The 72,089-nt window shown below is 31.8% G+C and overlaps 6 protein-coding genes and 1 pseudogene across 7 annotated transcripts; 3 read left to right on the top strand and 4 right to left on the bottom strand.

Moving 5' to 3' along the window:
- Positions 1 to 3,878: 3,878 nt before the first annotated feature.
- LOC130823994 (subtilisin-like protease SBT1.8) lies at positions 3,879 to 9,041 on the top strand. Its single transcript, XM_057688857.1, has 2 exons — positions 3,879 to 5,903; positions 8,327 to 9,041. The coding sequence occupies exons 1-2, from the start codon at positions 4,244 to 4,246 to the stop codon at positions 8,995 to 8,997; spliced, it is 2,331 nt and encodes a 776-aa protein (XP_057544840.1). The 5' UTR covers positions 3,879 to 4,243; the 3' UTR covers positions 8,998 to 9,041.
- Positions 9,042 to 10,103: 1,062 nt separating this feature from the next.
- Positions 10,104 to 15,261, bottom strand: LOC130824302 (guanine nucleotide-binding protein subunit gamma 3-like). Of its 2 annotated transcripts, none has more exons than XM_057689236.1 (5): positions 14,723 to 15,261; positions 12,047 to 12,099; positions 11,883 to 11,927; positions 11,676 to 11,720; positions 10,104 to 10,839 (listed from the first exon to the last, which is right to left on the bottom strand). In XM_057689236.1, exons 1-5 carry the CDS (start codon positions 14,903 to 14,905, stop codon positions 10,362 to 10,364), a joined length of 804 nt encoding a protein of 267 aa, XP_057545219.1. In that variant the 5' UTR covers positions 14,906 to 15,261; the 3' UTR covers positions 10,104 to 10,361. The 2 variants fall into 2 exon arrangements, with proteins under 2 accessions (XP_057545219.1, XP_057545220.1); XM_057689237.1 differs by having other exon boundaries at positions 10,105 to 10,839; positions 12,022 to 12,099.
- A 2,595-nt stretch (positions 15,262 to 17,856) lies between these two features.
- On the bottom strand, positions 17,857 to 25,827 carry LOC130824144 (uncharacterized). The gene is made up of 7 exons (XM_057689034.1): positions 24,967 to 25,827; positions 24,019 to 24,279; positions 21,192 to 21,708; positions 20,269 to 20,468; positions 19,695 to 19,807; positions 18,770 to 18,910; positions 17,857 to 18,077 (listed from the first exon to the last, which is right to left on the bottom strand). Exons 1-7 carry the CDS (start codon positions 25,543 to 25,545, stop codon positions 18,008 to 18,010), a joined length of 1,881 nt encoding a protein of 626 aa, XP_057545017.1. The 5' UTR covers positions 25,546 to 25,827; the 3' UTR covers positions 17,857 to 18,007.
- Positions 25,828 to 30,172: 4,345 nt separating this feature from the next.
- LOC130824004 (protein LURP-one-related 6) lies at positions 30,173 to 32,454 on the top strand. The gene is made up of 3 exons (XM_057688866.1): positions 30,173 to 30,548; positions 31,074 to 31,325; positions 32,141 to 32,454. The coding sequence occupies exons 1-3, from the start codon at positions 30,306 to 30,308 to the stop codon at positions 32,282 to 32,284; spliced, it is 639 nt and encodes a 212-aa protein (XP_057544849.1). The 5' UTR covers positions 30,173 to 30,305; the 3' UTR covers positions 32,285 to 32,454.
- A 3,907-nt stretch (positions 32,455 to 36,361) lies between these two features.
- Positions 36,362 to 38,305, bottom strand: LOC130823408 (uncharacterized; annotated as a pseudogene).
- Positions 38,306 to 39,315: 1,010 nt separating this feature from the next.
- Positions 39,316 to 43,252, top strand: LOC130823407 (uncharacterized). The gene is made up of 5 exons (XM_057688027.1): positions 39,316 to 39,611; positions 39,705 to 40,886; positions 40,972 to 41,247; positions 41,395 to 41,552; positions 43,194 to 43,252. The coding sequence occupies exons 1-5, from the start codon at positions 39,316 to 39,318 to the stop codon at positions 43,250 to 43,252; spliced, it is 1,971 nt and encodes a 656-aa protein (XP_057544010.1).
- Positions 43,170 to 45,818, bottom strand: LOC130824214 (cation/calcium exchanger 4-like). The gene has a single exon (XM_057689122.1). The coding sequence runs from the start codon at positions 45,439 to 45,441 to the stop codon at positions 43,561 to 43,563; it is 1,881 nt and encodes a 626-aa protein (XP_057545105.1). The 5' UTR covers positions 45,442 to 45,818; the 3' UTR covers positions 43,170 to 43,560.
- Positions 45,819 to 72,089: the final 26,271 nt, after the last annotated feature.

The following is a 72,089-nucleotide window of genomic DNA, read 5'->3' as shown; positions in this document are numbered from 1 at the left end:
TTTGAAACTGATTAGACTCCAAAAAAAATTGACTTTGACCCAAAAATATTTTTAATCGACTTCTATACTAACTCAAAATGGCAACTGTTGAAATATAGTGACTCGAACAAGTCATTATATGGGATGAAGATTTGGGAAATGGATAATGCAAGTCGCGGAGTTTTACGCGGGGCGCGGAAAAGGTTCTACCTTGGGCAGATTGTTGTGCGCGGAGTGCGGAGCACTGCGATTTTTGCGGGAAGTTAGTATTGGTACGTTTTTGGCCGGTTACTCTTAGTTTTTGACGGTTTCTTTTGTATTTTCTTAACCCTAATTTCTTTTTATTATGAGGTATAATATAAAGACCCCATGTAATTAGAATTAGAGCATATGATGCAATGCAAAACGCAAAATGAGGAAAACTAAGAAAGAAAAAGCTTGGAGAGCCATTGTTGTGGTTTCTCGTGTTCATCTTGTAATCTCCCGGTTCATAGTGAAAAGTTTATTCTCGGTACCGGCGGATGTAACTATCCTGTTGATAGTGAACCACGTTAATTTCTTGGTGTGATTTTCTTTATTGTTTGTTTAAATCTTTATTGTTTTCCATTATTGTTTTTAATCTTTGCTTCCGTTATCGTACAACAGTAACCAAAAGGAGTTCGACGTGAATTGTACTCAAATTATAGACTTTGAATCCAAATTATATCCCAACTTCACTATGATGATTTTTATATATCTAAATGCAAAAATAACGGGGTGATTATCTTTAAAAAAAATTTCCTTAATGATCAAACAAATGACTAATGAGTAGACCCCCATATATACACAAAAGCTATAAGTAGATAGTAGATACCTACATTTCTATTTGCTCTATATGACATTTTCACTTTTTGTTATTTTATCATTTTCTTTAATTTTATTTATATATTTTCTTTAATTTTTTTTTCCTTTTAATTAAATTCATATAGTTTTAATTTTCTCATTACTTATTTAATAATTTGCAATTTACTATTATGTCAATCTCATAGGAATTAAAGAAGTATATTGTAATATTTTATCACAAATAAATAGTTTTAAACAAGAGAACAAAGTGAAAAATGATGTCTGTTGGATACTAGAAATACTATGTAGTAAAATATCATTAATTGAGAAATTTGATTTGATTTTTATCAACTCTAAAAGGACAAAGCTAATGACCCATTTAGTTATTTGTATTAAATGGTGAAATTAAGAATGATTTTTAGTGTAAATTTTTATGAAATTTATCATGTCAATTCACATTGTTTCATTATTCTCTAATATCACATTTCATATAATAAGAATAATACATTAGAATACATTTTGTCCAAAAGTAAAATGATTGAAGTAAAACAATCATACCCATTAAGTTTGTAAAAAAAATTCTACTTTTTTTGTTCCTTTTTATTTGTCCATTTTAGTTTTTGCGAGTTTTTCAAAGCAAATTTCGAATCTTAATATCTTTAGATACCCATCATAAAAAATTATAAAGATTATATATTAAAAAACTTTGTATCAAGATAAATCTAACAAGATCCAACATGAATATATTTTACCTTCAATTAGGGATGCAAACGGGGCGGGGCGGGGCGGGTTTGGCTTTACCATCCCCATCCCCATCCCCATCTGGGTATCCATCCCCGTCTAATACCCATTTTACCCGCCCCACCACCCGTCAAATCCCCGCTTAATACCCATCTGTGTCACATATTTATTTTCAATTATTTGGGCCTTAAAACCCATAATACATATCCAAACTCCAAAGTCTCAAAGAAAAACACATATCCAAAGTCTCTATTCAAACAAACATATATCCGAAGTCCTAAACGAACACATAATCAAAGTTTCAAACAAATATACATGTCTAAAACAAAAGTATTTCAAGTTTCAACATCAACTCCAAAATCATCTAAAGTAAATCAATCCAGAATAATTTCATCACTATCAAATTTCATTTCGCATTCTTCTTCCAGCTCTCCAACAATTTTAGCAAAATCCTTGTCCTTGAATTCTCCACAATCTGCAAACACAAATGTTTTTATAACCGAAATTTATCAATGCATAAAAATAACACAATATTGATAGGATTAATGCTTACTTTTGAGGGCAGCCCAAATCCAATATTGAGAACACATTAAAGCTTCAACGGCTTGAGGTAGTAGTCGACTACGGTAAGGATCAAGAACTCTACCACTTGTGCTAAAAGCTGATTCGGATGGAACTGTAGAAATAGGAATACTCAAAATATCCCGTGCTACTTGTTGAAGAACGGGATATGTGCTTCCATTTGTTTTCCACCAATTTAAAATATCAAAATTATCTTCAAGTGGTATGTTAGCATTTTCCAAATACTTGTCCAAATCAGATTTTTCGTAAGTTTGATTTTTGTCTCGCTCTAGAAATTGTGCAAACTCTTCCATATCAACATCATCACAAGAACTCCCACCACTTGCTAAATTGGAAGGTAGTTGCCTCTTACTTTGATTATTCTCACTCCTAGACTCATATTCATCAACTAATCTCCTTAATTGATTGCTAATTCTACTAACCTCTCTATCATACTCATATTTGTCAAATAACTTTGCAAAATAAAATCGAATAAGAGCCATTTTATACCTAGGATCAAGTATAGTTGCAACTCCCATCAAACCATTCATACTAGTAGTAGTGGTACGACACGGTACTTTAAAACCAGGTTGTAAAGTCTTAGAGTACTTCCTGAAGCCATAGTGTTCAACCATGCTAATGGGGTACTCATGCAATATAATCATCTCGGCCAAGTTCTTTCTTCCCTCTTCTTGACGGAATTCATAAGGAGCCAAAGTCAAAGAATCACTATTATCATTCACATTATGTTGTGTACCGAATAATCTTGTTTGCCGAATATCTTGACATATTCGCTTTCGACAACTTTGAATGTGGTCCTTCAAATGAGAAGTTCCCGCCTTTGCACCGGCGGAAAGTAGCTTATTACAATGATTGCACTCAGCCTTCTCTACCCCACCAACTCTCTTTCTCTTGAAATCATTCCAAACCGCCGAAGTGTGCTTACTTGTTATAGGTAACACGTTAGGATCGGAAATAACAATGGCTGGACTTTCATACTCATCGACGCTAATAGGAGTACAACTTGCAGTAGTTGATGGGTTTGAAGCCATATTTATCTAACAAGTAAGAATGATTGATGAGTGACTGTTTTTGACCTTCACTTTCATTCCTTCATAAGCTATTAAACTTAGTCTCAATCATGTTTATATACCGTGAACAAAATGTAAGACAATCTCTAGCAATAACAGAATTAGCAATTGATCCCTCAGAACGAGACACACAACGAACAACCATATATAATTGATTAATGTTTTGTGAGAGAAATCAAGCAACTATCTTCTAAGTATATAATCTTACCTAACAAACTTTCATATTAAATCAATAACTTAAATCATTTAAAGATTAAAAAAACAAAACAAAATCAGTAATAAACAACAAAAACCAAAATCAAACAAAACAAAAATCAAACAAAAACCAAAGACAAAAACTAAACATAGAAAAAAAAATTGAACAAAGCAAAATTGCAAAAACTACATGTACAGCAGGTAGCATCAATGGAAGTCAAAAGCACCAACCATGAAAATCAAATTTCGAATTAAAATATCTTTAGATACCCATCATAAAAAATTATAAAGATTATATATTAAAAAACTTTGTATCAAGATAAATCTAACAAGATCCAACATGAATATATTTTACCTTCAAAACTTCAATATATGTTTCAAAACTCAAATTTAATTTCTCTCTCCCAAAGTGGAAAAGCTTAAAATGGACAAACAAAAAGAGTAACAAAAATTAACACAAACTTTTCATTATCATTTACATCATTTAATATTCATAATCAAACAGTTCCTTAAAAACTTCAAAGTTCCTTTTCGACCCGAAAGACTCTTAAACCACGCTTTTCTTTATGAGTATGACATGTCGTCTTTTTTTACTTCTCAAACCCTGAACACGGGTATGATCTTGATGATGAGGATGCAACGGTTCCTTAAAAAATCAAATAGTGGCAGTTAAGTAAAATTGTTGGAAATACAAGGCGCATTTCAAAAATTCAAACATTATAAGATCCGACAACATTTCCTGCAATTCCTTCCATCCTTCTCCCAACACACAGTCGTTCAGCGACTGTAAATTCTACTCTCGCTCTCCCAAAATAACAGTCAGTTATTCCAAATTAAATCTCTATACTTCAACAATGGAGTCCAAATTCAAGATCTACTTTCTCTTTTCACTCTCCCTTGTTCAATGTCTCAATTTCGTTGCTTCTTCTTCTCCTCTTCGCAAAACTTACATCATTCACATGAACCACCACCAAAAACCGTCCAATTTTGATACCCATCAAGATTGGTATGCTTCAAATCTTAATTCTTTGTCCTCGTTATCGATTTCTGATTCTGATGCTCTGTCTTCTTCTCCTTCACTTCTTTACACTTATGATTCTGCTTACTCTGGTTTTGCGGCTACACTTACACCCTCTGAAGCGGAAGTTCTACAAAAGGGGGATGCCGTTTTGGGTGTGTATGAGGATACGCTTTACACTCTTCATACTACAAGGACCCCGGAATTTCTGGGACTTGATGTAGCCGGAGAGGGTCTCTCTGCTGGGGATCATCTGGATACGAGTGACGTCATCATAGGAGTCCTGGATACTGGGATCTGGCCCGAGTCGAGTTCCTTCAATGACGCGGGCTTACCCCCGGTGCCAACTCGGTGGAAGGGTGAATGCGAGTCTGGCCCTGAGTTTCTTCCTTCTGTCTGCAATAAAAAACTCATTGGAGCTCGTGCTTTCTCGCACGGGTACAGAATGGCTTCAGGAGGAATTCTCAGCACCGATGACGTCGTTTCACCTCGTGACACCGACGGACACGGAACCCACACAGCAAGCACGGCTGCAGGTGGACATGTGAGTAACGCTAGCTTGCTGGGGTATGCTAGTGGGACGGCCAGGGGTATGGCACCCCGTGCACGGATTGCAGCCTACAAAGTCTGCTTCAAAACGGGTTGTTTCGGTTCGGATATTCTCGCCGGAATCGACAAAGCAATTTCTGACGGTGTTGATGTTCTTTCTCTTTCATTGGGAGGTGGATCAGCTCCGTATTTCCGTGATACGATCGCTGTCGGAGCTTTTTCAGCAATGGAGAAAGGTATATTTGTCTCTTGTTCAGCAGGAAACAGTGGCCCGACTAAAGCTTCATTAGCCAACACAGCTCCATGGATTATGACCGTTGGTGCTGGAACTTTAGATCGTGATTTCCCCGCTTTTGCTTCTTTAGGTAACGGTAAAAAAATCACTGGTGTTTCTTTATACAGTGGAAAAGGAATGGGTAGAAAACCAGTTGGTTTAGTATACGGTGGAAATAGTGGGAGAAGAAATGGGTCAAGTAACTTATGCATGTCCGGGTCATTAGACCCAAGTTTAGTTCGAGGAAAAGTGGTTATCTGTGATCGCGGTGTTAATCCAAGAGTTGAGAAAGGTGAGGTAGTGAAGGAGGCTGGTGGGGTAGGGATGATTTTGGCCAATACCGCCGCAAATGGGGAGGAATTGGTGGCTGATAGTCATCTGCTTCCAGCGGTGGCAGTTGGCTTGAAGGTTGGAGATGAGATAAGGGAGTATGTAAGGATGGCAGGCAAAACGGCCACAGCCGTGTTGAGTTTCGGAGGTACAGTGTTGAATGTTAGGCCGTCTCCGGTGGTGGCGGCGTTTAGCTCTCGTGGACCGAATATGGTTACGCCGGAGATCATGAAACCGGATGTGATTGGACCTGGGGTTAATATTTTGGCTGCTTGGTCTGAGATTGCTGGACCTACTGGATTGGACAAGGATACTAGGAGGACTCAATTCAATATTATGTCAGGTATAATTTGTTGTAAAGTTGTTGAATTTTTGATTGTTTGTTTGTTTGTTGATTATTTGTGGTGCTGGTTTTATGTGGTTGGATGTTTTTCTATTTTGGTTATTCGGTTTTTGTTGTTAGAGTATCTAACATATCCTGATCTATTAGCTTAAACTTTTGGTTGAGTTGTTTTCATGACATGATATCGAGCCAACGTGACAAGAGGTCACGGGTTTGAATTTCAACCGCCCATCAACTAAAGTGGAAAATTCAGTGTCAGGTATGAGGAGAGCATGTGTCACATCCACGCTTCTAAGCCCAAATGGCTCTCGTGTTAGGGCGTGTTAGAGTATATAATATATTATGGGCCTTAACCTTTTGGTTGAGTTGGTTTGTGAAACTCTTGCAATGTTGAATTTGTTGTGGAAGATTATATAGATTTAGAGTGCCGGAATGAATTTATGGTTTGAGATTTGATTAGAAGCTAATTGTTGCCAATAATGTAGCACTCCTTAATCATAGCTTGAGTGTGGCAAGCTATTGCTTAGCATCATGTTCTTATTGGTTATATTACTATATGAGCAAGTAATTAATTTAATTTCTGGTGTTTGATTGTCAATTTAATGTGCCTTACCCTGTTTGGGAATATAGCTGATAGCTCAGTGGGTCAATTAAGTTATGTGATTAGGATGTATGATTCAAGTTAGCAATGTAAATATGCAATACATCTTCCCGGTGAGAAAGGTCATTGGATAATGTGGTAGCGAACATTGTAACAAGTATCACATGATTCGCTAATCTATTCGCGAATCACGAATCGAACTAATCGAATTATGGTCGATTTTGGGCTATTTTTGGGAAAATTTGAACGAATCACGAATTCGAAAAGCGAATTAGCTGGCAAATCATGTAACACTGCTTCAAGTTAGTAGTAGCTGTGAATTATCGAGTTACTATACCTTGTTATGCTAGATATGGTAGCATCATAAACAGTCATTTTATGTTCAGATGTTTGAATTTTGTTAAGTTAGTGCATTGTTTAAATCACTATTACCTACAATTAGGGAAGTAGATATTTTATTAGCATAATTACTTTCATGAACTATGCATGACATCTTGTATCAATGTTATAAGGAGATCATGCTTTCTTCCTTGCCCATCTGAAGATGCCCCTTTTTAGTAGCCCACTCACTTTAAAAAAAGTTTATAGTAGAATGATGAGGCTTAATCATTCTTCCAACTTTGGAAAAAGATCAAGCAGGCAGCATAATATGTGTTTTTAAGAAAAATCAATATTTAAATATGTAGTAGCTGGCATAAGCAACTTTTTTCTTCTTTCATGGACTCCATCTTAGAATTTTCCCCATTATGTCTACCACTCTAATCATGTAGGAGTACTATTTTCCTGCAACTTTTAGAAATTTTTTTTGACTAGATTTAATATAAAGTAGAATGCGGATAAGATTAGTAGCGGGGTAAAGGTGCGAAGCCAAGATTTTAAATTAGGGGGCTAATAAGTGATACTACTAGAATACTACTAGAACCCATTTATTTGGGGGTAAAGTATTTGAAATTGTTGTGATCGATATTTTACAAAAAGATTGTAGCTAACATTAAAATTCAAACCTTAAACCTCAAATTTCATTTTTACTACTTTGACCAATAAACTTTACTTGATTTTGTGCTATAAATTAATAGATGGCCTGTATTTAAGATACAATGGCCGCAGGTAGGTCTTTGAGAGTGTGCGAGGTGATCTACCGCATAGGATCCCCTCTTTCTACTGTATATGATCAAAGTTAATAAAAAAAGGAAATATGTTAAGTTTATTAGTAAAATACATTATTTACTATAAATAAAGTGCAAAATAAAAATTTTGCACAGAGCCCTTAAATTTTTCAAGACGGCTCTTGCCGCGGGTTGGGACCAGGGGGCCTTTCTAGTCCCATGTAGCTTAGCTTGTAAAAGCATATTCTGGTTTCGAATGTAAAGGAGATTTGGACATAGCTGAAAGTTCTTTACTAGCATGCTAACATCTATAATATGTGGGGATTATATGGTGGCAAACAAATTTGGAGTCATTATTGTCTTTGCCATGATACTAAGAAGATTTCTCTTTGGTGCTTTGATCACAATGATGAAGCTTACTACTAATGCTTTGAAAAAGTTGCTGCATCTTCGTGAATCATGATCCGCTGTTTATAAGGGCTTCTTAGAATTGGAGTACTTTTATTTTCTTTCAACTTAATTGGTCCCCCATCTTTAAATGATGTTTTTCATTTTGAAAAGGTTTTCCTTGATGTTGTATGCTCTTGTTTGGGGATAATGTCGTTTTTGATTACCGTGATATGATGATGATCACTCTTTTTAAGAGGTACTTTCTTTTAATCCAATCATTCAAGAGATAGTAATGTCGTTGACTCAGTATATGCCATGATTTACAGGCACATCGATGTCATGCCCACATATTAGTGGGCTGGCTGCATTGTTGAAAGCGGCACATCCGGAGTGGAGTCCGAGTGCTATCAAATCTGCTCTCATGACCACCGCCTACAACCACGACAACTTGCAAAACCCACTTCGGGATGCTACTGATGGATCACTCTCTACCCCCTGGGCTCATGGAGCTGGTCATGTCGATCCCCACAAGGCCATGTCGCCAGGATTAGTGTACGACATCTCAGTTGATGACTACATTGCCTTCCTATGTTCCTTGGATTACACCCCGTTGCACCGCCAGATAGTTGCCAAGAGGCCAAACATTACTTGTTCGAGGAAATTGTCTGACCCTGGCCAGCTAAACTACCCGTCCTTCTCTGTCGTTTTTGATAAGTCCCGAGTCATGAGGTATACTCGCGAACTAACCAATGTAGGTGATGCACGTGCTCTGTATCAAGTTAAAGTTGATGCACCCCCATCCATCGGTGTGAAGGTTAGGCCTTCAACGCTTGTTTTCAGGAGCGTTGGTGAGAAGAAGAAATACACAGTTACATTTGTTGTGAGGAGGGGAAAAACACCACCCCCTACTAAAAGTGCTTTCGGTTCACTTTTATGGAGTAGTAAGACTAACCATGTTAGAAGTCCGGTTTCTTTTACATGGACTCGGACAATGTAAAAGTTGTCTTCTACCGAAAACCAGAGTCGTTGCATTTTCCGCAACATTACTCGCTTCAAGATGATTGCTAGCCGCGGTAAAATGTGGTATGAAAGGAGAAGCATATGCTCAAGAATCTCGATATGGGTATTGGTGGCATCAAAGTTGTGTGTTTTTTTACTTCTTACATTTTAAGGGATTGTATTAGATCTGCTAATAGAGTTACTAATCATAGGTAGAAAGAATATCTGGCCCGCTAAATTTGATGTTTTCGGGCCGGGAAAACCTTCAGCGCCTGTTTAATGGTAAATTATGTAGTAGAAGGGAATTTTAATGGTAAACAACATTTGCATCTCATCAATGGTAAACAAATTGTAGTGTTGGTGGGTGTCTTGACTTGACTAAATACGAGCATATCTAACTAAATTGACTTCATGTCATTAATGGATGGCCTTATAGAAAGTGTTGTATGAACTTGGTCTATACTATTTTAGTGTGTACCGATTTTAATAGGAGGTATTAAAATAGTAAATATTTTTATTTGACAAGTATAATTACTAAGAATACTTATTATTAGGTTGGTGAACTCTAAAATAGTATGGACTGAGTCTATATAAGATTTTTACCGTTAATTATGACTTGTATGAAAGCAATCATCCTTTTGTATGATTTCACAAACATTTGCAATGGTATGGAAGACCGTAGAGTTTCTATAGCCGAGAACACAAGCTTTATCATCAACTGCTGAGTTGAATGTTTGCACAAGTTCATTGAAGATGGGGCTGGATAAGAATTTACCCTAAAATCAGACCAAAAAAATATGGTCATGAACTTTTCTACACTTAATTAGACTATATTAGACACCAAACCAAATCAAATTGAAATGGTTTGGTCATGGTCTGGTTCAGTTTACAATTAATGAGTTTATTCACTATTAGGATGTTATTATTCCTCAAGTAAGATGAAGTTTTTATAAAAACTTATCTACAATCACAAAATACAAGATCTTGTGAGAGACAGTCTCTTTGAGATATCATCTCTAATTTGAACTGGTCCATTTTATATTTTTAAAAATATTGTAAATAGACATTAAGAATGATGTAAGTAGACATTTAAGATACTGAAAGTAGGCGTTAAGGATAGGGTAAGTAAGTATTAAGAATAATGTAATTAGGCATTAAAAATACGATAAGTAAACATTAATCTTTAATGGGTTGGGCTTAAGATACGCCTCTCAAAAAGACGGTCTCTTAAGAGACTAGCTGATAAAAAAAAATATGTATATTTTGCACTTTTATACATTGAAGAATAATGAAAATTGCTGCATTGGAATTTTGAAGAAAGGACAAAAGACACTTCACGATTGCACATCTTAAATGAAAAAGCTAACAGCATATAAAACAGTCATCACAACAGCAACAATTTGTTATACAGCCTACACACCCTAAACAGTAATTGCATATATCTGAACATCTTGGGCATTTCCAATTGCATAAACCCGAACATGATGAGCATTTCGGACAAGCGCATCGGCAGTTGCACTCGCAACTGCATATCTCCGAACATGTTGGGTTTTTTAGGCAAGCACATTTACATTTACAGCTACAACAGTCGAAGCACGGAGGGGGCTTCAAAGTGCAGCAACTTTCATAGCTTCCGCAGCATGGATTCTTGAAACAGCTGCACGAGAAAGGATTACTACACCAACAGCTGCACTTTGGTATGGAACAGCTGATGCACGAACAGCATTCACTCGAAGGACACGAATAACAGGCACAGCATTGCGGTTTTTTGAGGTTCAGAGTGCAGTTTGTGCACCCTATACTGCAGCAAATCCATGAAAGGCTCAAGCATGATGATCCACTGTATATTGATCACATTGTAGTCAGTGTTAAGTAGAGGTGTTCAATGAGGCGGGTCGACCCAACGGGTTAAGGGTTGGTCACATTTTAACGGGTTCTTTGTGGGTCGGGTCAATGAAGGGGCGAGTCATTAACGGGCCTTGGTGTAAAGGGTCGGGCCGAGTTGGATAATTATAAGAATTAATTGCGAAAAAAAATTTACCCCTTTTTTTTATATTTTTAAATGATATTATTATATACATAAGTGGGTCGATCCAATGGGCCGTAAAGTATAATAAAAAAAGCTATTTTATGAACTTTTAAAAATCGGGTCAAAGTGGGTCGGATTTAAACGGGCATTGACCCGCGCTGACCCGTTTAACATTTGACATGACCCGTCCGACATGACCAGTTTAATTTTTTACCCGATCGCCCCGACCCAGCCCATTGAACATCACTAGTCTTAAGGTAATGAGTAATTTTAAAAGGGTGTTTAGCAAAATAGTTTCTTGGATAATTTTAGCTTAATTAGGTACAAATAGATGATTAGATGGTAAACCCATCTAAAGCTTAGCTTGTGCTAAATAAGCTGGTTGAAAAAACTTGTTTGCATGTTTATGGAAGCTATTTTTGGGATGGTTTATCCTACTTTGATAAATTAAAAATGGTGTGTATACTTTATAAATTATTAGAGCCCTTCTTCCCATTGGCATATGATTTTGGGATGATATATATCTTTTTGGCTTATGAAGTGTGTGCACCTCGTGTTTCCACATTAATATCATGGCATTCACAATAAGTGTAGCCTAATTCTACGGCTAAAAAGAGCAGAGCACAGAAAAGAACTGAAAAGCATACCAGAGCCACTTCCATAAACGGCAAGACATCCTTAGTTTCCGATTTCTGCATAGAGAATAAGTATAAGATTACTACTGTGTGAAAGTTATCAAAGAATAAACTCAATCAAAAACTTAAGCCGATGGTTGAAGTCCATATTATGCTATATATACTCTAACAAAAGCCGGTTTAGTAGAGTGTAAAATGATGATCGAAATTGTATCGTACGTTGGAACCAATGGATCTGCATTCGCTGCGAAAAAATCCACAATTCTGCAAAATACCCAAGGGTAAGCACAATGTCAGTTTATAATAGATGAATGTTAGAAATGTTACATTATGCTGAAGGTAAAAACAGAAGCTATACAAGGCTATTGCATAACCAAGCATACTCTTTGCAGCATCTTGAAGAAGGCTGAAGGCGATGCGCAAATTTTAACTCCTCCTGTTTGTAATGAAAGTTTTAAGATTGATTAGATGGGAATAATTGGCAAATTATAATTAATCATGGAGCTCATTTAAAGTTCTGAATAACGAACAATGATTGTCATAGACTATCAATATATGTTGCGTGGATGATTTATCCCACATCAATGAATTAAAGATCGTGTGCAACTTTACAAGTCATTGGAGCCCTTAGAGTTTCTCTGATTGTAATATGGTTTTAGAACGTTATCTCCTTGGTTTATGAAGTGTGTGCACGTCATGTTTCCTTGACAATATATTGGCATTCACAATATTGCCATTGGGTTGATTCATATACATTTAGTCTATTAAAATAATCACTTGTAAATAATTTTAAAGCGATTAATTAGAGAAATGAATTAATTATAGGGAAATTTCACGTGGTAGCATCGAACTTTCATGAAACGCCAATGGTAGCACTTTTGTAAGATTTTTCCACATGGTAGCATCCAGTTTATGCCTTATCTAACTGCCGTAGCATTTTCTGTTAAAATCTTGTTAATTTCCGTTTAATTCACCATTTTAACGTTTCTACCTTTATCAAGTGTTGGTTGTTGTCTTTATAATTTGCCCTAAACATTTGAGAGCGTTGATGAATTAAACGGTGAATTAAACGTCAAAATGGTGAATTAAACATTTAATAGCATAAAAATGATTTTGGGCAAATTATAAAGACAACAACCAACACTTGATAAGGGTAGAAACGTTAAAATGGTGAATTAAACGAAAATTAACAAGATTTTAACGGAAAATGCTACGGCAGTTAAATAAGGCATAAACTGGATGCTACCATGTGGAAAAATCTTACAAAGTGCTACCATTGGCGTTTCATAAAAGTTCGATGCTACCATATGAAATTTCCCTTAATTATAGAAGCCCGTTACATGGTGAAACAGTCTCATGCAAGACAAGTTTACTCCCCTGTCGTTTTGAGTTTGCAACATATAAGAGTCAAAAACTTTTATATTTGAGTCATATATTGCAATTTCAACATGATTGAAAGAGTATGTTCCACTGAACAATTCTCATGATTCATGACCTTCATAAATACATGTTTGAAAGTGGGGAAGCCAAGCCAACATGTCTAATGCCCTTACAAAAGGTTTTTTTTTTTTTTTTTTTTTTTTTTTTTTTTTTGGGTAAAGATGACTAATTCTACCTTCAGCCTCAAGACTTTTAAGTTTCTGGGTCCTTTGATTGAACTTCCCAAAAAATATATAAAAACAATTCAACAGAAACATGCATTCATGCAATGCAACCGCCCTTAATTTTGGGTATAATATGGAGTATTTATTGCTTACTTCAGTATTGTGACACACAAAAAAAAGGCAATGCTTTTAGCTATAAAAGGAAAGTAATCAGTCCAATTTTTTTATTTTTTTTAACCATTATCTAGATTGCATCATTTTCTATTTTAGTTTTTTTCTTTAAATTTATAATTCTATTTTGGATAATAGTTTCATTTACTGATTTTAATTCTTATTCATAGGTCTTTTGCCATTTTTCCTTACTTTTAATTATATTATATTCATATAATTTAGTTGTCCCCACTATTCTCATTTAATTTATTTTTCTATTTTATATATATTTTTAATCCTCGACCTCTAGTTATACAATTTTACACTAACCCTTAAAAACACCGAATTTTTATGTGAAGTAAATATGTGTAGTGAAGAGTAGAAAATATAGATTATTGGAGTGGAACGTAAGAAATATGAGTTTAAATGGAGTACTACTATACAATAAAATTAGTGGGCATTAAGTTTTTAGACTTTATAATAACAAGTCAAGTACTTTTGGCTATCATTCATTTGATACATTAAAATATTTTAATTAAGGATGTAGCTAAATGTATTCTTGTATGTGTTTCCTTTTTGAGTGCAAAGATGATAGTTAAGCTACAACATATTATGTTTTACACTGATTTTTATTACTTACTACAAATAGTGACATCTTGTGAGGAAAAATATCACTATCTATAACAACTAATAAAAATCAGTAAAAGTATATTCTAAGACAATGAAACGAGAACTAAAACCCACAATCTAAATAAATAGTTACACACAAATTGAGTTGAATTGTCCAATTAATACAACTATTAGCATAAGGGCTCTTTGTCTTAAGATCATCTTACCAAGAGACGATTTCTCACAAGGGTCGCTAATAATTACATAATACGTGCTTCATTTTATGATGATATACTCCTTATCTAGCTTATTCATTTTGCATCATATTACATTACAATATAACAACTTTATAGCAAAAATGAGGTATTATCAATTAGACAGACGAATAATGACCGTGCGCGGAGCCAATGGGCTCTGGCGGCGCAAATGAGCACACTAATCAAAAATTAAAACAAAAACAAATTTGCAAAAGAAGAGTCCACTAAGAATCGTACCCTAGACCTTTAGTAAATATGAAGAGCGTAAAGACAACCTACTAAAAATTAAAACAAAAACAAATTCACTATTAAATATATATTTATGATTTTTTTGTTTTTTTTATAGAATTACATAAATAAAAACTTCTAAAAGCTCAAAGCATACTAAATGAGTTATGACAAATAACACAATTTTGAACAAACTATGTAAAAAACAAACCTCAAGAGAACTAATCTCCCTTTCAAGCGTTTGAAGTCTAATCATCTCCCTTCTTCTACCATGCAAATCAGGCGGAGACTTGGGTCGAGGCGGAGGAAGCGACTGAAACATCGAACTAGGGCCTGAGCCTGAGCCTGAGCCTGAGCCCGAGCCGGAGCCCGAGGCTTGAGCATCAGTAGCCATTCACCAAAACAAGATCAGAATAATAGACGGGGAAACCTTAGGGAAATATAGAAAAAAAAAGAAGTGGGCAGGTTGGGCAATAATTATTAATTGGAAAAATTAGAAAGGGACAAATAATGGGCAACAAAGAATTCTCTGCCATGGTTTACGTTTGGTGAGGTTTTCTGACAATACAATTACTCTAAACCACAGAGAAAAAGAAAATTGGCAAGCAAATGTACAGACGTACATGACATTATGTCCATCAAGTACTGTAGTTATACACCTTTTTTATTGGCTGGAACAAAAAAATTCATTTATATTGGATTAAAGGGGTTTAAAACAGATTTTACATATTCGACTTGTAATCAGAATTAACTTTGACTTGATTTTAATATTACTAGAAAGTAACTACGTGTAATTTTATATTGAAAATATGGATGGAGTAAACAATTTCGAGATTCTATTTATTTTTCGTAAATTTTTAAAATTGGAGCCTTTTATAATTGAAAGGAGAGTTTTTCTTAAACTAAAATAAAAATTCAACACAATTTTAATTTTAAATACTAGAATTAAATAAAAACTCAACATAATTTCTAATTTTATTAATATTGATTTTCTAAAAATAACTTAAATTAAATTGTCATTTCTAAGCTTAAAATGGAAGAGAAAAAATAGTAATAGATTAATGACTAATAATAAAAAGAATAAAAGTTTAAAGGGTGGTTGAAAAATTAAGAAATAAATTATTAATTATTTTGATTATATAAAGACCAATATGGACACAAGATTCGATTTTGAACCGACCTAAAATACTTAATCCAAAATCGATCTGATGACCCGAATAAATACGTGTTTTTGGAATTATGACTAAGAAGACTTGTTTTTCTATTCAAAATTTTTGCATACTTTCACATTAATTGTCATTGGCCGGGCAAATACAAAATATTATTATAAAATAAGCTAAATACAACTAGTTAGTAGTCACTAGTCACTTCTATATGTGTTAAACCACCAGCACAATCAAATATTAATATGTTATATAAAATACAATTCAACTTTAATATAATTTTTAATCAAATTTTCTATTGATGAATATGATGATCACCTAGACAAGTCCTAGTAGAGATTTCCATGCGCTTCCTAGTAAGAGCTACCTGTGCTGGTAAATAGATCCTTACAAACTACAAAAGTTAAATTATGGGCTACATAATCTTGTATGAGTATGTAAAAATAAGAAGAAAATTCCATATGGTAACCTTAAATTTTCGGCTTGTTTAAGTGGTAGACAAATTTTTTTTTAAATCCACGTGGTGACCTTAACCTTTTAATTTTTTCACGTGGTAGGCGAAAGATAAGTTTTTTGTTAACTTTACGCTAGTTATACCTGACGTAATGACATATTTTTTCAAAAAACAAACATCGTGATCATCCTAATTGACTACATATTTCAAAATTCAGTTGAAATAAGTATTTAATTTAACAAAAAACTTAACATTTTATCAACCATATGAAAAAGTTAAAATCTCAAAATTACACGCAAATATACAAAACATTTACAAAAAACTAAAAACTCAAAGTTATTACATGGAATTTCTCCAATAAGAATATGGGTAGGTAACATACAAATGGTAAAATTGTGCGACGTTTTTACCGAAAAGACGCATAAAGTGGGTATATAGTACTGAGGAATTTGTGGTGGTGATGTGGTGGGGTGGCAAGTCCTGAGTCTGTTGTCCTTATAAATTTGCAGTGTTTGCAGAGCAGGTGGTGGTGGGAATGAATGGCAGACGCATTAACCTCAAAACACACGTGAATCAATACAGTCACCCGGACCAGAGCTGCCGGATTAACAGTGAAATTCAAATCATTGTACAAAACTAGCATCAATGGCATCTTAAGAGGTAAGAAAAATCGTATTTTGGGTCGTATCAAAGAATATCTTATGATTTATAACTACATCACTCATATCACCGTATCACCGTTCTATTACGTACAGCGACTGTTATCCTATTTTTACAATATGGTTCAAACTATGAACTCATACAAGGAATAATACTAAAATAGAGATTAGCACTATATTTAGATAATAATTTTAGAGAGAAAAGAAAAGAAATGAAGGGGAAGGGAGGAAAGGGAAAGGAAGAGAAGAGAAATGAAAAAAAAGTAACACTTATTTGTAGAGGAAAAGGAACGAAACAAAAAGAAAAGGAGATAAAATTTTCCCTTTAAATGTTTTCAACTTTGGAAAGATTGATACCTTAAGACAAATTCTCTATCCAATTCCTTTAAATCCCTCCCCTCCAAATCTCTTTACTTCCATGTTGTTATCTAAACAAGAAATCCCTCATTCCTCTAAATCCCTCTATTTCCTTTCCCCCATTTATTTCCATCCAAACACACCCTAACGAACGATTGTGTTTGGTCTAGGATTAAGAAAGAATAGTAATACAACTGAGTTTATATCCTTTTGTACAACGGACCATGGTGCAAAATCGTGATTGCAGTTGAATTAACGGTCACTATCGTGGATTACGGTCATAGAAAAAATTTAGATATGGCGAAACGCATCGCAGTTGTTATTAATTAGTAGAAAATTCGGTAATACGGACCATATGTAAATAACATCAACATAGCATGAGCAAAGGTGAAGCAAAATAAAGCAGAACAATAGGGTGGGGCACTCGTTCGAGCACATCTTTACATGTTAAATGAAAAGGGTAAAATTACCTGGAATACTAATATATTTTTTTGCTTATTTTCCTATAATAATACCAACTTTTAATTAATCATGAATAATACCAACTTAGGGGATGTTTTCCTAAAATATCTCGAACATGTTAAAAATTAAACTATAGAAGATTATATAACAATAAAAAAACGGTAATTTAGTCAATAAACTAGGAAAATTAAAAAAAATGTATTATTCGCAATCATTTTTTCAATAAATAATTGTACTTGTTTGATAAAAATTGTAAAAAAATGTTTCCACGTTAAATACAGAGTTGTGTTTGATAATGTATTTTTACAAATTTCTTATGTACATAGGTAATAGAATAATTTTTTCTATACACCACTACACTATACAAATAGAAGTATAATTTTAATTCATCAGTCTTCTAGCTAGTGTTTTACATACTGCTCAATATCTGATAAATCCAGAAATTTGTGTAATCCACTGGCAATCACAAACCTGAATGAAGAAATTATATAAATCAATAAGGGGTAATGATGAAAAGTTATGCTACACTATATAATGAAGTAATTCATAATGTAATTTATAAATCATCATAAAAAAATAATAATAAAATAATAAAATTAAAAAAAATATATTAAAATCACAAAACTCTCATCCTATCACATAAGGGTAATTTGTTAACTTCACAAATTACCGTTATTTACTTAGACCTCATCCTACACTATATAACATATTTAATTATGGGCTTCAACCATCAACCTAAGGTTTTGGTTGAATTAATTAATTGACATAGTATCAGCTCGAATCTCATCCACCCTCATTAGCATCATGTATGGGAAAGACTGATAAATTTGTCAAGACCCGCATAAGAGTAGAGTTGGCTGCACACGAAACTGATTAGGTTCCATCCTAAAATCAATTGGAAATAAAAGGAATAGCCCATAAAACTTATATATTAGTCAACTTCTCTCTAATTTTTCGATGTGGGATCACATATAGAGTTATGTTTTTCCAACAAGGACATATCATCTACAGTTCTAGTCTAAAAGCTCTTGTGTAAAGGGGCATAAGAAAGCAATATAACATATTTTCATATTTCAAGTTCTCAACTATAAGCTTAAGCTTTTGGTGGAGTTACTTAATTAATAAGAATATGAAATTGTAAATTTGTTTGTAAAATAACATACTTATCCTTGAAAAGTTTAGTCATGGATAAGCAACCTCCAGCAATAGAAGATTGCATATTTATTGCTATGTTTGGATTATGAATGCTCTGTCTCAAATGCACCCATCCATATTCGTTTCCTTCTTTATCCAACACCTTCACCCTGCATTTTTCCAATATTCTCAATTGTTATAATCTTAATAAATTATATATAAAACATCATTGCATTAATAGTATGTTATTGTAATAAATATAAATATCTATCTATAATCTACAACTAAAACAAAACATTATTGACATCATCATTATAAGAAATTACATACTTATCACCTTCTTAATAAAAGTTTCCCCCTAAAATTAAATGATGATATATAGTTATTATGACTAATGTTTATATCTTTGATTAACTACTTTCTAACTATGATTTTTTACATTTTAGGTTAAATCATTTAATGAATATTATTTGCCAATAGTATTTTATTTTTTTCAATTATTTATAAATCTTTTCAATTTTATAATACAAAAGTTATTTCTTAAAATTTTAATTTCTTACATCAGAAAATTTAACATAGCCATACATCGCACGGACACTATCTAGTATTTACTAATTAGAAGCGAGTAAAAATATACAATAGTTTTAAGCCCTTTTATTTACATTTTTCCGTAATTTTAAGGCCTAAAACAAATAACTAAACTAATAATATTTGGCGACTCTTAGTTTAGAGGGTACTATTCGATCATACACTTTGCACATGTTCAGCATCAATTTTAATAAAAATACAAGGATATTCTTTATGACTAATAGTTGAACTGAATAAAATTTTGTAAATCGAACTAAATAAAAGTAATATGATTATATGAGTATAAATAAAAAATCGAGTTGAATTGAATTAAATTGAATAATAGAATTCATGAGAACGACCTAATATATGTATATATAAGAATACCTGTACATATGAGCATCAATAGCTGTAGGGGTTTCATTCAAGTCTACAAGGCAACCTTCACCAACCCAACAATCTCCACATGAGTCAAGCATCCAACCCTCTAGTTTTTCTTCCTGGTAACGTTTGAAAAATAATTTCCCATTTATTAAGAAGCCATAGAATGTAAGATTAGGGCTGTTTCATAAATAACTTTTGTGATAGTTTTTTAATAGATATTTACTTTTTGGCTTATTAGTTAATTAATATAAATAAAAATGTTTGGTGAATGATTTTTCAAGTAGATTGAGTTTTAAGTCAAAATTAATAAGTTGTTTTAGTTAACTTTTTTATTGACTTTTGGCTTGTTGATCTACGTTTAATCTTATAAACAACCAACAACTAATATCTAATTTTACAAAATATTTCTCTATACGACTAATTTATCCAATCAACTTAAAAATCAATAAAAACTGTCAACATATCTCCTAATCAAACAATTCATCTAAAAATTATGCACCAATAGAAAATTAAATGAAGGGAAAGCATATGAAAAGAGTAATTGTATTATTGTAGGGTGACAAAAGAATAATGGTACCTCTATATATGTTCGGAAAGTTTCAATGACTTGGACAGCTTTAGCCTTCGCAAATCTTGGTTCGGCGAGAACATTCATTCTCAACTCTATAGAATCTTCTGGATCCTCCAATTCCTCAATAAGGGTTCCAATTTCTTCACTTGATCCTGATAGCCTCATCCGAACCATCTCGATTATGATTTTTACAACCATATATGCACCTTCAAAATTGAAGTTCTTAAGTTATAAATCTCTGTTCCATTTGGACATCCTTATTTCTTAATTCGGAAAAGAGGTTGTCAGGATGGATTTAGGTCAATTCGAAGTGCCCAAACACTCAGGGCCTCCAAAAAACAGGGCCTCTTGTATAACAAATTCTTTATAGTTCGCTTAGATGGTGATGTGCCTGTGATATTGTTGGTCTGGGTTTAAACTTACATTAAATATTAAATTGAAAATTTTGGACCCTTACCCTAAGGATTTGAAAATTTTGGATCAGAATTCAAATTCGTCGTGTCAACTAGATCTAGGTTCTTAAATGGATCCTAATTTAATTATTCATATGTAAATTTTTTAACATTTTAATGACTTTAATTAGTACTAAAATGAATTTATGAGATCTATATAAGTCTAAATTAAGTCCAAAATAAATATAAAAATAGATTGATTTCGGGTTATATGATGGTTTAGGTCTAGAGCAGATCTAAAGGGTCTGAAATGGGTCTAGCAGGTCTGGATCTAAAAGGGTTGAGAAAAGGTTTCAATCGGGTTTGATTTGGAACACTCTAACCCAGGTCCAATTCTATTTATTTTTTTCGACACGGTGTAACACCCTAATCTGCAAGATCTCAAAAAATTAAATCCAAACACTTGAGGCGGATCTGAAGTGACTCCAACAGGGCCTTCAACCCATGATCGTCCCGAAAAAGGACATATGAACTTACCATCATCAAGAAAATAGTTCTCCTTGAGAGCACCATGGCCAGAAGTCTCCATCATAAGATGTGTATCAACACCATCTTTATTAAGTTGAACACCCTTATCAATAACATTCCTATAACCCACTCTATACAAACAATGCTTTCCTCCTCTATCACTTATAAACTTAGATACCCCAATACTAGTCCGAGCATCAGTAACAATGGTGGTTCCAGGATGTTCTCTAAGAATAATGGCTGACATTAAAGCTATTAACTTATCACCATTAATGGGGTTTCCTTTTTTATCTACAACTCCACTTCTATCAACATCAGTATCGAAAACAATTCCCAAATCAGCTGAGTTTTGTAAGACTGCTGATCTTGTTAAGGACATGGCTGTTTTGTCTTCTGGGTTTGGGATGTGATTTGGGAACATACCATCTGGGTTAAGGTGTAGTGACCCAAATGTGTCTGCTCCAAGTTTGTCTAATACGTCGTATGTGAAGAATCCTCCTGAACCATTTCCAGCATTTACAATGATCTGCAAGTTAAATAACTTGTGTTAACTTATAACTAGTGCAAAAATACGATTTCAGTAACTGTTGAGAAACGAATTGTTAGGCCGTGATAATTCGTCACGTAAACTCATGTGGACACGGGACACCCGTGGGCTCGAGCTCACAAACCCACAGGTCAAGATTGTTGACTTCATATACACTTGGTGAGGTTTATTGTTTCCCAAAAATCATATGGTATTAGGAGGATTAACTCACCCAATATATATGCAAGCCCATAACCCACTATTTTATCGATTGGAATTTTGTCTCACATATAAAGTATTTCCAACGTGAATATAGTTATTTGAAAGAGGGGATGTTTGGACCCAACAATGGTAAGAAACAATGTAAAAGATGATTGAAAAACAAAATATGAACAATAAAGATGACAAACAACAAACACCATAAGTTTATAAGGTCAGGTATCTTGGATACCTCTGCCTCAACAAATGTTTACTTTCGTTAACCAATTCAACAATACATGAATGAATAAACTATCATACTTGAGAACATGCTCACAAGCTATACATCTCATGATAGAGATCTCTCTCCATATTAATGCATGGAAGAAAAGCTCTTTTAGTGTTTACTCTAGCCCTTTACAATGAATTAGCAGACCTCTCTACAAGTGTTAGGGTGTTGATTCTATTTATGCATAAGTCTTTTATATAGAGGGTATACAACATCTTACTATCACACATTAACTCTACAATAACTCACTAATATTAAACACAGAAATAATGCCCCATTAAGTCACACACTTAACTCTACAATAATGGAGCAATAAAACAAAGACATAATCCCCTGATCCCTATTAAGTCACACATTAACTCACTAATAAAGTAGCGATTAATTACATATTTAATTGTCTTTTATTGCACCCTTAATGTTTCTATTAACATGATGTGCCTTTTTCTGAGTCATTGAGTACCACTATCACACATAGATAATTTGACAGCACTTGCACTGACATGACTAATACGTATAATTTTACAGTCAAAACAGTCTATATTTCGATCCTGGTGAACACTTACAAAAAGTTTTACAATACAGTCACGATACGGTAATGTAAGTTTTTAGGGTAATGTGATGCGGTCTATATTTCTATGCTTATAACTTATGACTAGGCTTATTTAATTTGCATATGGTATTAAAAAGAGTAATGGTACGGAAGTTTTAGTATATCTTTAATAGTAAAATTAATAATAAATGTTATAGATTTTTTTCTTCTCAATGTTCTTTTTCTTTATTATTTGAATAGATGATATTAGAAGATAACTAGATAGAATTTCGTATCAAGCACGGTTTATGAATTATTTGAACAAACAATTAATAATTTTATATATGTAATTAAGTTATTATATGACTGTTAAATCATATTAAAATTATAAATTAATTTATTTTAAAAACTGTAAAAGTATTACTATTAGATTGAGATATATATTACTAATATATGTAAAACATAATTATAAAATCATGCACTAAATAATATAGATTATAAATAATAATTCAAATGTTTATATCTTTGTAAAACCTTATAAATAATATTGTAAGTAGGCATTTTAAGTAGTTTTTTAAGTATATTGTAAGTAGGCACTAAGGATAATGTAAATAGGCATAAAGAATAAAGTAAGTGAACATTAGGATTTAATAAATTGGGCCTGAAAGACGATCTCTCAGTAGACCGGTTGCCACTCCATTTAACATATTTGGAATTGTTAATCCTTATAGCCTACAACTCAAAAGGATAGGAATCAAAATTGGCACATTCTACTATTTCTATATTTTATATATGGGTTATATTTGTGTGTTGTTCCCCTTGTTTTAATTTCTTATCGTTATCATAGTAGAATAGAGGACGTAAAACTTTTGTTATCTTAACTCATGCAAACATGCGAACCAAATAAAACAGGATATTCACTTGATCACTCAAGCACACTCCTACACAAAACAATATAAAGTAATTAACGATTAGTAAATTTGTGAGTACAAACATGCCCACATAAGATGAGAGCTGACTACACTCTAATAAGGTTGCTTTTCAAAACTATATGGCAGTAAGAGTAGTACATTAAACTTATATAAATTTAAAAAATAACATTTTAAGACTAGGTGTGAGAACAAAAACGCCGAATTAAACACAAGAAAAACGAGGTTTAATTTTCAACTCCAACGAAAGTAAAAGGCATACATTCATTCGGTCCTATTCAGTTTGCGACTTTGCTCTTACAAGATGACTTTAAAGTTGTAAATTCAATAGGACTAAGGGACTAAATTGATAGAAAAAGAGTTACCTGAAAGCCTTGGAGTGGGGTCTCGTAACTTGTGGGGTGATTAATTCTCTCCTTGATGATATCTCGAAGATGCTTGGCATAAGCACTCATTAGATCAACTTTTTTGGGAGGATTGGTTAATAATGAAACCTTTGCTTGCCTATTTGCATACTTTCGTGCTGCTCGGTCACATAGCTCTTCCACCTCCAAAGAAGTTAGCCCCCCACTTTTTGTGAAAAATTTGAGACCATTTCTTGTGTATGGTAGATGCGAAGCTGTCATCTACAAATATATAATAAATTATTATAAGGCAGATTGAAAAGAAAAAAATGTATATGAGAATCATTTGAGACAAAATCTAATTTAAATATTTATTAATTAAGAAGTGAAAGAGTTTTTAAACAGTTTAAAAGGGTTCAAAATATAAACAAAACAATCAGCTGTTCATGATTCTTAATTTTAGAAGTAATGTTGTAATTATTGTATATTATTTAATAGAATGATAATTTTTTTATATATGTGATGCCCTTGTTAAGAATTTAAATTAAATTCTATCATATTGATTTGTAGTACATTTCAAAAAGTTAATTATTTTTGCATATCTTTATTAAAATTCCAAATACTTATTGAAATTATGGAATAGTAAATTTGTACGTTATATATATAAAATAGGGATTCTTAACTCTATCCTCGAATAAAAAAAATATAAGTGACTATAAAATCTGATGAAAGGGTGTTATTAGAATTTAAAAACCGTATTCAGACAACCTAAACATAGAGGAGATGAAAAGGTAACTTATATACAAACTCAAAGAAGATCCACTACTAAAACCAATTAATAGTAGAATAAGTTAATAAACTTCTTAAGTTTATAAAGTTGCATTTCTTCTTCTTTTTTCAATATTGGTATGGGATGACTCACGTGTAGATAATAAAGGACACTTTAACTGAGTGTTAAAAGCTATTTACCATGATAGAAGCATGGTAAGAAAAACCATCCAAAATAGTGCTCATAAAACAAGCCGGTGTAGTAGCAAGACCCATATCAAAAACAAGACAACCAGCTCGAGCAAGACCCGAGAAAACAGCAGTACTTAACACTGGACCCGTTACCCGTGGATCTCTCCCTAAAGATATCCTAACTTGACTATTATCATCACCATTCAACTTATCCTTAACCCATTGCCCAAAACTCTCCGCAATGGCCTCCACAGCTCCCGGTGTTAGATCAACACTACGCCCCTTCTCCCCCTCCATTGCCACCCCTCGAATATCCGAACCATTTTGAAGCCTCTTTATTCTTTGCATCTCTTCATTGTCGTTGTTGTTGTTGTTTTTCGTCATTTCGGCTGTTATAGAAGGAGACATGCTAGATGCTCTTCTTGTTGTTATATGCTGGCGTTGATAATAAGTCCAGCCTGATTTAACGTTTGTTAAAACACCATTATTGAAAGGGGTGATTGTTTGTACAAATGGGTGTTTGAATTTGAGTTTATTTGTATTGGGGTTTAGTAATAGTAGTGTTGGAGAAGATGTATTAGTTGCCATGGATTATGGTGTTTTGGGAAAGATTGTTAATTTGTTTTGGAAATTAAAATAAAATAAATGAAGATAGTAAATTGGGAGACATTTGGGTGGTTGAATTACAACCTTAGAATTAGTATTGGGTGTTTATTATGCAAATATCTTGATGTAAACTGACAAAATTTGCAGATTTTTTGGTTATCTTCATTGCCATGGACTTGTGAACTCAAGATCAGTCAAGAGTATTTCTCTTCGTTTTTTCTTTTTGTTTGTTTTTGTGTAGTATGACAGGCACTTTTGACATGTTTACAAGTAGTATATGAAAGTAAGAAGAGGACCATTGTGAATGAAGAGTGTTGGTTTTGGTTCATTTGAATAGCTACTAGTGAAAAAAAAATCTATTTGGTTGTGTTAAAGTTAGTGGTGGATTTAAAATTTAAATTTATCGGTAGTATTAATATATTGAAGTAAATAAATAAAGGGCGAAGAAAAAGGAGAATTAATTGAATGAGAAGGAGGATGAAAGCAAAGTGTAAGAGAGACGGTGAAGGAAAAGAAAAATTTTACATTATCCAAAAATGAAAAAGTGTGCGTGAAGAACCGAAGTTTCCTCTCAAATTTGATTTTTTTTTAAAAAATCATGGGTAACACATGCTACCCAAGGTTATATACTGGATCCACCTATGGTTAAATTGTTGATTTGCTATTCATGTGTTAGTTGTCCCATATATCGGAAAAAGAGAAAAGTATACATTAGTTTATAAACTTGATGTATAACTCTTATGAGATTACTAAAACCAATGATTTTAGTAGTGAACCTCTTTTGCATATAAGTGGATTACCTCTTGTTATCTATGTTTGAGTTAAGAGTAAAAATACAAATTAAGAGTAAATGATAAATACTTTAATAAAATAAATGGGATACGTAAGTTGAAATGGAGGGAGTATAATTTAGATGTTAAAAGCTATGATATCATATTTGTTGAAGTAATTGTGACTTGAGTTCACAAACAAAGTATATGCATTGAAGTGTGCATAGAGATGTTAATCCTATGGGTGTTTTAGTGTGTCTTAATGGAGTGCATTAAAATGTAAATTATGATGAGTATTAAAGTGGTATTAAAGTAGTGTTTAAGAATGAGAATCAATGCATGAAGTTATGAAGGTATTGAAGTATGTCTTAAACATAAGGCTTAATAGTAATAGCTAAGTATATAATTAATGTACTTAATGAAGAAACATAAAAGTCCAAGAATTTGGCTCTACACGAGGTACTCGTAGAAGGTCGATGCTTTTTTCGACTGTACATGTTCTTGGAGCTAATTATGATGCTATTAACTCAAGGCTTTAATTGTGTATACTCATTAGTGCAATTACTAATATAAATAGGGAGATCATATGCTCATTTTTAATCATCAAACACATGAAACACAAACCCTTTAGCCTAAACACATAGTCTTTGATCTCTTACTCTCAACTGTAATCCTTTATTGTAAGAGTCGTTGAAACTCCATTGTTATAGTATAAACAAAAACACTACACACCTCCGATGACGTTGTCTAAATTAGGTGAACCTCATAAATACTTGTACTCTTTTTGCATTATTTTATTTTCTTCGAACATTATTATTTTCATTGAAATTATATTTTGTTTATCAAGGTACTTCATACCCTCAATCTTAGTGATATTAGAGTTTGATAATTATTTCGTAAACTCTAATCTAGCTCTCATTACAATATCAATTAATCTTGTTCTATTAATATTATTGCACTTAGTTGTGAAAGTCTTTCAGCAGAGGGATGTATATATTATGAGGGACTATCAAGGAACATTGAACGAAGGAGCAGAGTTGTTAGTTAACAAAATAAAGTCAACATCGATCCACCCTAAAAAAGATAATAGTATTTATACAGTGTGGTTTCAGGGCAGGTAAGAGTACTGCCGCACAGGCCCAATATAAATAGTGGGTCTAATTTCAGTGTAATTCATGAGTATTGTAGACATTTTTTAGAAAGATGTCATGTTTGAGAAAGGAGGAATAAAATAGATTTTAAAGAAAACAATTTATTTTTAAAAAATAACTATAAGTGTGAATTGACAAAAGTAGTCATTTAAATGGTTGCTGATTATGCTTAAAAATAAGGTTATAAATGAAATAAAAATTAACTATAAGTGTAAATCAACAAACTAGCAATTAATTTGAATGTGGCTTTGTAACGAATCAAATAAAATACTGATAAACTCTTTTGAAATAAACCTTTTTTATTTATTTTGTTGCGTATAATAAAAAAATATATATTATTTTGAGATCCTGTGATATATACTTTACCAAGTACAATATTTATTAAATAAAGAAATATGCAAGACGACATTCACAAAATGAATATAATTAAAGTAAGAATAAGAGAATGAGACGAGTACTTGTTCTAGGGTGACTATATGCCATAAGTGTGAACAAATTACATGATATTTTATTTATCATAATATCGTCAATTAAGTGACACATCCACACTTATAGTGATGATTATAATATAAAGGGATTTGTCTTTTATTTTTTTTCAAATACTTATTATTAAAGACTAAAATGGATCTTCTATAAAAAGAGATCATATTTATTATTTTGCTTAGGGCCTACTAAATATCAGGAACAAGACTGTATTTATGAAATTTTGGCTTATAATTTATTTAAATTCTATGTTTAAAACACCGCTTAAAAATGCTAATCAAATGCCGGGTCAACCAATTTGACTTTCTAATCCTAAAATTTTACCCTACCTCAACTAAATTTCATGGCTTCGCCTAGATTAGATGAAGAGTACTTAGAATTAACTTCCTACGGCCGGTTAACATGTTTAATGATTCATTTGAGTTTAGTACTTGTGACTTGTGCTTCAAGTTTAACAAAAAAATCCTTAAAGAATTGACAAAGAATAACATCACCTTCAACTTATAATACATTGCATCCTTGGATGAGCTCATGATCTATTATTGTTCCCAAAAAGAGAGCACATTTAACAAGCTACTCTTCGGTCTGTTTGAATTTGCTATTAAAATTAATATAATATGATGAAAAATATCACTCTCAGTTTGAAACGCATGAAGGGACATGGATTACTTGAGTTCTAAGCAATCTTGTCAACTTATTATCATCAATTATCATTTATCAACCTTATTAAGTTAGATATATAGCGGCCTCACTTATATACACTTGTATATAATAATCTTAGGTTTTAATTATTTTATTTAATCTTTTTTTTATTTTTTAATTTATTGATAGTAGAAGTGCTATTTAATCTTTTGTATTATAGGTATATTAATAGATATATGGCACAAATATTAAGGATTCTTTTAAATTTTGTGAATGATATTAAAAAAGAAGTAAAATATATGGATAAAAGTTAAAAAAAATAATGAAGACATTTTTATTGATAAAACTTATAACAAATTAAAAAAAATATATTAAAATAAATAGTATGGTAATTTTAAGGGATTAGAATGTCGCACAAGCCACCTAATCTAGCTACAAAGTTTGAACCCTTTGAAAGAAGAGAATAGAACAAGGGAGAATGTCTACGTTCATTATTTCACTAATAAGATTTCAACTTTTGATGTTATGAAGTCAAACTTTACTGACCATTGAAGTTATCTTATTCAATGTAAGGTATCTTGCTTCTAGTATTTGTGCGGGTAGTTAGATGTTAAAAGTAGTTGTATAATTTATAGTGTTATATATTTATATGTTTAATAATTATATAAATTATTATAGTGTTATAGTAATTGTTGGAATATAATTTATAAAGAAAAAATATACATAATATTTTTTATAAAGCGCTACAAGTTGTATGAAAATAACTATTCACATTCCAAACCACTAAATAATATTTAAACTGCTATTTTACCGAAAAATAAAATTTTCTATAAAATAGTGTTTTAATCTTATTAAACTACTATGTTAAACACAATATATATCAAACAAGTTTTTTTTTTTTTTTATATGATATCAAATTAAACTTAGTTAACTTGTAGTCTGGGTTTTATGTTATAAATATTCCTACCTAGGCTTTACAACTAGTATTTGTACAATTTTAGACCTTTGCCAAATTTCAAAAAGTCACGTATTTTTCTTTGAAACAACTAAAAGAAGAAAATACAACTAATAACGTAACTCTATCTCATGATTAAGCACGAAACGTCAATGCTTCCTATGACTAACATTAACTTATAAGATAATGCTCATCAACTTAAATTATTCGTGTTTGATAAATAACTATTAGTCTTTTTAGTTGGTTTATTTAATCAGTTAAAAGCGTATAATTTTTTTATGATTTTTTTATTCGCTGAAAAATTATTCATTAAATATACTTTTTAACTTTTTAGCTAATTAAAAAGCCAAAAGTTAACTAAAAAATCCACATAAGCCATTTACCAAATAGGCAATTGGCTTATTTATTGGCTTGTATGACTAGTTGAAAATATTGACTTTTTTATTGGCTTTTAAGCTAACTGAAATATCATTTATTAAACACATTTTTAATTTTTTTAACTAAAAAATAAGTCAAAAGTCAACAAAAAAACCGATCTAAAAGTCATTACCAAACTGCCTATAACAAAAGTCAAGGCTTGCCCAACTTTCATTTCCAACTTTTGAACTCATTAAAATACCCTATTATTGTTGAATTCCTATGTCAAATTCCCTTATAAGTAGCTCAAACACCTCTATAGGTAGAAGCTTGTTATGTTATCTCTTTAGAAAGTTGCATAAGAATATATGTAAGTGAAGCAAGATGGCAGTATCAAAGCCAAACTATTTGATGCCAATTATAAGCAAGATGTATTGCTCATCATCCCAAGTTGTTTTGGTGGTACGGCGGCGGCCGCAAGCCGTGGGTGGTGGTGGATTTGTGGTTACTAATTGTAGCCAAAGGGTTGTTTTTCAAGTTGATGGTTGTGGGATTCTTGGCAAAAAAGGAGAGTTGATTCTTCGTGATCATGATGCTGAACCCATTCTTCTCATCCGTCAATTAAAGGTGTGTTTCTTTTTTTAAGCTACTCTTGTGAGAGACTATCTTTTATTTCGATGAGACACGCTTAAAACAAGAAATATATATGTTGATAATTTGTATTGCTTGATCACAAATTATTAAACGAGACAGTTTCATTGTAAGATCATCTCTATTTGGCTGAACCAAGTACATAAAGTATGTTAAATAGCTTCTCATCACTAGTGGAAAAGAGCACATATGCTTCGGTTTTATGGCCATTATATATTGCGGTTTTGACCCCAGGCACTTAACAAGTGTTTCGGTTCACATATAATGTATTACATGATGCGGTTCAACACGAAGTGCAACATATACCCCTTTATTTTTTTTTGGAAAATTTTCAATCAGTATGGTACTGCTTCTTTAAAAAACCGGAGTATATAAGTTTTTTTCTACTAGTGCATGGTGAAATGATCTCATAAAATGAGTTGTTAATTAATCAGCATCACAGAAAAAATACGGCATTTTTAAGAAAATGTGGCTATTTGGTTTGTTTTATGTGAATTACAGGGTGGGTTTGTTCAAGCATTAAGCATATGCAAGAAATGGAAAGGCTACTATGATTATGAAGGGTATGAAAGGTCTATTTTTAGTATAAAAGAACCAAATCAAAATTCATGCTTCCCAACAAGCAATGCAGTTAGAGTTTCAATTGAACCCAAAGTTGTTGGGCGAAATAAGGACTGGAATTTTGAGGTTAAAGGCTACTTTCCTGACAAAAATTGCAGCATTGTTGACTCCTTTGGAAATGTTGTGGCCCAGGTGATTTTTAGCTACCTTGAGTATTATTTTTGTTCTTGTGTTTAGAGATGTACATTCGGGTGTGCAGTTAGGTTTTATGTAAGATGATTTGAAATAGATTTGCTTTGGATTTTGTATTTATGTATATGTCTTATGATCTGACTTTAAAACTGTATGCGGCTTATTTTCAATTGGGATTGAAGCCCATCATATCAATGTTGGACTCCTCTTCAAGTGTTTTCATGGATCAATCATATATAAAAGCAACTAGTTGGATAGTGGATTATCAGCGTCATCTTGAAAAATTTGGAGTCATTTATGCAAAATTTTTATTTTACGTCTTATTTATAGTAAATATATTTATTTTATTAATAAGCTTAACATATTTCTTATTTGATTAACCTTTTTATACAAGGGAGAAAAAAAAACCCTATACAAACGATCACCTTGTACACCCTAAAAAATCCTGATGAATTAAATATTTATATGTGCTTATATTCTCTTAAGGTCTATGACCTACATATAAAAACATAGTGGATAGTATTAGAGGTTAGCTTTATTCCATGATTCTATCACCACCATCTAATGTTTTGCAAATAAAAAGTACATAATAAAGTTGTTATTAATTGATATTTAGTGTATGTTCCATGATAATTTTAATTTTTTTTATGCCATGCAAATATGGTAGAATTTAATTGTACGAGACTGTATTATGAGACTATTTTAGGTGTCACAACGTAGGAGTATCGACATTTGAACAAATATAGCATGCAATTGTTATAGACTTTATATGATCTTTGTTACGTAATGATTTAATATTTTTCTTACGATGGCAGATTGGAATAAAAGAAGAAATAAAAAGGGCCATGAGTAACAAAGATTTGTACCATGTGATGATTCAACCTGGGATTGATCAAGCTTTTGTTTTTGGAGTCATTGCTGTTCTTGATTACATTTACCATGAGTCTACTTGGTGCTAGATTCGTTACATTCCCAGGAGAAAACAGTCTTATCTTTTTTATGACTTGTATTTTATTTTGTAGCTAATTAATATTCGTATTTCTAAGCTAACAATTTAGTTTTTTTTAATTAGTTTCTTGCACTGACCCGAAAATTTGAGTACAAGTTTCTATAAATTTTCGTATCTGAATGCTCGTATTATATATTTTTTTCAAATCTGAAAGACTTGTTTCACTATGATTATTGTAAATATTCATCTTTCAAGTTTATCTTATACATTGTGGCTAATGTGTAAGAATAAGTATAGTCAATTAGGATCTTATTTGAATCGTCTAATTGCATTTTTTCATAATACTGTATTAACTTTGTATTATTTTTAATCATGCATAGTTCAATATATAAATGATTAAAAAATTACATAAAAATCAAATATAATAAGTATAATGAGCAGAGGAAGTATATGTTGAATTGTTGATATTTGCTTGGAAATCTATCACATTTAAAAACGTAAAATAATTGGGTGAAATAAGCATAACAAAGTAGTATTATAAAAAAGATCTAGCTAGTGTTCTTCAACTTCACTTATAAGTATTCATTCAGGTTATTCGATTTATTTGGAGTCACGTGTTTCGAGTCGGTTTGAAATTAGGTTGTGTTTATATTGATTTTTACATAATTTAAATTCATTTTAAAGTCGGATCAAGTTGAATTCGGCTATAAAGTTGGATTAATATCAAGTCGTCAAGTCTATTTTTAATATCTCAGTCTTCATTCTATTCCTATTTTTCACTAAATGACAAAATCTGTAATTATATGCTCCCTCCGTCTCTTTCATTTTGTGGGAAAGTAAATTTTAACAAAAAGAGAAATTAAATTATATGGATAACAAAAATCTAACTATAAGAGGAATTAAATTATTTGGAAAAGAAATTGAATCAGAGAATGAATAAAATTATGGAAACTAGGGTTAAATATCTTCTGTTTCCTTTTCCTTTCTTCTCTATTTTCCATTTTTCATGTTCTTGCTCTCGAAAATGGAGTATATCGTAGCTGTTCTCGACCAGTTGCTCCCATGAGTTCTATGTCCACGTTTTCCGGCGAGAAATGCCTTCTGAATTTCAAGTACTTTAGGTTTTGTATCTCCATCTATAGATTTTACTCTTTTTAATCTTTTTCTCAATTTTCTTCGAGTTGTTGATAAAATTGAAGATGCGTTGGAAACAATTGCAATATTTTGTAAAGTTTAACTGAATTACTACTATTAGTTACTTTCTTATTCCTGTTGTCATATGTGTTTTTGGAAAACAGAAGGATTTAGATATTATAAATCTTTGCTTCATTTTTTTGGTAGAAATCAGGTGATAAGAGTTAAAATTTGCTGTAATTTGCACAGCTTTATGTTCTTTGCTGCCTTGACTATTTGTGCTTGAATATAGGGTTTATTTTTGTTTGAAAATAACCCATGGCGTGATGGAATTAGAGAGAGATCTGCTCACGTTTAAGTTTAACTGAATTATTAGTTACTTGCATATACCAATCGGCTGTACGATCGAATCTCATCATGTTCGTCTGCAGTCAATTCTCCTGTTGTGTGGGTGTTGTTGCGTACAAAATTATCAGTTTTACTGTAAACTTCTCAAATTTGTTGATGTTTGAAGCAATCGAAGTGGTGAATAGTGCTTTAAGCTTTATGGGTTTTTTTTTTTGGCATAGGCCAATGGTTTTTTAGTGGGATTAAAGAAGAGGCTAAGGGTTTGGGGTAACCATTTTTGATATGGAGTTCAACTTGGATAAGTTGAACTTGCACATTAAAGGAATAAAAGGGATTGATGATGGACCTTTTATTGTTGACCAAGAGCTTATGATAAGAATTGAGTCATGAGGGCAAGGCCTCTATTATGTAATCTGACAGAATATGGGATGTTTTTAGAATGCTGTTGATTTTGCTCGCCTAAGGCTGTGAGAGTACAACGGGTGTGCAGTAAGGACATTATTAATAAGGCTTTGAAGAGAAACAATGGTGATAAATCTGTCTTTATGGTTGATCTATGTCACAGGAACAAGTTTAGTAGCTAGTAGGCTGGGAATGTTAGTTTGGATTTCAAGGATGCATTTCACATCATAAGTCTAATTATATGTCGTTTAGGATATGGATCCTTAAGCCTCCTTGTGATTATGATATATGTTTTTCTTCTTGTTTAAGAACAAAGAGTATTAAATGTGGTGCTTTAGTAATGTTAGGACATGTAAGTATCAGAAACTAGATGGGACCTCATATAGCTGCTAGAGGTGGTGCAATTCCAACAAGAATTTGAATTGAGATAAGCACAGATATGATTTGTACATCGACTATGTATTTGGATGACATTTTAGGACGGAAAGGAAAGGGGAGGGAAAGGAAGATGAACGGAAACAAAATTGATGTGTTTTTATTCCAAACTTTCAAAATGTAAGGAATTCTCGTCTTCAGTTACCTTCTCTCCATTTCCCTTCTCTCTATTTCCCCCTCCATCCCCCCTACCCCTCTCCCCCCCTCCCCCCCTCCTTTTACTATGTAAGTTAGGCATATTATGTTTTAACATGTGGTTTAATCCATTTCATAACTGAATAGGCGTTTAATTAAAGATTTTTTTAACGTATTTAATATTGATACACAAACCCGATCCAACGACACATTTAACAACCCTGTTAAAATTTTAGTAATCCTTACTAATTTGATGACAAAGAGAACTCTTAATACATTTTATCACAGGCTTCGGCGTATGTAATTGCCAAATCCTTATAATACTATTTGAAAAGCTTTACTTGCCAATGTAAAAATGTAATCCTTGAAATCTATGGTAAAAACGTGATTTAGCCATATAGGACTTGGCACTTGGCAGTATTTCTAACTTGTAAATTTCTAGATTTGGTAATTGGTGTAAATCATACTTTCTTTGTCTCATTTAAATTGCACTGAATTTTTATTTATGGTCATCTCACGTAAGGGTGTTTGATTTGGTGAGTGGTAATGGAATGGATTGGAATTGGTTTAGATGGTGTAACACTAACAATTACCATTATTTTTATTTTTTGTTTGGTTTATCAATGATAATGGAAACACATACTTATTAGGAGGGAATTTTATAAAATTGAAGAGAAAAAAAATGAGGTATCCATGGAGATAGAGAAGAATGAAGGAGATGCGTCAACCATGCGGGGGAAAGAGGGAAAAGAGAAGCAAAGATATCGATTACTAAAGATTGTAATCAGTAACTATTACCATAGGTTGAGTAGCGGAAACAAAGCAATGGATTCAATTTACTTCATGTAACGGATTCAGTTATCAAAATAACAAAAGAAACACCCAAAAATAAAATGGATTACTTGAATTCTTTTCCAACTTGTATTGTTGCCAAAACAAACGTGTACTTATTAGCGGAGATTATTTTCTCTTTTAGTGTAGTCCCCATAATATTCTTTTTCAATCTTAATTACAAATTCAATCTTCCATTTAATCTCATATACTTATTTTTTTTCACCTAACTTATTATTTTTCTTAATCACCAATCAGAAATTAACACTTAAACCTCCATCAACATATGCAAATCAACAGAGTGCACTGGCAAAACTTTGGTGAAATATTAAGGGATAGAAATTTAGACTTAAAAATTAGGTTAAAAAAATAAGGGGGCAAATTTTAAACTCTTGACCTTTTAGTTATAAAATATCAACTTTACCATGATCAGTGTAACATGATTCGCTAATCTCCTCGTGAATCGCGAATTGTAAAAAGCAAATTATGGTCGATTTTAGATTATTTTTGGACAAATTTAAGCAAATCGTGAATTTAAAAGGCGAATTAGCTAGCGAATCATGTTACACTGATTATGATAACTATTATCATAAGGTGTAATATTATGCGAGAAAAACGTTTGAGGGCGACTCCACTATCCCTCCCTAACTAAATACTGCCATTGGGAGAGTGTACTTCTTTTGCAGCATTATGGTCTGTATATTTGTACTTGCCACACCAATGTGTATAAAAATTAAAGCTTTGAAAACTGTAAAACCTACTTAATCTAAACAAAGCCATGAACCATCAAAGAGCTTACATGCTATGGCCTATGATGCAACAAAGTATGAGCAATCTGATCTCTAACTTGACTTGCATAAGTAGATCTAATAGGATTTTCCAATAGTATCTCATCATCAAAGAGCTAAAATGAATCATGAATCTGAAGTTGATCATTCCTCATTTCACAAATATTATGAAAAACACAACAAGCTCCTAATACTGCAGGCAGCTCTTGTAACTTAACTTCATAATCCTCTTCTGCAAACATCCCCATCTTTTCTTCAATTTATTAAATGAATCTTTTGCTACCTTCTCAATATCCTCAATTTTCTCATTAAATGTGTGTTGAGTCCATTTTAGATTTTGATGTGCATAAGGTACCAAAAGCCAATCCGTTATTGGATAACCCGAATTACCTACCATCCAAATATTGTTTAACATTCCACGGTTAGCTCTTTCATACAAAGCCGATTTATCCATTACTTTGTCTTCGGGTAAGGATCCTGGCCACCCTATACAAACATTCCTAAATATACCTCTTGGATCAACCACACCTTGAATTGTAATGGTGTAACTCGTCTTTGGTTACGTTCGCCTGTAGCTAACCTCCGAATACAGACAGCTACACGTTCACGGACTGGGATGGTTGCTCGTAGCATTGTATTTTTTTTTTTTTTGGTAATGCTAGGCTCTAGTTCATGACAAATCATGTTGAATGTAGCCTTGCTCATGTGGAATAGTTTCTTGAATTCGTCATCTGGGAAATCTGGGTGGCTGCATTTATCCCACCAGTCTTTTGATAGATCCTTCGCCCACAATCTCCGCTGGTGCGATGCTGGAGCAGTCGATGTTTTATTGCGAGCACGCTTGTTTTGCTTCTTGGGGTTAAGTTTATCAAACTGCCAGATATGGTGATGTTCTCTGTGTTCTTTCTCAAACATGAAAAGAGAAGACATGATCTCTATTGTGGGGGATGTATTTGATTAATTATAAGTCTATAATCATTTAAACCGAAATCACCAAAAGAGATTTTCATAAAAATAAATAAAGATAAAGTGGATTGAATGTAATATTAAAAACTCATAATTGAATTTTATATTGTACGACCGAAAAAAATACCACGCAAGTAGTATGATAGTTTTAAGATTTTAAAAATGAAATTCTCAAAATAAATCATAATAATCAGACAAAAAAATAAAAGTTGGAGATTTATAATATTTTTTACCTGATAACTCCATAGACCATAAGAGCCATTTATAATTCTTTATGATAATGTCAAGTCCATTTCGGTAAGAAGTTGGTTATTTAAGTGCTCATCATGATATAGTCAATCCTTAATTAAAGGATCGAATCATCTTTCACAATAATTTGTCTTATACAGAATTTTGTGTGAGACCGTCTTACTTGTGAGACGCGTCTTATTAGGCCAGCCCAATTATATTTTTCTTAACCAATTTCAGAAATTAAAATGTCAATTTCAAGAGTTAAAATACCAATTTGAAGACGTAAAAGAACAATTTAAAGAATTTAGAACTGATATTTTTAGTCATGGAATTTGACAATTTAAAGACTTAAAAGACCAATCTAATACTTAAAAGACCAATTTGAAGACTTAAAAGATCAATTGCTAGACTTAAAATTTTCATTTATTTTAAAGTAAGATGACTCAAACATTGAAATTGGTATTAAAAACTTTAAAATGAACCTTTTTAAGTCTTAAAGCTGTTTTTTCAACTTAAAATTATTTTTTTAGTCTTGATTCTTGAAATTGTTCTTTTAAGTTTTGAAATTCATGTCAGAATTAAAAAAAAATTTATTAAATCTGGGTCAATCACACAACTTAGACCATCTCACAGGAGAATAACTATTTGTCTTACGGGATACCTCCATAGACCTTAAGATAAATTGGGCTTATTTGACTCATTGGACAAATAATCAAATCCTCCAAAGTTTTTAGCCTAATATTTTTGTTGAAGTCCCTCATTTTTTAATCAAATTTCTCTAAATGTGAGAAAATTTTAAAAAAATATATATAATTTTATTCATCTTTCTTATTCTTTCTAAAGGCTTTTTGAATTATTCTTTTCATTTATTTTCCCATCCCTCTGCCTTTTCCATTCCTTTGTTTTCCTCTAAATGGTAAAACAAGCTATGTAAATCATAATACTCCAAGAATCATTAATATCTTAAAATTTGCAATATAGTTCAACTGTCCTTAAGAAATTACAACTATAAAATATTACAGATATTTATAGAAATTGATTAAAAAAATAACTAAGTAGTACGAATAAGAACATATTAAAAAGATATGAATAGAAATTAAGAAAGGTGATATAACCATCTAGGATCACGGACACGCCCCTGGACCTGCGTGTCGCGTGTCGTACACGGACACGCGAAAATATGTGTCCGACACGCCAAATGAAGTGTCCAATATTTTAATATTTTTCCGAACACGTGGACACGGCAAGAACACGCGACGGACACGACAAGGACACGGAAGGGACACGTGCCCCACGTGTTTTTTTTTTTTAAAAAAATCGAAAACAGGGGCTTGGTTACTCAATTACTCCCTCCCGCAAACCCGCACTCTCTCTCACTCTAAACCTAAAAACTCTTCCTCTAGTCGTTGCCGCCCTCCCGCACGGCTGCACCACGCCACCGCCGGGCGCCGGCTGCTTCTCGCTTGCTCCATCACAGACGTTGTCGGTGCTGCTGCCTGCTGTGGGTTGCTCGAGCCTCGAAGCGACGAAGCCTCGATTCGAAGTTCGATTGTTCGAACACAGTCGAACCCTAATCCCTAAAAATCGAAATTTTTGATTTTGTTTAAGGTATTTTCACTCTTTATCCTAAATCCTAATATTAATCTTGTTCTAATCTTTAATCTTAGTGTTAATCTTAAATTCTTAATCTTGTTGACTTGTTGTTTTAACATTTATTTTGTTTAAGGGATTTTTAAATCTTTAATTGTGGTTGTTTGAATTTCAAGAGTTCATGTCTAGTAGTGGGGCTAGTGGCTCTGATTCATGCAATGTTAGTGGTGATGCTACAAATGAAGAGGGTGATTTCGGTTCTTATCCTTTGTGGAAATATGTTGTTAAAGGGGACAAAATGAGTGGGGGTGGGGGTAATTATACTTGGCAATGCAACTTTTGCAAACAAATAAAGAGTGGTTCATATACTAGAGTTAAAGCACATTTGATGGGTGTTGCAAAAGGTGGAATTAGTCAATGTCCTAATGTAACAAATGAGGATAGAATGCAAATGAGAAACTTAGAAAGACAAGTTGAGCAATATAAAGAATCTAGATAACCAAAAAGACCACCACTTCCTAGTCAATCTTTGTCTTCTGAAACTTCTCTTTCACCAACTTCATATGACAGGAAAAGAAAATCTGACAACCCAATCACCAAAGCTTTTGATATACAAGCTCGAAACAACTTGGATGCTGAGATAGCAAGGATGTTTTTTACTGGAGGATTTCTTTTCAACCTTTGCCGAAACTCTTACTATGTTAGTTCATACAACTATGCTGCCACAAATAATATTCCTGGTTACAAGCCTCCTAGTTACAATAAAATGAGAACCACTTTGTTAGATAGAGAGAAAGAAAATGTTGAAAAGCTTTTAGAACCAACAAAGGCTACTTGGAGGGAAAAAGGGGTAAGTATAGTGAGTGATGGGTGGAGTGATCCACAAAGGAGACCTTTAATTAACCTCATGGTGGCTTGTGAAGTTGGTCCTCTGTTCTTAAAGGCCATTGATTGCTCAGGAGAGGTAAAGGATAAAGACTTTATTGCTAGTTTGTTGAATGATGCCATTGAAGAAGTTGGAGATGACAAATTTGTTGTACAAATTCTCACTGATAATGCAAGCAATTGCAAGGCCGCTGGAGAACTTATAGAGGGTAGATATCTACATATATTTTGGACACCATGCATTGTTCACACTCTTAACCTTGCTCTTAAAAACTTTTGTAATGCTAAAAATGTTTCAAACAATGAGGAGGTTTATGATGAGTGTCATTGGATAACCGAAGTTCATGGAGATGCTTTACTTGTCAAAAACTACATAATGAACCATTCAATGAGGTTAGCTATATTTAATAAGTTCTCTCCATTAAAGCTTCTTTCTGTTGGTGATACTCGCTTCGCTTCAGTAGTTGTCATGCTAAAGAGGATGAAACTTCTTAAAACTACTCTTCAATCCATGGTTGTTAGTGAGGCTTGGTCCACATATCGTGATGATCATCGTGGACAAGCTACACTTGTGAGGGAAAAGATTCTAAATGACGATTGGTGGGACAACGTTGATTACATCCTTGATTTTACTCGTCCCATTTATGACATGATAAAAGCATGTGACACCGACAAAGCATCACTTCATCTAGTATATGAAAAATGGGATTCAATGATTTCAAAGGTGAAGGAGATCATATATAACCATGAGCCTAAGCAAAGGCATGAGTATTCTTCTTTCTTTAGTGTGGTCGAAACAATACGTCTTAGCCGTTGGAAGAAAAGCAACACTCCACTTCATTGTTTGGCACATTCTTTGAATCCAAGGTAATTTACATTTTTGTATGTTTAAATGTTTAAAGCATTAGATTATGCATTAACTAAATTTTCTTCTTTTTTATGTATTTAAAAGGTATTATAGTGACACGTGGCTTAAAGAGTTCCCCGGTAGAGTTGCTCCACATGTTGACAATGAAATTTCCACACAAAGATTCAATTGCTTTAGAAGATTGTTTCAAGACTTGGAAGATAGAAGAAAGGTTAATATGGAGTATGCTATTTTCTCGGCAAGAGATGGTGGTGTATTTACCGAACCGGAATTCTTGAATGATATGTACTTGATGGCTCCAAAGCATTGGTGGGCAACTTATGGCTCACAAGTTCCGATGCTTCAAGCATTAGCATTCAAGTTGTTAGGACAACCATCATCTTCCTCTTGTTGTGAGAGGAATTGGAGCACATATAAATTCATTCATTCATGTACTAGAAACAAACTTGCACCAAAACGTGCTTAAGATTTGGTGTACATTCATAACAATCTTCGTTTGCTTTCAAGGAGAGGTGAGGCTTATAACAAGGGAAGAACAAGGTTGTGGGATGTTGGAGGAGATGACTTTGGAAATCTAGAAGATTCTATTTGTCTTGGCATGGCGGATCTTTCTCTTGACAAGCCCGAGTTGGAAACTACTTTTGTAGCAGAGGATGATGATGGATGTCATATGGATGATGTGTGATGATCAAACTTAAATTTACCTATTTATTTGGTTTTCTTTGATTTGGTTTGTATGACTATTTTTAAATACTCATGTTGTTTATTAAGTATTTATTTGCATTTTATGAGAGTTTTATGTTTTTAAAGTGTTTATTTACATATATCAAATGAAAGATTGTAAAATTATCTTTAATTTGATATATTTATTATATTACCATTTTCGTGTCCCCGTGTCCGCCATTTTTAAGTTGGCGTTTTCCCGTATCCGTGTCGTGTCCGTTTTAGTGCAACTTAGATATCCATTACCTAAAATAAAAATAGACCGTATTAAAAAGATAGAATTTGTAGTTTGTGGTCTAAGCAACAAACAAAACAATAATGCTCACACTTCTTAATGTCACATCTGAACATATCTAGCCTTCAAGAAAAAAACAGTACATAAGCCTCTAACCAATTTGTTTAGTCCCCACTACAAATAGGAAGAACTCAAATTAGTATATAAAATGTATCTAGGTAGGGATTCTACGATATTATTTGTCACTAGTTATCAGTTTCTATTTAATATTTTATTTTAAAATTTAAATAATAAACATCCAAAATTTGCATGATAAAAAGCTATAATAAGTTGATAAAATATATATTAATACAAATGTATAAAATTTTATTTGACTTTGATTTTCTTTATGCATTTCAAAAAATTGTAAAATATTTTTGATTGATAAACACTCTAATTACCTTTGTTACATTAGTTTGACTTTTGTATCGCCTTAAATATGTATTCTCAATCCAAATAAATCATAATATTTACTATTTAAGTATAGCCCGTAAAAAACCAAAGTAATATACTCTCTTTATTCTCCTTATTCAGCATTATTTGTTATTTTTGTCTATCGCTGATTTTGTATTATTTTTGTTATTAATCAATAACCTAATACATTTCTTTCAATCTCATTTATGTATTTTAACTTTGTTATAATTTCTTGCACACAATTTACTCTCACTTTATTTATTACTATTATATATCTATCTTTTTGAAAAAATAATTTATTTTTTTTTGTTCAGATTAAATGCTACAGGACTAAGGGAGTATTGCATAAACTGCAAAAATTGTCTCAAATCTCAATCATCATGTTATAAAAATTCTGGTTAAAATTAGTTGTTACATTTAAATCATAACTAAAGTACTATTTATCGATATTATTATTTTACTTTATATTCCTTCAGTAGAGCTATTTATCTATCAATATTTTATTATAGAGTTATTAATTATTGAGAAAAAAGAAATCAAGCCAAGTAATTCATGATGGGGAAACAAGTTAATTAAGTATAGCTATATTAATTAGTTCCTTTTGCGTGTGAAATCATTTGGAAAAAGTTTCCTTCAACCCAAAAAAATACAATAGTCAATTTCATAAATTAGAATATCTTGTAATTTATAAAACAGGGCAGGTAAAAAAGACAGCATTAGGTAGAGATCTAACTTCAATTTGAGATTTAGGAAATCGAGTCTTAGTAGTCTTAGTTTTCAACTCAGTATTCCGCATAACGATAAACTCTCTCACTAATCCCCCCAGAGAGGAATGCATGCAATCAAACCAAATACAATTTCACAAATTAAATTTAACACATGAATTCGGTTATAGTATTCTTGTCAAAACTAGTAATATTCTACATGAAAACGATCACTTTCGAGAATTTGTAACGAAACTTAACACTGCGAAAATGATAACTTTCGAGCATCATTTTCATTGAATACCAACAAAGATAACAGTTTATGATGTTTTAGAGCCAAATATGGTATGAAGCAATTGCATAAGGCAACTGATTTCTGCTACGAAAATGACTTGATATCCGAGATGGAAACCAAGGTCCAAAAAATACCTATATGTAACTGTACAATCCATATCATACATTATAATCGATACTATATTCGTTATCTACTCCTAGCTACACCGACTGAACAACGATGCAAGAGCCTTAATCCCAAAGCACTAGAGTCGGCTAGCCTAGCTACACCGACTCTGAGCCAAAAACAAGGGCGATGCTGATCCGAAGAGATATGAAGATGGCGTAAAGGATTATGAGGCCGATACCCAAGATCTTGTTAGGGCGCATTTCGTTTTGTGGCAAAACAATAAGAGCCCATATAAGACCTATAGCAAGAAATCCCATAGTGATGAACAAACCACTATCTCTTGCAACTATGTAAGGTTCGGAACCTTTAGACCATGCTGCAAACAACAAAGAAACTCCCAATCCAATCAATGTATTAAACATAGGGCTTGCATAGCATCCTGACATAGCGATTTGCACACCGTTGTTATCATTCATTGCTAGAGCGGTATTCGACATAAGATCACCCATTGAATTCCCCCAAGCCAAGATGGTTAAAGCAAGCATAGCGGGGTTGACACCGAATAAGGCCCCCAACGAAACGAGTAGAGCAACGAGCTCGTTTGCTAGGATGTAAAACCAAATGATACTCATCAAGAATCCACCAAGAACCCATGGGAATAAGAAACTACGAGGGGGGTGATCGGGACTAGTGTATAAAAGGGCGAGTACACTCAACATAAAACCGACTAAGAAACCAATCGTATAAGCAATACTCCCACTCAACGGCCCTAGGTTTTCTTGTCTATTCCACAAGAATGCTACAAGAATTGGAGCAAAAAATGCACTTGCAATAGCATAAACCTTAGACCACCTCTCCTCTTCGACTACAGGGATCGTTAGACGTCTAGGAACACTCAACGGTACCTCAAACATCGAACATAGCCTTGAAAACGAACATAACGAATCTTCAATCATAACCTCATCATCATTCCAACCCCAATTCCTAGGACTAGATTCTACTCTAGGTTTTACATAATCTGAATAGATTGCAAGATTGGTATTCCATATCCAATGAGGCAGTTTAGGGGATATCTCATATGCGTTATTGTCATGATTATCAGGACTAAGCAAAGAAGCACACATTGACTCATCTTCCCCTTCACTTCTAGAAGCTCCAAAGAAGCTTCCAACCACAGGAAGAAGTGGGGTCAAACCCCCGAATCTCAAACCCCTACCTTTCTTGTTCATAATCTCATTAACACCAACAAATAAAGCATAAACAACATATATTGACACAAAAGCCATAGCACCCCAAATGTTCACTTTACCAATCAACAAAATCAATGCAAGACACCCAATTGTAAAGAGAAAGAAACATATATCTCTAACAAAACATTTCTTATCAATTGGAACATTTCTATCAGAAATACAGATAGAAACAACACCAACAACAACACAAGTGATAAAACAAGCACCACCCAAAACACCATTCAAGCCGACATCGTCAGAACCCTTACCCATAAATGCAGCAATACTAGCAAATACATCAGTAGCTCCATTACCAAATGGAAGCAAAGTAACACCAGCAACAGTAGGAGACATTTTCAGAAGTTCAGCTAGTTTTTCTAATGAATAACAGAAATAGTCTGCAGCTGTATTTCCCAATAAATAGAGAAGAATTGCAAGCCAAAAACCTAGAATTAAATACCCAAAAAAAGGGAAATTCTTGCAATTACAGTAGAAAATTTTCATGTAATTGAAAAACCCACCTGAAGTACAATCTGGGTTGTCAAGAACATAATCACAACTGGTTGAATAACCCTTGTGCTCAAAAACTTCTGCACAAATTTGATGGTGAAGTAGGGTTATGTTACTTATACCATTTGATGAACTTCCATGGATTTCTTCCATGTTTCTTCCATGAGAAATACCACCATGAAAAAACCCACTTCCTAAATTCCATTTATGATTAAAAGAGGAATTGTAAATGAAAGTAATCAACACAATGGTTGAAATTACATTAAAAATAACCCCAAAAATTGTTTTCTTTCTCATCCCAACAAAAAAAACTCAATATTTAATCAATTAACTCAATGATTCAAAAATCCCACTTACACTCAGAAAAATTAACAAAAAAAAAGTGAGTTTTTTTGTTCTTGAATGGTACAAAATTGGCTCCTTATCTTTCTCCCACCAAAAACAGAGGATAAGAGAGTGTAGAGAGAATATCAATTTGGTGGTTTGAATGGAGAATCAAGGAATTATATGGTAAGAATATACAGAATACGTGTAAGGGAGTTCTTGAATTTATATACAAGTAGAAAATTTAAAAATTCAGTAAACAAGTGGAAGTATTCAATTCATTGAATTACAAAAATGGGGAAATGTGATTTTGTGATAATAAATTATATAAAATTGTGTATGTGATTGTTACTTGTGAGTGATGTAAATGGGTTACGGCTTATATAAGTCTCTATCAACTGAAATCTTTAATGCCGGACACGAATCAGATGATGGTACGATAATAGCGGTTCTCTATTTTTCTTTTTTTTTGGTTTTTATTTTTTCTATGTTGCGCGGATTTGGCATCATATCATTTGCTTATGTGATTCCGGTATAGAACTTTGTTTAGATTAAGTAGTAAATATTTAAGAAAAAAAAAATCAAATTAATATGACAAAGGTAATTAAATATACAAATGAGCAAATAGAGATAGAATGAAAGTAAATTGAAAAAAATAAATAAAAAAAGAGGTTGATTTTCCTCATTTAGAGATAAAGAATTTCCCCATCCTACCCTAGCGTAAATTTGTATTCAAAATAAGGGAACTAATTGCTATAATTTCCATTTTTCATTACCTTCTAATTAATTCTTCCACGTCTCTAACAATCAAATTCTTTTAATCATTTATCTAATAACTTTGTTTTTCTTGTTTGACTTTTATTTATCTCTGTAAATATTTGCCCTCAATCCAAGCGATCCCTTAAAGGTATTCAAAATAGACTTGATGATTTGATATTTATTCGACTTTTTAATCGAACCTAATTTGATCCACTTAAAAATTGATTTGCAATTATGTAAAAATCAATATAGACACAAAATTCAACTTTGAACTGATCCATAATACCTGACTCAAAATCAACCCGATGACCTGAATAATGACCTAGTCTCTATCTCGGTCAATTAGAAAAAATGAGAAAAATTGTGATCTTTAAGAAAAAGTTGAATATAAGTAAGAAATAAAAATAGAGCATGAATTGTGTGGATGTAATTAAAATAGAGTTAAATTATATGGAGTAGAGGAGATAAAAAGAAAATGGTGGTTCATTGTTAAAAAATAAATGATGCAAAATGATTAGGACGGATTAAAATGACAATTGATGCAAAATAAGTGGGACGGAGGGAGTACTTCCTCCTTCTAAAATACATTATAATTATAATTATCGATACTATTAATATTTAAAGCTTATTTAATATATTGTGGTTAATGTGTAAAAAGAAATAAAGTCAAATCTTGTTTAAATCGTCTAATCGGCGTTGCTTCATAATACTTCTATGAACTTTCTATAATTTTTAATTATGCATAATTCTATATATAAAAGATCAAAATAGATTTCATTAAAGGTGAAATATAGAGGTATAATTGAATAGAAGAACTATAATTTCTTTGTCCATTTAAGTCTGTATCATAGGATACAAAAAACTTTTACATATTTGAATCTTGTGGTGTTAATTGAAATGGATAGTGGGAGTACTAGAGACTAGTCACTACTCACTAGAGTAGTAACTCTAGTGGATTTGACACTTAACAGTATAAGTCGACTCATGATCTTTAATTAGAATCTAATTTTAGCTAAGTTTAGGGATTTACAAAATTGGTTTTAGACCTTTCAAAAATGTTCTTATAATTAAATTTTATGGTGTAAACTTAAAATATTAGGGATTACCATTTAAGAATATAGGTTGACTCATGATCTTTATTAGGAATCTAATTTTAGGGGCTTACGAAATTGGTTTTAGACCTTTTGAAAAATGTTTTTATAATTAAATTTCAAGTGTGACAAGATTTAGACACTAAGTCCGACCCTTAAAACTCCTAAATTTTTAGAATTTAGACTCGGGCACGAACCAATGCGCGGAGTAAAGACTTTAGATGTCATATTTATTTTAACAATATCTTTTAAAATGGGACCCTTCATTAAAACAAAAGATAAAATTTTTTCCATTACAAGAAAAATAATTTAACACAAAATGTATTGTAACATTATATTATAAAAGTACTTCAAATAAAAAACAAAGTTTACAAACAAATCACCTAAAAAGTATTGCTCAAAATCGGGTTTGGATAGCACTATTTAATATTTAAAACCCCTAATTCTTTTGGGCCCTAAAGTTCGGTTACCTCGAATGCCCATACCGAATCCTTTAAGTTTTCTATTAGACTCGGGTCTGAACAAGGAACTTTAAGGTTCAAAAAATTAAGCCCATTAAAATTTATACATTAAACCAGAAGTTATGTACTTCACTATTGAAGTTTCTCCTGGATGCGTGCTCAAAAATTCACCATATTCCCTTCATACCAAGAAGTAAACGACTAACGAATAAATTGTCATATGTTTAAAGATTATGTTGTTTTCAATAAGAACCACCTATACTTAGGTTTTGTTCCATTCTATTAAAAACAAAATCTATCATAGGACTTAGGAATATAAAAATAACTTAAGCTCAATAACAATCACTAAAATAAAAAAGAGTTAAAGATTTTTGTAAAAATAATTTAAAATTAGAATAGACAAATAAAGTTCATTTTAGTAAATAAAAAAGTGAATATTATTGGTCTAAAACCATATTAATTTAAACTCGCTTTTGATTTGAACCTAATTTTAAGGTTTGAGTTCAATTTTTTTAAATCGATAGATTTAGATCTTGGCTCAAGCATTTAAATAAGTTCAAGATTTTCATAATCGAATCCATCCCAAACCCTCTTTAGATCTAGATCCCCAGACCCACCCCAACCCCACGCATGAGTCATAACCCAACATACGATCCATTTAGACTCATTTTACAATTATTCTCGACCTATAGACTCATTTTGACATAATTTGACATTTAAGTGTTAAATTAGTGGAGAGAAAACACTTAAAGTAACACTCATAAAAAATTCCTTCAATTTCATAGACTCATAATTAAATTTGTTTTCGATTTTTCAGACCTTATGAACATGAGTGGGGTTAGACTCTCTCATGATCATCGCTAAACACAAGTAGTACCCTTAGCTTTCCTAGAATTATAACATAAAATCTAGGTAAAGCAGGGAAGGGTAGTAGACTAAAAATGCATGAAACTTGCTCGTTAAGAAAATAATAAAAACAAAGTCAACTAATTGTATACTATATACTAGTACTTCAAATTCAATAACAATTTGATGAAAAAGGGCAATACTCTATCCCACAAATTTAGTTTATTTTTTTATTCTCTCTCATCAAATTTATTATATTTTTTATTTTTAATCATTATTTATATTTATTTTTTTAATTCATTTACACATTTAATTTATTTTTTATCTCATCTACACACTTTTTTATTTTCCGACCATAATATCAACCTATTTAATTTTCTTGATTTTTCGACCAAATGTCTAAAGACCAAATTAGGTGAAAAATACTCCCTCCGTCTCACTTAATTAGGAACAACGAGAAAAATTGAGATTTTAGATATTGGTAATTAATAAAGAAAGATAATAAATTGTGTAAATGAAATTAAAGATAGTTAAAATATATAGATAAAATTAAAAAAGTGATAAACTATTGTTTAAAAATAAAAATAATCTAAAATAAAATATATAGACCAAAATTTGGTTGTGGAGGTAGAATAGATCAATATGCAAGATGATGTAATAAAGAAGCATATGTAGACTACACGTCTACACGGTCTTAATTGAAGTAGAAGTATCTTGCACAATTCATCCGCGTTCACTGCCGACTTTGCCAACAACCAATATTGTGTGATCTCTAGATTCCATGTAACGCCTTATTGGAGAGTGATTTTCCATTATAATAACTAGATACTGTCCATGTGATGCACGGTTTTATTAAATTTTTCGACATAAATTACATTAATTTATATAAAGTATTACAAATTTTTAATAACACATTTCAAAATCAAATTTAACATAAAATTATGTAAAATTATTTTATAAAAGTTTAAATGAAAAAAATAGTTTTTGTCATGAAAAATATGATTGACTTTCATAAAAATAGTTATAACATGAATCATATTAGAATTAAGTATTGCATTTAAGTAACCAATTGTATAAATAACAAACAATCCTAATAAAAGTATATTATATTTTAACCATCTCAAAATATCCAATACACTAAATAATGTTCATTTAATAAATATAATTAAAAGCTCTGTTTAAAATAATTGAAAAAAAATAATAAATATAATTTTCTAATACATTAAATGATGTGAATAATGAAGTCAAAGATAAAATAAAGTAGTATAAAAATAATAACATCATCATTGAGTGTTGGAGGAAAAATTTTATTAAGATTATAACCTTTAAGTAATTTTAAGTAGTAATGATGTCAACATTGTTTTGTTTTGATAATAATTATAGATAATAATTAATATTTTCTTTTATCTTTGTTATAAAAGTTTGATTTTCACTGTCTTTATGAATAATTAGTTATTTGTCTCTTTACATGTAATAATTTTTTAGTCTATCCTTGAATACAAACAGTTCTAAGATAGGTCATCACTCATGATTCACGAACATGTCATTGGTGGATACACTATTTTTCTATATTTTTAATATCTTTAGATTGCAAAATTAGAATCTCATAATGACATACTTTTAAAGTATTAATTTTTGATAAATTTTTGTTAAGCATAACTTAAAATAAAAATAATTAAAATAACGCATTAAATTATATAAATATTAAAATTATTTATTTCACAACCAATATACTAGAAATACATTATGTTAAATATATTTGCAAATTTTCATTTTCATCCTTAACTTATTTCATAAACATAATTTCCTACTATATATATGCCTAATATCATAATTAATTTTGTTTAATTTTAGTAAGACTATTATGAAAAAGAAAAGTAAGATAATTAAACATATACGTGAGATGTATAGGTTAGAAAAATTGTTATTAGTAAAGTATACTCTCATTCTACAATAGTAATCCATACACATAGAAACTGCCAATTATCAAAACCTGAATTACCTAATTCTAATCCCACTTAACTTGTTTCAGTGGACTACTTTAATCGGAAGGGCGGCAGCAGCATGAAAGTTGTATAAATTGGATTACGTGGTGGTCTCATATTAGTTCAAAAATAAAATGTCACCCTTAATAATAAGTATAATAAAATAAAGGATCTATTAAAGAAAAGGTAAAAAAAACATACTTAACACAACATATGACAATTTATTCTAATTACTCCTATGTGTTATTATTTTTTTTTTTTCAAGAAATTGTTATGAGTTAAAATATGTAGATGAAATATAAGAAAGTAATAAAACATTTTCAAAAAAAGAAATTGTAGCAAAGTAAAAGAGACTAATCAAAAATGAAACTTATTGTAGGAGTATGTGTTAGAGACTTAGACTATATAATATATCATTGGAGCTCAACCATTAATTAATTTAAACTTTTGGTTGAGTTGGTTCCTTGATATGGTATCAGAAGCCAACGTGACAAGATGTTATGGGTTTGCATTTCAATCACCCATCATCAAAAGTGAAATATTTAGCATCAATTATAAGAAGGACAGGTGCTGCATCAATAATTCTAGCATATGAGGGGGCGTATTTGAGTATTAAAAAAATTAAAAAAGATGAATTAAAATGGAGAATATTACAACAAATTGAGGGTGACGAAGAAGTATTTTTTAAATTTTAATTCCGAATCAATTCAAAACTAAAACTTACGTTTACAGCGACGGGTAGAGGGTAATGATGCTTAGCTTAGTGCTTACACATTAATTTAGTAATTATTTAAAATTTTGGATAATTATTTAAAAATTTAGATATTCTCTTTTCACATTATATTTGGATAATAGAATTAAATATAATTACTTCCTCTTATATGAATTGGCATCCTAATTCATTTTCGTTTATTGGGTCCACTTATTGCATTTTTTCATGTTTGTTATTAATAATTTCACTCCCTCACTTTTAATCTTGTTATAAACTTATTTATTCTTAGTTTAACTATTTATTTTTAACATTTACTTATATTTTGTCTTATTTACTTCAGTATTTACTTCAGATACAGAGAGAGTATTTATCATTTTGGTTTTATAAAATTACCATACTAGATTAGTATATGTTTAGTATATTCTATATACACAAATTGTTATTGACTATTTTGGTAGTTTATGAGTATATTCTATGTACATTATCATTTTTATGACTATCATATGCATTTTTTTTTATTTATTTAAAGTTATAAAATAAAGTTATAAATAATGTTTGTTACTAAGAATCAACTGGAAATTACTTTTTAGTTTTTGCAAGGATCGTGTTGCATATATCTAAACTTTTGTGAACTTCACTTAGCAGGAAATTACATACGGGGTGTCTGGTTAGTGGTCTAAGGTGGTAGAAAAAGTAAATGAGTTTTAGTATTGATTTTCTTATAATGTACGTGTTATGTCATTTTCATAGTAATGAAGTTTTCATCCTCAATGATTAATTTTTTTCATGAGTTTTATTTATCAGTTAATTTAGCAAATTGTTAATGCATAAGAGTGAATTTTAACATGTAAAAAATAAAGAACTATAAGTAAGACGAGCATGGTCATCAACCTTCTTAAGTAGATTTTCTAAATAATTTATATTATGTTTTTGTCATTATATTCTAATTATTAATCTCACACTATAGATTTCATTATTTTCAAGTATACGATTAATTCGTATCGTCGAGATTAAAAAAGAATTGAAATTAATGTCTTCATGAAATTAGAGGAAAGTCATAGTTTGCATTTTCTGATAAAAAATAATGTAAAATGAGAAAAGTTTAAAATAACACAATCTTTAAACATCGCCACCCTTTTTATTTTATCGCCACCCTTATTTTAATGAATTGACGATATTACCCATGGACTATAATAATAATAATAATAGTAATAATAATAATAATAATAATAATAATAATAATAATAATAATAATAATTATTATTATTATTATTATTATTATAAAATTAATAAAAATGATAATAATGATAATAAAAATTATAATATTGATTATAAAGATTATTTTTATTATTATTATTATTATTATTATTATTATTATTATTATTATTATTATTGTTGTTGTTGTTGTTGTTGTTATTATTATCATTATAATAATAATAATAATAATAATAATAATAATAATAATAATAATAATAATAATAATAACAATTATTATTATTATTATTATTATTATTATTATTATTATTATTATTATTTATAATAATTATTATTATCATTATTATTATTATTATTGTTATAATAATAATAATACTAATAATAATAATAATAATAATAATAGTTTGACAAAAAAAATAATAATAATAAAAATAATAATAATGATAATAATAATAATAATAATATTTTAAAAAAATTAAAAAAATAAAAAATAAAAATTAAAGGGGTCAGTCGCGCGCGACTGAGCCGCGGCCGAGTCGCGGATTTTGTGCAACTGAGCCACGGTTGAGTCGCGCGCGACTCATCCCTTAAAATTTTTTTTTTAAATATTATTATTATTATTATTATTATTATTATTATTGTTGTTGCTGTTGTTGTTATTATTATTATTATTTATTTTTTAAATATTATTTTTATTTTTATCATCATTATTATTATTTTTATTATAATAATAATAATAATAATAATAATAATAATAATAATTATTATTATTATTATTATTATTATTATATTATTATTATTATTATTATTATTATTATTATTATTATTGTTATTACTATTATTATTATTATTATTGTTATTATTTTAAGTTAAAGAGTATTTTCAGCATTTCATTAATATAGAGGTGGCGATAAAATAAAAAGGGTGACGATGTTTAACAATATCCTAAAATAAAAAACAAGATAAATTAAAAGGGCGATCAAAGTTGAAGAAGCTTCGGAGCAACATCTACGAAATTTCCTATTATGACAAAAAACAAAAGCATATCTGGTTGAGTTATTAATAATGGAAGAAGACATGAGACAATGATTATTATTCGTACATGATGAAGCTTCACTTATCTCTTTACTTACATAAAGATTCACATACAAACAATTACTACATTATTATTATTATAATTATTATAATTATTATTATTATTATTATTATTGAAGTATGTCTTAGTCTTATAATGATGATCAAGTTAGATATGCACCCCATCAATTCACTTATGTTTTGTCATTTGATTATCCTAGAGATACTCTATCATATTACTCCCACTATTTTCATAATAATTTTCGTCTTTAATTCTTTCCCTAGCTCGTTTTATTTGGGGTTTTATTTATTGCGTGCTTTCCTCTTTAATTTCCTCTCTTATTGAAAGGTTTGCTTGCTATTTTTTCCCTCTGACTGTGAATTTGCGCGAAATTAGTGAATTTACTACAATAAATTTGACTTTCACGACATTGGATTTAATAAAAAATATCATTAATTTATATTTTTAATGTAATAATTATTGGTTTTATTTTAGCTTCCACTATAAAGTGATTTAGTGACACTTTATTTGACTTTTAGCGGCATATGTAATTGTTACTATAATCTATATAGACATTTATTGGAAATGTCATTAGATCCTATGTCGCGAAAAATCTTTAGTATAATTTTTTATTATGCTGCTATACAGTCTAATAAATGTCACTAAATCAATTATACATATTATTAGAAATTTGAAGTAGTGACATTTAAATTAAATATCGCTAAATATGCCTCACTAAAAGCAAATTATGTTGTAGTGATTGATCACCACGGCTGTAATAGATGTAATTAAATTGTACTGATAAGATTAAAAGTAAGATAGAAAAAAAAATATATGGCATAAAAATTAGAAAAAATAGTGATTTTGTTACTCAAATTTGAATTGTAACGAAGTTAAATTGACGAACCAAAATATGAAGGATTGTGATTTCTTAAGAAGGGAGGGAATTTAGTAGGATGTGATGAATTGACAATCGATTTTAAGCATAGTGTTTGTTATGAATGATGACAAGTTATTTTCAGCATAGTGTTTGTTATGATGACATAATTTATTTTAGGCAGTGTGTTTGTTTATTTTCAACGTGCGAATTGTCAATTTGCTAAATTTATAATTTTTATTTTATTCATTTCAGTGGCTTTATCGCCAATTTTAATTAGGATATCTACATGGCCGTCGATGGTAGGGCAAAGTGGCTCCCGAATTTTTTAAGGCTTAAAAAACTTATTTTTATGTGTATAATTAATACTCCCTCCTATTCAGCTGAACTGTTCCATTTGACTTTTCACACTTACCGAGGCAACATTTTAACTCTTAATATCTCAAATTATGCTTAATTAAAAATTATAAAAAGTTGATATTAATAATCCTTGTATTGAGACAAATCAAACAAGATCCCATATGACTATGTTTTAACTTATAGATTAAGAGTAAAATACAAATTAAGAATGATAAGTGAATAGTGCCAAAAAAAAAATGGGACAATTCAGCTGAATAGGAGGTAGTATTAATTTTAATTAAATTTAGATATAACTTATTCTTTTCTAAGTAATATGAGTTTTTAGTGTTTTTATAAAGAAGTTTAAATATCAACAATAAAAAACAAAAGGTGTATTATATTATTCATTACGCATTAAGTTTTAGGGGCCCTTTTTATCTTTTGCTATGGAGTCCAAAAATAAATGGGACAGCATTGATATCTATGAAGTTTGGTATAGTGGATTTTATTTTGACAAGTAGGTTAATAAGTTAGACATAGTAGATAAAAGTGGTTTCACATTTAAAAATAAGAGAAAATAGAAAGAGTAAAAGTAGTATAATCACATTTAAAAATAAAAATAATGCAAATACATTTGAATATACTTAGATAAAAAAAATAGAACAAATTTATTAATGCAGAAGAGTATTTTAGGCAATGTCCTGAATTTAATTTTAATAATATAAACATGTAACAAATATTAGGTGATATTCTTCTCACGGTAACAACATCAATCTCTACTACTAGAGAATATTTATGCGGTGAAACTCTAACGGTCCGTTTGGTAGGTGGTATTAAATGGTGGTAATGGGAATAAAAATTAGTGTATTTTTGGTTGGAAAATCTATTGCAACTTTGATGCCCGTGCTTGTCCAACTTCAATCATCTCATTTTTCTTCATAAATTTCATCCCAATGCATTAACATTGGGAGAGGTGGTATTATGTGGTAATGAAAATTTGTAAACAAAAAAAATTTTTGTGATCAAAGTTTCATTACCATAGGAATGACTTGGAACTTTTAATGAAATTTTATACTATAAATCATACTCATTACCGCTATTTACTACCACTAACTAAATGGGTCGTAAGCGTTTTTAGTGAGACAGAACTACCTAAATAAAGTGTTATTTTTTCCAAATACTTCATATATTTTATCTAAAAACTCTTTTTCTCTATTTCATCCGTACATTTTTTCATCTTCTTTATTTATTCATCCAAATAGGATATAATATAAATAAATATTTCAAAGATCAATACCATGTTTCCGGCGTCCAATAGGGATGGCAGGCGCATCCGCTTGAATAGGAACGGTCTTGAGAAAAATTTGATAGATACTGAGTGAATATGTATTGAAAATTTTTGTCCACCACAGATAGTACTACTATCATAGTATATTAATTAGTATATAGGTAGTGAGTATGGGATCTTCTTCCGTATTTCCTCCTACCTCACCCCTTACTCTCGTGCTCTACATCTAAAAGATATTATTTTTAATACCATTATATGTGTAAAAATTTTATAGACTTATTTTACATTAAAATAGCGTACTTATTTTCAGCTTTTGTTATATAATAGAGTGATTTAAGTAGAATAAGAGAATATTAAAATTAGTACACACTTTTAACTATATAGACTAAGTTCCCACGAGACTTACTTATTATGTATCGTTAATTAAATTGACAATAAAGTTTAATAAGTAAATTCTCTAAAATACACTAGCAAAAGGTATTTTATGTTTTTGAGTCATAGATAAAGAAAAATTAAAAATTATAAAAATTAAGTACAAGTTTTCTGATTAAAGGTATGATAAATTTTAATTTAATAAAAAATTATTAAAAAATAAAATTCAATATAAATATTAATTTTATCTTTTTATATTCTAACATTTTTTTAAATAAAATTAGAAATACAAATAAAGTTAAAAGAAATGTTAGCAATAATGCTAGAATCAAGTAAACATGAGGGGAGTAATAAGTGTGTAAAACCATGATCAATATTCATAGTTGACCATAATGGATGAGAACGATCGCATTCATCTCATCTCAATAGATGATGAATCAAAATTGTTGTTTTAACTCTTAAAAACGTTAAATACAACAAAAAGTTGTTTGAGTCCATTTAAATTCTCAAATGGAAATCATCGTTTCCAAATATAATACATGAATTTGAATCGAGGCTAACAAGTTTCGAATATTGAATTAAGTACTTCCTTTGAAATTTGTCTCATTTTTCTTTTAAGTCTATCTTATTAAATTTACTTTAATTTTATTTTAGCAAGATTTACATTCTTTTTTTAATTTTTATCTCTATATTTGACCTATATTTCTGTCTCATCTACATATATTTTTTTTAATAATATATTATTTTATTTTATTTTTTTAGTTTATTGAGAGATTTATTTTGGATGAGATCAACAAATTTGATGCTAGTGTCAAAAGCAAATGGAGATGGGTCCCCTCAGAAATTTCCAAGTTTTGGACTGACAATCACCTGGCCTCCTATATGCCAAACAATATGTATTATGGGCCATGCCAATCACTTTTTACCACACTTAGTAATTTTACGATAATTTCTAATCATTTGACTCGTAAATCACTATAAAAAGATTAAAAAATAATAATAATAAAAAATTATAAAAGATAAATTGTTAACTAACAAATCACTATTATTTACTAAGACCTTGTCGTAATTTTATGCCACTCAACACTCAACACTCCATCTATCAATGTCATTTAGCCTGCCTGTGCCTGTTACTACTCCAAAAGTGGAACACAATCCTTAAATATTGCCACCTTTTCATTTTATCGTCACTCCTATTTTAATGAATTTACGAATTTGCCTTGGACTTAAAATTTCTTATATATACTCCAACCTCACTAAATAACACCCTTATCATTCTTCAAACATTAAATTACAACATAAAATTCATGGATCAAAAGCTAAGAAATTCAAACCGCAAACAAATAATCGAGGTAATTTTCATTCGAATTTAACTAATTGTAAATAAAAAAAAATAATAATAATGAGTCGCGTGCGACTTAAACGTGCGACTAAGCCGCAGCCGAGTCGCGGGTATTGTGCGATTGACCCGCGGCCGAGTTGCATCCGACTCACTTTTTTTTTTAAATAATATATATAATATTATTATTTATTTTATTTATTTATTATTATTATTATTATTGTTGTTGTTGTTGTTATTATTATTATTGTTGTGGTTGTTGTTGTTGTTGATGTTATTATTTGTTTTATTATTATTGGTTTTATTTTATTTTTTTAAATGTTATTATTATTATTATTATTATTATTATTATTATTATTATTATTATTATTATTATTATTATTAGTATTAGTATTATTTTTTAATTTATTTTTTTAAAAATTATTATTATTATTATTATTATTATTATTATCATCATTATTATTATTATTATTATTATTATTATTATTATTATTATTATTATTATTATTATTATTAACTTTTTATTTTTCTTTTAAATATTATTTTTATTTTTGATATTGTTGTTATTATTGTTATTGTTAGAAAAATTTTTTTAATTTTATTTTTAAATATTGTTTTTGTGATTATTATTATTATTATTATTATTATTATTATTATTATTATTATTATTATTATTATTATTATTATTATTATTAACTTTTTATTTTTCTTTTAAATATTATTTTTATTATTTTTATTGTTGATATTGTTGTTATTATTGTTATTGTTAGTAAAATTTTTTTAATGTTAATTTTAAATATTGTTTTTTTTATTATTGTTATGATTATTATTATTATTATTATTATTATTATTATTATTATTATTATTATTATTATTATTATTATTATTATTATTGTTAATTTTGAAAATTAATTAGAATAATAATAATAATATAATTAATATTTTTGTTGTTAAATTATATTTGTTGATAATGATTATTTAAATATTGTTGTTGTTAAATTATATTTGTTGATAATGTGTAGTTTAATATGTTAATAAATTATTGTCTTTTGTTCGTGTGGTTAATTTAACGTAACGTTTGATTATTTTTATTTATTAATAATAGTTAATTAAATTATCAAAATTGTAGTAAATGGCTGGTAATCAAGGGAAAGTAAAGGGTTTTTTTAGACACTTGTTGAGCGGTAATAGTTCTAGGCATACCCTACTTAGAAGGGACCCTCATGAGAGGGGGGTTACGGGTTCTGCTAGGAGGGCTAGGCAGGAAGAAGCTTCCAGACACAGTTAGGCCCAATGGTCGAGTACGCTGCACCAAGTGCGCACTCGATTCGATGACCAGGCTAGCCTCCAAAGTAGTTGGGGGGATTCTAGTGATGATGATGATGATGTTGATGATGATGAGTACCAAGGCTCTGTTGGTCACCCAGTGGATTGGACTGTTGTTCGCGAGCACGACGGTAAATTCACGCGTGTCGGCCCTAGTTCTGCAGGCGCATCTGAGCATGCCGGAGATAGTCACGTTGATAATGAGCCGCCACGAAGGAGCAGGCGCTCACAGTCCGTTGGAACAGACTGGTTGATCACATCGCCCCAACTCGGGGGGCCCACTGATACGCGCTTGATACCCAACTATGGGGGGCACAAAGCTAAAGTTATTTTTGAGGGCTCTAAATGTACGCCTCCGGTTCTAGAGTTCCGTAGTAGAAAGAAGCCGTTAGAGGCGATCATCGGACTGCGGGATATGTCTGATGCGCTTTACAATGTTCTACCTGCCACTCCCCTCGGCCGGCTACCTTACATTATGCACAGCACATTGATCGTGCTTTGATATCGGCCTTCGTGGAGAGGTAGCAACCGGATACGAACACTTTCCACATGCCCTGGGGGGAGATGACGATTATGTTACACGACGTGCAACGCATATTGGGCATAGGTATTGAAGGTTCACTACCGGCTGAACCTGCCGAGGGGGAGTGGAAGCTCGCTATTGCTAGTCTGTTTGGGGAGCCCATGTCCGAGCTACGACGGAAAGCGATATTCACTAGCGGTTGCATCAACGTTGGTGAAGTTATGCACTTGTGCCATCGGTCCCAGGCTATGGAGACCTAGTCGACAGCCTATTACATGGCTATTGTCGACTCTACATTGCTGGCGGATAAGACTAGAACCGGGCATGTGACCTCACCCGATACTAAACGTCAATGTCGATCAAGATGAGATCGCTTGAGGTGCAGTGACGCTGACGTACATGTATCGGCAACTGGGAATGGCATTTAGGGTTGGTTGCAAGACCATTGCTGGTTGCCTCACATTGCTTCAGACATGGATTTACGAGTACTTTCCAGCCTTCCGCCCCTATCCTTGTCAAGCAGAAGTGCGTAATAAGACTAGGGTGGAGATGTGGTTCACGCCTAAGCCAGGTCGTGAGATCAACAGGCTGAGGGATTGCAGGAGTATATTGGACTCCCTGACGGAAACTCAGGTATTGTACATCACATCATACTTTGTTATGCATGTTATTTTAATTTTAGATTAGTTTTTTATGTTAATTTTGCTTGTATGCAGGTGGAATGGACTCCGTACATGACTTCTCCAAGGGCGTTATTAAATGAGCACCCACGCATTGCCTACATCGGGGTATCACTTGCTTTGATATCGTCGAGGTGTATTTGCCGGAGAGGATAGTGCGACAGCTGAGCTTTGTGCAGGCTATTCCTCCCCCTCCTATGAGACCCACTGACGCTCTACGACTGACTCACGGTACCTATTCCGTGACCTTTGCTTCTCCGCCTATTTACACGGAGGTATGGAGTAGGTTCCCCTTTTGTGGCCGCATTGGTGATCAGGCAGTTCGACGGGCATCTGTTCCATCAGAGGCTGATCCTAGTTACGTTGACTGGTTTAGAGTGTCTTCCCACCCATATGTCCTCCCCGGCGAAGGACCGAGAGCCAATTTTGATTCAGTTGAAAGCAGAGTGGAATACGTTAGTTTTTTTAATTTATTTGTTTTTTATTATGTTTTTGTGTTATTTAGATGTTGTTTAATATCTTGTTCACACCCTTTTTTGTGTTTTTTTGTATAGTTTCTAAATGAATGGCCGAGTCAAGTGGCTCCACTGCTGAGATTGTCTCATGTTGCGGAAATGAGCCCCCGGGAAAGACAGGTTGTTGATCTATACGTTGAGGATGTTAAAGATTTTTTTGCCGAATGGCAAGCTTTTAAGGGGCATGGCCCTTCATAGACAGTTTGATTTTGTAATTTAAAACTAGTTTACATCAATGCTTTTATTTATTTACATCAATGTTTTTTACATTATAGTTAAATTAATTTACATCAATGCTTTTATTAATTTACATCAATTCTATACATATTGAATTCTATCCATGTATTGAATCCCATCTACATATATAGTTAAACTAAACGGATATTTCATGATATACCACTGAGTTTCTTCGAAATTCACCATATACCACACAAAATATTTTAATTCACCATATACCATTGAGTTTTCGTCCGTTAGCATAGAATACCATTAATGGCAACTGCCGTTAGTGTGTCGTTTGTGGTAAATTATTAATTCACCATATACCATTAATTTTATTTTTTTTGCGTCAAATACCATTTTTTGCGTCAAATCTGACGATAGTTGCCATTAATGGTAAATGACGCAAAAAATGGTATTTGACGCAAAAAAATAAAATTAATGGTATATGGTGAATTAATAATTTACCACAAACGGCACACTAACGGCAGTTGCCATTAATGGTATTCTGTGCTAACGGACGAAAACTCAATGGTATATGGTGAATTAAAACATTTTGTGTGGTATATGGTGAATTTCGAAGAAACTCAGTGGTATATCATGAAATATCCGTAAACTAAATAATGATGTACACAATAGTAACACTATGGACTATCTAGAAATTGAATCCCATCTACATATATAGTTAAACTAAATATTGATGTACACAATAGTAACACTATGGACAATCTACAAATTGAATTCTATCTACATGTATAGTTAAACTAAATAATGATGTACACAATAGTTACACTATGGACTATCTAAATTTAAAGCATCTTCAACGGTGTTATTACGTTGTGGTGGTCGTGGCCCGTATAGTCTATTCCAAAGCAAAATCCTACTACTAAAATGTGTTTCTATATGTCTAGAAGAATTTTCAACTGCTTCTCTCCATGATTGTTGGACTGGCGGCAGTGAAGATGAATCATCTTTCATTAATAGTTGAACAAAATGATTTCTATTCACCCAACATATATGTATAACTTTATTTACACTATGCACACCCGCTGCTTTCCTTAACGGAAGAATTAAACAGTTATAGTATGGATTACCGTTAGCAGAACCATAATAAGCAATGCCAAGGTTAAGAAACGTTGTTGCAGAGTACAATGCCATCGGTGCATCCAACCAGTGTATAAACGGAGCAAGTCCATTGTTATGTGAACCAATACTGAATATAGCATATCTAACGCCTCTGCCGATAGATACACACGTAAGTATTGCTCTCTGTTCATTTGCATTTCCATACACATTGTACGTCTTAAAAGAGGTCATGCCTCCTTGCCTCCTAACTCTGTGACGGCAATAGTTCTAAATTCACAATTAACGTCACCCATAACATCAATCCAATCAAACAAGTAAGGAGGGAGAATATGCGGGATGTGATTCGACCATGGAAACGGTGAAAAATCACGACCTGCTGGACCATCTGCAACAATTAAAAATAAAGTTAGTAACATTAAGTTGTAATAAACGTATGTGAATAACGAAAAGGAAAGTCATCTACCGGATAAGTTGAAACTAAACTTAATTCCAACTGAGGATTGCGTTTCTCGACCACTAGATCTACCACTTGATCTCCCGCGGGATGAAGATCTAGACCCTTGACCACGAGAAGATGATCTGCTATATACAAATGCGCTTTTATTTCTTCTAAGGGTTTTACTTGTGGTTGGTCTTCCCTTTCTAGGTGGACTTGTGTAAGGCTTAGGTATATCGGCTCCATCAGGGTGTAATTCATCTTCAAGTACCTGAGACAAGCGTCGTACAACTGCGGGATCAGCTTTTAAGACTTCATCGACCAACGATTGAAAGTACTCTTTGTCGTTGGCGTTTGCGTGCCGTACTCCTTCGTTGGTGTCAGCCCCTACCTCTGTGTACGTCAAAGTTCTCCAGAATGCATGAATGTCATCCAAATACAAAGAACCATGTGACCTGAGCGACAGATAGAAATAACATGCACATGGCAATCCATGGGTGTGTTGAAGTGTACAACCGCATTTGTCAAATAGATAATCACCCAAATCTAACATACGGTTATGCTCAAGCCGCAACTGCTCCAAGGCAAGCAAAAATAGATACATATGTCGCAACGACCTTGAAATAGAATTCATGGATTCTTATAGCGCTTGTCGGATCCTGGCTTGCTGATTTGTAATCTGTGCGTGTGCCCTTTTAAAAAGGGTATCAAATGAGCTATTACCGCTACCGAGATAATACTTGAAAGAAGAGTGTTGGATTTCAACTCTACTGGTAGACTGGTTACCCATGTGTAAACAGTCATTCGTCCATGCACGCACGAATTTCTCTTTAAGTGGAATCCATGTTCCAGCCAAATATCGAGCCACCTTTCTGTTCCTAACATACCTGTAACCACAACCGCCGCCTAGTCAGCTTCTCTTGCACTGACCGCAGATACCCTTCCACTAGCCGTTTGCACATTAATTCCTCCCACGTGATTGCCCCCATGATGCATTTCTGACCCTTCAGCCCGGTTTCCATCTACGCGGCCTTGTCCCCCATTAAAAGGTCGCTGGAACCTCTGACCAGCAATACCACAATTTCCATTCCCGTACTGCTGGCTGACTTGACTGCCGGCGTTGTTTAAATTCTGTTGCCGGTGTGGTTCACCCGGCTGTTGATTTCTACCCCCTTTCTTTATGTAGCATTCAAACTCCTTATGTCCTCTTTTGTGGCAAAAGTTACACTCGATCAAATTCCCATCACAATCTTTTCCCGGGTGATTTCTCTTGCATCTTCTACAGAAATACTTCCTTTCATTGCCATCTCGGTCCAGCAATGGCTTAGCAGGCTTCGCGTCTCCTCTAAACCCAGAATTTGTATTAGACCCGCCTCCCTGAAAATTTCCGAAATTTCTTGCTTTCTTATGATAAAAGCCCGACAAGTTCTCCGATGTCTGGCCAGAAACCTCTTTCCTCTTCTCACGGACATTACCCTTTTCTTTTTCCTTCTCCTTCCTCAAAATATTCCCTATTTGAGACGCTCGCTTGAACATCTGTTCCAGGTTGTTATAACGATCACTTTCGATATGTTTTTGAATGTCATACGACAATCCCAGCTCAAATCGCTGCATTTTCTTCTCTTCAGTGGGAACATCATCAGGACAGTACTTGAGGTACTCCATAAATTTATGGTAATACTCATCAACAGTCATACCACCCATCTCTAACCGCGCAAACTCGTTCGACTTATCTTTCCTTATGCGCAGCGGATAGAACTTCTCTCGCATGGCCCTTTTAAACAAATCCCAACTAAAATCCCCCGCAGCCTGCTCCAACAACCCCGATCTACTGTTTGCCCACCAGTAGTCGGCTTCTCCAATCAAATAAAATGCAGCCTGGTTGACTTTCAATTCTTCTGGACATTCTACTACATCAAAAAGTTTGTCAAATTCTCTTAACCAGAGTTCAAGCTCCGACGGTTCCCCTTTACCATCGAAAGTCGAGGGTTTGCTCTGACTAATCCGTTTGCTCATTTCAGATACTAATTCCGACGTAGACCTCTCTCGTGGTGCGCTTACACTTGATAATGCTTTCACCAGATTTCTTAACGTACGGTTAGCATCATTTCTAGACAGTCTCTTTCTTGACAAAGGAGGCATCTTCTACAAGCAAAAAGAAGGTACTAATTACAAGAAGGACCTAAGGGTTCGAAAGTTCTGGAGAAAGAACAGAATTTGACTTAACATACAACTACTTACTTACTAGTGCATAGGTTTATTTATTTCTAAATGTATATAATATTAAACTTAATAAAAACATTGTAAAACCGACTCAATATATAATACACATCACACCTCATTGGAAGAAACCATAAACATATTATGATATAGGGATGGCAACGGGTCGGATCTGGACCGGGTCCAGGTGGACCCGGATCCAGATCCGTTTTCAAGAGCAGGATCCAGATCCAGACCCGGATCCGCGGGTCCAGTTTTCCAAGACCCAGATCCGGATCCGCGGATACTGCAGATCCAGTACCGGATCCGAGTCCAAAACGGGTCCTATTAAATTTTTTTTTATTTTTTTTATTTTTTTAAATGTGTTTATAGTTGCTTTGTTTGGCAGCTTCACTCTTTTCTATTCTTTTGTCCCCACATTGAAATCTCAACTTCCATTATAAGACAATATAATACCCCACGCATTCCCCTTGTCCTCCACCTCAGTCAAGCTCATCAACTACTGCCTTTTTGTACTTGTATCTTTTCATTCTCATAAAGATCAACTACTTCATAGTCTATTTTCATGAAATTTTGTTATATATAATTATATACCCAACAAAGAAAATCAAAGATAGTATTCATCCCTATAAATTTATGCTGAAAACCAGGTTCAAGTAAGGTTAATTTCATAGTTCTATCCCTTAATACAAGGCAAATTAAATTCAAGTATCAAACTAAGTTTGAAAAATCACATAATTTTTTATTTATTAGCAATTAAATCGTTGATTATGATTTTTTATAACCTTAGTAATTATAAACAATAGTTTAATAATCCACTGTAGAAGAACACTAAATTGATAGACAATTATGCTATAAACCCTAGATTGTAAATTTATATTCGATAATTACAAAAAGAAACATCTCACCTCAAAAGCTGCTTTAATAGAGGATAGAAATATCAGACGTCGCCTCAGTGGAAAACGTGGAATGCGCTTCAATGGGGACTGAGAGTGAGAAAGAGGAGGACAAGTCGATGTTGGCCAAAGAACAAGTGGGGTAAATCCGTGAATGTGTGCTCGGTGCGGCAGACGGGAGACTGGGTCACAGTACACAGAGAGAGCGAGAATGCGAGTGGGAGGGAGATTGGATGGAATTTGAGAACGAGGGGAGGAGGCAGACGGCTACAGCAGCTTCAAACTCAAAATTCAAAACAGAGGGTTTTACTTTCTTAGGCAAGTTAGACAGGCTGATATTAAAAAAAAAAAATTTAAAAAAAAAAAAAAAAAACGGGTCCTTTAGATCCGCGGGTCCGTATCTGGGTATTTTTTTCAGATCCGGATCCGGACCCGTGAATATCAACAGGATCCGGATCCGACCCGAATCCGACGGGTCTATATTTTTAGGACCCAGATCCGTGAAAACGGATACGAATCCACGGATCCGGGTCGGGTCCAGTACCCATTGCCATCCCTATTATGATATTTTATTGATATAAACTGATGCGTCTTCACTGATTCCCGCAAAGCATTTACATTTTTCATAAAGATAATAACTAAAGAAAAAAAATAACTAAAGGAAAACATTGAAGAAAAGAAGGGAAAAATTTAATGCCAAGCGTCCCAAGTGTCAGCACTCTCATCATAGCTGGCTAAGTCAAAGTCCTCATCAACTGCATCTTCCCCAGAATCAGAGCTGGAGTTCGAGTGCGCTTCTTCTGATTCACTATCACTATTCCTAGGGTGGTCTATTGGAACTTTCTCCACGTCTTCTTTGGGATCCTCTTCATCTGAGCAACCCCTATCAAACCCAGTCCCATAGCCATACAGATCATAGTGTGACCCCCAATCGCCACTCTCATCTTCGCTGGAAATCTCTACATAGATAAGTGGTTCCCGCTTAGGCTCCCACATTTCAACATCACTCTCTGACTGAACCTCGGTTTCCACTAGTGGAGGGTCGGGTAGGTTCCGCTCCTTCAACGGTTCCATGACTACATCAGCGTCGTCCGATATGTGGGGTTCGCCCTCCTCCTCGGGTTCTACATTTTTCCTAGATTCGGACAAACGATGTAACTCATTTAGGTCCAAATCTAAATCATAACATAGCCTATCAGCCTTTACCTTAACCATACGCATCCTCTCCCTATAATCTCTAATACTTTCACCATCCCTTATTTTCCAAATATCAGCATTGGAGACTTCTCTCCAGGCAGTCTCTGGGTCAAACATTGGTACCTTACTAGACTCCCCGAGGGTGTGTGAGTCCAAGGGTGTTTTTCCCTTATCCATAAATCCTGATTCTACACGAAAGTACAAAACAAAATATTATTATCACAAAACAACTTACAACACAAACACATTTCAACAAAAAAAATACGTCCTAAGGACTGTTCCCCAACTCTCTACTAGGTCGTTTATTCCTTTATCATCAAAGGAACGTTGGCTCCGATACCAATTGTAACGGTCCGGTTTAAGTGACCCGGAAATCCATATAAAAAAAATACAAATTTCGGCTCACTCTTAGGACTCCAGAGAAGACTTTTCTCTAGGACCGTCAACAAAACTTTGTTAATCCTTATAACAAATTCTTATAACAAATTTAAACTTTGTTAAAGAATATAAATCAAGAACATAACTTAATCCTTTTAACAAAATTAAGGTTTAAAAAAGGATTGTTAAAGAAATTACATAAAAATATACTCAATCCTCCTCAAAGTCATAGGATATCATCATACATAAAATGTAATTCATCTTAGAAAACCTTGTATATAAAATCTATAATTAGCAATTCAATTAAACTTACCCCTTTGATCAAAAGATTGAATGGAAGAACAAGAGAACAAATTTTTTTTTTTGAATGCCGAATCAACAAGCACAAAGGAGAGAATTTTTTCTGATTTTTTTGTTCACTTGGGAGCTTAGAAGGGTGAAGAACTCAAATGGTGTTCACAAGGATTAATAGGCAATTAAGGGATGAGCTTAATGTGCCATAATACACACTTATGAGAGGAGTTACAAGACTCCTCCCATTCCTTCACACAACCGGCCACCCTTCCCCTCCCCTAGTCTTTTATTTTTTTAAATTAATTATATAATTGTCTTTTTTTTTTTGTTAAAAACAGCAAAGAAATATTACGCGATAACAACGTATGCGATAAAATTCGTTACCGTTAAAATTAAACTTACTTCGTTTCTTATAATCAACCATGTAAAATAATATAATTCAATATTACTTATTTATTTTATTTTGGTATACTTTATTTTATTATATTTTACGAGTTTTTAAACCCGATAAATTACGGGGTGTTACAACTTCACACAGTGGCCACTTTTGTTTGTTTGTTTTGTACGTTGTATCTATCAACACAACATATGGCCACGTACGTATCATCTGGATGGAGGTAGGATTTGCAACTAATAATATGCTCAATTCCCCTTCGCTATCCAAGTATGTCCAAACCACGTAATTATACTCTGTGGCCATATAAAGACAGTGTTGAAGGGGAATCCTACCCTCCATCTTCTCTCCTTATTGATTGCCTAACATTATATATCTATTCATACTAGCAAAAAAATCAGGAAAATTTTCTCTAATTGAAGTCATGATAAAGGCAAGTTGCATGCCGGTTGCACTAAGCTCTCTTATGTGCTGCCGAATATCTACATTCAACATATTTGGCCTTGCATGACCATCTCTGTACACTAAGAATCGGTGGTAATGTCTACCTTTTTTCCCAGGACATACCCTCACCGTCCAAGGTCTTTCTCCTGATTTGCGACTACTTGCTACAATCATAAATTTACACCGACATGTTCTACTTTTAGAGCCAGGTCGGACAGCATTATCTAGGTTATGCAAATCACCCCTAATATTACCATAGCGGTGACATCTTAAATATAAACTGACTCTAGAACGTCCTTCTTTTTGTTTATATAAAGCATGTATAAATTGAAAACCAATTCCTATTGCTATCTCATCGGCCCAACTATGTAATTCATCTACGAAATCAAATTCCCTATCCGTAACAAATCTACCAGAGTAATCTACATTGTCCCCTAAATTTTCAAAGTCCTGCAAATTTAAAATATGAAATAAACGATACATTAGGTTAATAAAACATTATACAAACAAACATTAATAATAAAAATATTCAATATTAAATAAAAATTAATTTACTTTAATAATTAAAATTTCAAATATATATATATATATATATATATATATATATATATATATATATATATATATATATATATATATATATATATATATATATAATAAAATAATTCTAATAATAATAAAATACATAATAATATTAAATAATAACAAAGTAATAATAATAATAATAATAATAATAATAATAATAATAATAATAATAATAATAATAATAATAATAATAATAATAACAAATAATAATAATAATAATAATAATAATAATAATAATAATGATAATAATAATAATAATAATAAAAATTATAATAACAATAATAATAAAATTAATAATAATAATATAAATTACTAAATAAATAAATAAATAAAATAAAAAAAATTGGGTCGCGTGCGACTTAACCATGGATGAGTCGCACAAAACGTGCGACTTTAATTTTTTTTTTTAACAAAAAAACCCATTCGAATATTTTAAAGTATGTACCCAATCGGATTTGTAGTCGATTTCGTTATCCATTGTATATCTTTTTCAACTTTTAGCTTGTTTAAAGTCAAAGAACGTTTTTAGAGAGATTTTAGAGAGATATACCGTGTTTGAGTTTGTATATTATGCAGGGACGCTACTGGAAATTCAATATATATAGGGGTTACTTTTGATTTAATGTTTTTAAAGTGATAATAGTGTTGTTAAGTGAGATTTAAGTGTGTTAAACAAATTTAAAGTCCAGGGGCATTTTCGTCATTTCATTAAGGCAGGGGTGACGATAAAATGAAAAGGGGTGGTGATGAATAATAATTCCCAAGTGGAAACTCAATACCCCAAAACTCTCATCATTCCACTCACTCTCCCTATTAATTAGATGTGTTTAAAATAAACTAATTTGAAATTTATCCAATTTTATTTTCGAATATGGTTTGACCCGACTTTAGAAATAATTTATAGTTATGTAAAAAACGATGAACACATAATTTGAATTCAAATTTCTCCGAAACACCTAATCAGAAATCAATCCAATGATCTGAATGAACACTTTTATTATTAATATTTATTTATACTATTCAGTTAAAAAAGCATTAATTACATTATTTAAATAATCTTATTTAAACGATTCTTCTAAATATGCTTTTTTATTTATATTAATTGGTATAGATAAAATATCTCTATATCCAAGAGTATATTTAAGACATATTTCCCTGTGCCATTAAATTTGCAGCATTTGCTATTTTGGTTCGTCCACTTAATTTACATCATTTTTATTTTGGACAAGGCCCACCACTTCCTTTTAATCTCGTCCATATATTTTAACTCTTTTTTAATGTCACCCACACAATTTATTTTTTCTATTCATTTATTACCATTATCCATCTTTTCTTAAAAATCATCCATTTTCTCTTTGATGCAATATGAGAGAAGAGGAGTAACTCTTAAATGAAGTTGCTTGCATGAGGTAATTAATGCTCTTAACCTATGCCATGTAGACAAACCGATTTAAAAAAAGCTCTAATAAAATACTCTAGCAATTGTCCCATTTGATTTTTGTTACAATTCATCAATCACTTTAAATTTGTAAGTATTTTATTCTTAATTTAGATATTAAAATATAGTCAAGTGAGATTTTTATATTCATCTCAATATAAATTTTTTTTAATATCAATTATTTATAATTTTAATTATATACAATAATTAAAGAAAATTATGATTAAATTAGAGCATTATATAGGGTGTAAAATTCAAATGGGATAATTAGTGTTAATTGATGAGAGTAATTAAAGAAGACAATCTTAAGAGATGGAGTGATATACTTTTGCTTATAATTTCATTTCTATAGTTTTGTTGAAATTTGCAACCACCTGGAATTTGCATCCAAATACTTCGTTTATAATTTTCATTTCTAATAGTTTTGTTGAAATTTGCACCAAATACTTTTGCTGAAATTTAGAGTATTAAAGTTTTTTTTAAAGGAATAGATTCATTGATAAAAATATCAAACCATATCTACAATAGAATAATAATTGATTAAATACATAATAATTTTAATCAAACAAAATTCTACATAGAAACGACACGATCATTATAAAGATCTAATACTAAAGTCTTCCCTCTATCATATTGTTGCTTGATATAGCCTTCTCCGAGGGGGTTTTTAGGTCAGATCTGGCTTTAAAATAGAAATAAGTTTGATACTATTGACTGTATTAGTCGAACTGATACCCCTGATGACGCTATATATCTTTTTATCATCGAATTGATAACAAGGCTCTAACTTCTCATTATGAGAGACTTTAAAATCCAATATATGATGAATCCAATAAATTGATAGAATAACTATATTATATAGAGAGATTGAACTTTATTTGTAACCAAAAATTTAAAAAAAAAACAAAAATAAAAAAATTAAGGGCTTAGCATCATAAAGTTTATAGTAACTCTAAAGTAAACAATGGAGGATAGAGTTTTTGGAGAGAAAAAAAACAGAAAAGAGATAGTATAATTCCATGTCATTTCTAATAATAAGATAATCTTGGTGATTAATTATAAATATAAATTAAACCAAATTTATCATTTTACACAAATTAAAAGGTTATAAGTTTACTCAATGACTTGCCCAACAACTTGCATATTTGTAGGTTGTCATTGACAAGAGTTGAATCAAATTCCTTAAAAAAAAAAAAAAAAAAAAAAAAAAAAAAACATAAACACTAACGAGTCATCGCTAAACCAAAAATTCATCTATTAGGAGAAAGATTGAAATAAATAAGATTAATTAGCATTTTAATTCCAAGTATAAGATTGGGATAAACTTATGTCCCAAAATAAGCTTCCGTACGTCCAAGCCTAGCCTTGGGTAAGTCGCTGTTAGTAACAGCGACTTAAGGAAAAAAAATAATAAATAAAAAGTTGTAAGTCGCTGTTAGTAACAGCGATCTAAGGTAATTTTTTTTGGTTTTTTTTTCAATATTCGAAAAATTAGGGTTTGTTGTGTTTTAATCAATTTTCACATTAATGTAGGTTGACAAGCTTCCAATTACGTAATTCTTCTTGATCTACAGCTAATTGAGGTTCGTTTTTATTATAAATTTTTTCATTTGGTGGTGAATTTAAAATGT

This window comes from Amaranthus tricolor, chromosome 9 (genome assembly GCF_026212465.1).
Source record: "Amaranthus tricolor cultivar Red isolate AtriRed21 chromosome 9, ASM2621246v1, whole genome shotgun sequence".
NCBI classification, from domain to species: domain Eukaryota; kingdom Viridiplantae; phylum Streptophyta; class Magnoliopsida; order Caryophyllales; family Amaranthaceae; genus Amaranthus; species Amaranthus tricolor.
This window is presented reverse-complemented; position numbering and strand designations above follow the sequence as displayed.

Excerpts from the sequence above, each read along its gene's own strand:
- LOC130824004 (XM_057688866.1), top strand. The coding sequence starts at position 30,306 with ATGGCAGTATCAAAGCCAAACTATTTGATGCCAATTATAAGCAAGATG. Across the intron at positions 30,549-31,073 it reads TTCTCATCCGTCAATTAAAG|GGTGGGTTTGTTCAAGCATT; the intron begins GTGTGTTTCTTT and ends TGTGAATTACAG. Across the intron at positions 31,326-32,140 it reads TTGGAAATGTTGTGGCCCAG|ATTGGAATAAAAGAAGAAAT; the intron begins GTGATTTTTAGC and ends TTACGATGGCAG.
- LOC130824144 (XM_057689034.1), bottom strand. The coding sequence starts at position 25,545 with ATGGCAACTAATACATCTTCTCCAACACTACTATTACTAAACCCCAAT. Across the intron at positions 20,469-21,191 it reads GAACTATTTTCTTGATGATG|GTGCATATATGGTTGTAAAA; the intron begins GTAAGTTCATAT and ends TCAATTTTGAAG. Across the intron at positions 18,911-19,694 it reads ATTGATGCTCATATGTACAG|GGTGAAGGTGTTGGATAAAG; the intron begins GTATTCTTATAT and ends GGAAAAATGCAG.
- LOC130824302 (XM_057689236.1), bottom strand. The coding sequence starts at position 14,905 with ATGGCTACTGATGCTCAAGCCTCGGGCTCCGGCTCGGGCTCAGGCTCA. Across the intron at positions 11,928-12,046 it reads TCTTCAAGATGCTGCAAAGA|AATTGTGGATTTTTTCGCAG; the intron begins GTATGCTTGGTT and ends GGTATTTTGCAG. Across the intron at positions 10,840-11,675 it reads CGTTTATGGAAGTGGCTCTG|TGGATCATCATGCTTGAGCC; the intron begins GTATGCTTTTCA and ends ATCAATATACAG.
- LOC130823407 (XM_057688027.1), top strand. The coding sequence starts at position 39,316 with ATGTCTAGTAGTGGGGCTAGTGGCTCTGATTCATGCAATGTTAGTGGT. Across the intron at positions 41,248-41,394 it reads CTTCAAGCATTAGCATTCAA|GAGAGGTGAGGCTTATAACA; the intron begins GTTGTTAGGACA and ends TTTGCTTTCAAG. Across the intron at positions 41,553-43,193 it reads AGCAGAGGATGATGATGGAT|TATTCTTGTCAAAACTAGTA; the intron begins GTCATATGGATG and ends ATTCGGTTATAG.
- LOC130824214 (XM_057689122.1), bottom strand. The coding sequence starts at position 45,441 with ATGAGAAAGAAAACAATTTTTGGGGTTATTTTTAATGTAATTTCAACC.
- LOC130823994 (XM_057688857.1), top strand. The coding sequence starts at position 4,244 with ATGGAGTCCAAATTCAAGATCTACTTTCTCTTTTCACTCTCCCTTGTT. Across the intron at positions 5,904-8,326 it reads TCAATTCAATATTATGTCAG|GCACATCGATGTCATGCCCA; the intron begins GTATAATTTGTT and ends CATGATTTACAG.